The 72089-nt window shown below is 39.8% G+C and overlaps 2 protein-coding genes and 1 pseudogene across 3 annotated transcripts; all 3 read left to right on the top strand.

Moving 5' to 3' along the window:
• Positions 1-36033: 36033 nt before the first annotated feature.
• LOC307055587 (olfactory receptor OR51C1-like) lies at positions 36034-36993 on the top strand (the record flags this gene model as incomplete). Its single annotated transcript, XM_079707805.1, is given in 2 exon segments — positions 36034-36156; positions 36160-36993. Coding segments are annotated over 2 exon segments (957 nt in total).
• A 6789-nt stretch (positions 36994-43782) lies between these two features.
• On the top strand, positions 43783-57874 carry LOC307055586 (uncharacterized protein; the record flags this gene model as incomplete). Its single annotated transcript, XM_079707804.1, is given in 5 exon segments — positions 43783-44741; positions 48274-48540; positions 56815-56982; positions 56984-57633; positions 57636-57874. Coding segments are annotated over 5 exon segments (2283 nt in total).
• Positions 57875-66696: 8822 nt separating this feature from the next.
• LOC307056510 (olfactory receptor 51G2-like) lies at positions 66697-67621 on the top strand (annotated as a pseudogene). The gene has a single exon. The product of its transcript is annotated as an olfactory receptor 51G2-like (transcript).
• The last annotated feature ends 4468 nt before the right edge of the window (positions 67622-72089 follow it).

Genomic DNA, 72089 nt, shown 5'->3' with positions numbered 1-72089 from the left:
GATTGCAGGTTTTTGACAGGACTGGGGGAAAGAGAGAACCCACTCTTGGAGGGCACACACAAAGTAGTGTGCGCATCGGGACCCAGGGGAAGGAGCAGTGACCCCAGGGGAGACTGAACAAGACCTACTTGCTAGTGTTGGAGGGTCTCCTGCAGAGGCGGGGGCGGGGGGCGGCAGTGGTTCACCATGGGGAAAAGGACACTGGCAGCAGAAGTTCTGGGAAGTACTCCTTGGTGTGAACCCTCCCAGAGTCTGCCATTAGCCACATCAAAGAGCCCAGGTAGGTTCCAGTGTTGGGCTGCCAAAGGCCAAACAACCAACAGGGAGGGAACCCAGCCCCACCAATCAGCAGACAAGTGGATTAAAGTTTTACTGAGCTCTGCCCACTAGAGCAACAGCAAACTCTAAGCACCACCAGTCCCTCCCATCAGGAAGCTTGCTCAAGCCTCTTAGATAGCCTCATCCACCATAGGGCAGACAGCAGAAGCAAGAAGAACTACAATCCTGCAGCCTGTGGAACAAAAACCACATTCACAGAAAGACAGACAAGATGAAAAGGCAGAGGGCTATGTACCAGATGAAGGAACAAGATAAAATCCCAGAAGAACAACTAAATGAAGTGGAGATAGGCAACCTTCCAGAAAAAGAATTCAGAATAATGATAGTGAAGATGATCCAGGACCTCAGAAAAAGAGTGGAGGCAAAGATCAAGAAGATGCAAGAAATGTTTAACAAAGACCTAGAAGAATTAAAGAACAAACAAACAGAGATGAACAATACGATAGCTGAAATGAAAACTGCACTAGAAGGAATCAATAGCAGAATAACTGAGGCAGAAGAACGGATAAGTGACCTGGAAGACAGAATGGTGGAATTCATTTCTGCAGAACAAAAGAAAGTAAAAAGAATGAAAACAAATGAAGACAGCCAAGTGACCTCTGGGACAAAATTAAATGCAACAGCGTTCGCATTATAGGGGTCCCAGAAGGAGAAGAGAGAGAGAGAAAGGACCAGAAAAATATTTGAAGAGATGATAGTCGAAAACTTCCCTACCATGGGAAAGGAAATAGCCACCCAAGTCCAGGATGTGCAGCGAGTCCCATACAGGATAAACCCAAGGAGAAACACACCAAGACACATAGTAATCAAATTGGCAAAAATTAAAGACAAAGAAAAATTATTGAAAGCAGCAAGGGAAAAATGACAAATAACATACAAGGGAACTCCCATAAGGTTAACAGCTGATTTCTCAGCAGAAACACTACAAGCCAGAAGGGAGTGGCATGATATACTTAAAGTGATGAAAGGGAAGAAGCTACAACCAAGATTACTCTACCTGGCAAGGATCTCATTCAGATTCGATGGAGAAATCAAAAGCTTTACAGACAAGTAAAAGCTAAGAGAATTCAGCACCACCAAACCAGCTCTACAACAAATGCTAAAGGAACTTCTCTAAGTGGGAAACACAAGAGAAGAAAAAGACCTACAAAAACAAACCCAAAACAATTAAGAAAATGGTCATAGGAGCATACATATCGATAATTACCTTAAACGTGAATGGATTAACTGCTCCAACCAAAAGACACAGACTGGCTGAATGGATACAAAAACAAGACCCATATATATGCTGTCTACAAGAGACCCACTTCAGACCAAGGGACACATACAGACTGAAAGTGAGAGGATGGAAAAAAATATTCCATGCAAATGGAAATCAAAAGAAAGCTGGAATAGCAATACTCATATCAGATAAAACAGATTTTAAAATAAAGATTGTTACAAGAGACAAGGAAGGAAACTACATAATGATCAAAGGATCAATCCAAGAAGAAGATATAACAATTATAAATATATAGGCGCCCAGCATAAGAGCACCTCAATACATAAGGTAACTGCTAACAGCTATAAAAGAGGAAATCGACAGTAACACCATAATAGTGAGGAACTTTAACACCTCACTCACACCAATGGACAGATCATCCAAAATAAAAATCAGTAGGGAAACAGAAGCTTTAAATGACACAATAGACCAGATAGATTTAATTGATATTTATAGGACATTCCATCCAAAAACAGCAGATTACACTTTCTTCTCAAGTGCACACAGAACATTCTCCAGGATAGATCACATCTTGGGTCACAAATCAAGCCTCAGTAAATTTAAGAAAATTGAAATCATATCAAGCATCCTTTCTGACCACAACGTTATGAGATTAGAAATGAATTACAGGGGAAAAAATGTAAAAAACACAAACATATGGAGGCTAAACAATACGTTACTAAATAAGCAAGAGGTCACTGAAGAAATCAAAGAGGAAATAAAAAAATACCTAGAGACAAATGACAATGAAAACACGACGATCCAAAACTTATGGGACGCGTCAAAAGCAGTTCTATGAGGGAAGTTTATAGCTATACAAGCCTACCTCAAGAAACAAGAAAAATCTCAAATAAACAATCTAACCTTACACCTAAAGGAACTAGAGAAAGAAGAACAAACACAACCCAAAGTTAGCATAAGGAAAGAATTCATAAAGATCAGAGCAGAAATAGGTGAAATAGAAAACAATAGCAAAGATCAATAAAACTAAAAACTGGTTCTTTGAGAAGATAAAGAAAATTGATAAACCATTAGCCAGACTCATCAAGAAAAAGAGGGAGAGGACTCAAATCAATAAAATTAGACATGAAAAAGTGGAAGTTACAACAGACACTGCAGAAATACAAAGAATCTTAAGAGACTGCTACGAGCAACTCTATGCCAGTAAAATGGACAACCTGGAAGAAATGGACAAATTCTTAGTAATGTATAACCTTCCAAGGCTGAACCAGGAAGAAATACAAAATATGAACACACCAATCACAAGTAATGAAATTGAAACTGTGATTAAAAATCTTCCAACAAACAAAAGCCCAGGACAAGATGGCCTCAAAGGTGAATTCTATCAAACTTTTAGAGAAGAGTTAACACCTATCCTTCTCAAACTCTTCCAAAATATAGCAGAGAGAGGAACACTCCCAAACTCATGAGGTCACCATCACCCTGATACCAAAACCAGTGAAAGATGTTACAAAAAAAGAAAACTACAGGCCAATATCACTGTTGAACATAGATGTGAAAATCCCCAACAAAATGCTAGCGAACAGAATCCAGCAGCACATTAAAAGGATCATACACCATGATCATGTGGGGTTTATGCCAGGAATGCAAGGATTCTTCAATATACACAAATCATTGGGACAACCATGTTAACAAATTGAAGGATAAAAACCATATGATAATATCAATAGATGCAGAAAAAGCTTTTGACAAAATTCAACACTCATTTATGATAAAACCCTCCAGAAAGTAGGCATAGAGGGAAATTACCTCAACATAATAAAGGCCATATATGACAAACCCACAGCCAACATCATTCTCAATGGTGAAAAACTGAAAGCATTTCCTCTAAGATCAGGAACAAGACAAGGTTGCCCACTCTCACCACTGTTATTCAACATAATTTTGGAAGTTTTAGCCACAGCAATCAGAGCTGAAACAGAAATGAAAGGAATCCAAATTGGAAAAGAATAAGGAAAGATGTCACTGCTTGCAGATCACATGATACTATACAAGAGAATCCTAAAGATGCTACCAGAAAACTACTAGAGCTAATCAATGCATTTGGTAAAGTAGCAGGATACAAAATTAATGCACAGAAATCTCTTGCATTCCTATACACTAAGGATGAAAAATCTGAAAGAGAAATTAAGGAAACACTCCCATTTACCAATGCAACAAAAATAACAAAATACCTAGGAATAAACCTACCTCAGGAGACAAAATATCTGTATGCAGAAAACTATAAGACACTAATGAAAGAAATTAAAGATGATACAAAAACAGATGGAGAGATATAACATATTTTTGGATTGGAAGAATCAATATTGTGAAAATGACTATACTACCCAAAGCAGTCTACAGATTCCATGCAATCCCTATCAAACTACCAATCGCATTTTTCACAGAACTAGAAGAAAAAATTTCATGATTTGTATGGAATCACAAAAGACCCTGAAGAGCCAAAGCAATCCTGAGAAAGAAAAACACAGCTGGAGGAATCAGGCTTCCTGACTTCAGACTATACTACAAAGATACAGTAATCAAGACAATATAGTACTGGCACAAAAACAGAAATATAGATCAATGGAACAGGATAGAAAGCCCAGAGATAAACCCACACACATATGGTCATCTTGTCTTTGATAAAGGCGGCAAGAGTGTACAATGGAGAAAAGACAGCCTCTTCAATACACGGTGCTGGGAAAACTAGACAGCTACATGTAAAAGAATGAAATTAGAACACTCTCTAACACCATACACAAAAATAAACTCAAAATGGATTAAAGACCTAAATGTAAGGCCGGACACCATAAAACTCTTAGAGGAAAGCATAGGCAGAACACTCTATGACATAAATCACAGCAAGATCATTTTGACCCACATCCTAGAGAAATGGAAATAAAACAAAAATAAACAAATGGGACCTAATGATATTTAAAAGCTTTTGCACAGCAAGGGAAACCATAAACAAGAATAAAAGACAACATCAGAATGGGAGAAAATATTTGCCAATGAAGCAACTGACAAAGGATTAATCTCCAAAATATACAAGCAGCTTATGCAGCTCAATATCAAAAAAACAAACAACCCAATCCAAAAATGGACAGAAGACCTAAATTGACACTTCTCCAAAGAAGATATACAGACTGCCAACAAACACATGGAAGGATGGTCAACATCACTGATCACTGGAGAAATACAACTCAAAACCACAATGAGGTATCACCTCACACCAGTCACAATGGCCGTCATCAAAAAATCTATAAACAATAAATGCTGGAGAGGACGTGGAGAAAAGGGAACCCTCTTGCACTGTGGTGGGAATGTAAATTGATACAGCCACTATGGAGAATCATATGGAGGTTCCTTAAGAAGCTTTTCAGAACTAAAATATGACCCAGCAATCCCACTACTGGGCACATACCCTGAGAAAACCATAATTCAAAAAGAGTCATGCACCACAATGTTCATTGCAGCACTATTTACAATAACCAGGACATGGAAGCAACCATGTGTCCATCATCAGATGAATGTATAAAGAATATGCAGTGCATATATAAAATGGAATATTACTCAGCCATAAAAAGAAACGAAACTGACTTATTCGTAGTGAGGTAAGTTAGAGTGAAGTAAGTCAGAAAGAGAAAAACAAATACCATATACTAACACATATATATGGAATCTAAAAAAAAAAAAAATCGTTCTGAAGAACCTAGTGGCAGGACAGGAATAAAGATGCAGACGTAGAGAATGGACTTGAGGACATGGAGACGGGAAAGGGTAAGCTGGGACGAATTGAGAGAGTGACATGGACATATATACACTACCAAATGTAAAATAGATAGCTAGTGGGAAGCAGCCACATAGCACAGGGAAATCACCTTGGTGCTCTGTGACCCCCTAGATGGGTGGAATAGGGAGGGCGGGAGGGAGATGTAGGAGGGAGGGGATATGGGGATATATGTATATATATTTTTGATTCCCTTTGTTATAAAGCAGAAACTAACACAGCAATGTAAAGCAATTATACTCCAATAAAGATGTTAAAAAATAAAAAACAACAAGGACCTACTTTATAGAACAAGGAACTGTATTTGATATATCATAATAATGTATAATGGAAAAGAATCTGAATAACAATATATACATATATATGCACATATGTTATTATCTGATACCTGACAGAAGAGATGGAAGTATTATGTCTCACCTATATATTAGAAAGTTGTGTGGGTAATGGTAATAATAGAAAGGATTCCTAGAGAACAGGAAGATTACTTGTGTAGGAGTTAATAGGTAAAAATCACCATGAAAAAAACTCTAAGCATGTCCAAAAGTATGTAGTTTCAGATATTTTCAAAATGCCACTGAACTGTGAGATATAATATGTGAAAGGGTAGTATTTAAAGATAACAGGGATCCAGTATGGAATTATCTTATCACCATCAAGGGGGTAAGGAATGTGGATTATTTTTTCTAAACACTAAGAAAAGAAACGAATATATAGAACTCTTTTTGTACTATGAAATAATCCCAATAATTTTCCTTCTTTCTTTTTGAAATTTGTATTCTCTTTCATTTGTAGCATTACCACAGTCTGTAAATATTCCAGTTTCTTCCTCAGCCTAAACAATTTGTTGAAAAAAAGAGGGAGGAATGAAGGAAGGAAGAAAGGAAAGAAGAAAAAAAAGAAAGAGAAACCTTTTCTTATTAACTCTGCCTCCCTGTTGCATGCTTCTCCTTCTCCTCACGAACCACTTATTGCATGTTTGCCTGTCCTCACATTTCTCTTTAAGGGTTTACACCGCTTTAATGGTTCACACTTACAGCAGAAGTCTGGTTTCTTTTTGAGGCTTCAGCCAGCCCTGTCTTCTCATCTGGAGCTCAGGGTCCTCTTCCAGACTCATTCAGGTTGTTGGCAGAAGTGAGTTGCTTATGGTGTAGGGTTCCGGTCTCCATTTTCTTGCTGGCTGGGGTTTGGGATTGCTCTTAACTCCCAGGGACTACTCTCAGTTTCAGCCAGGTGGACTTTTCACAACATCACATCTTGCTTCTTCTAATCCAGCAGAAGAATCTCTCTGCTGCATTCTCTTCTAAAGGCATACATGATTAAGTTAGGCCCACCCAGCATAATCTTTATTTATTTAAATTAATTAATTCATTGATTAATTAATTAACTAATTAATATATGGCTGCATTGAGTCTTTGTTGCTACGCGTGGGCTTTCTCTAGATGTGGTGAGCAGTGGCTACTCTTCGTTGCATGTGCAGGCTTCTCTTGTTGCAGAGCACAGGCTCTATGTACACAGACTTCAGTAGTTGTGGCATATGGGCTCAGTAGTTGTGGCTCACGGGCTCTAGAGTGCAGGCTCAGTAGTTGTGGTGCACGGGCTTAGTTGCTCCGTGGCATGTGGAATCTTCCCGGACCAGGGCTCAAACCCATGTCCCTTGCATTGGCAGGTGGATTCTTAACCACTGCGCCACCAGGGAAGTCCCTAATCTTGCTTTTGATTAACTCAAAGTAAAGTAATCGTGGACCTTATTAATATCTGTAAACTCCCTTTGCCATATAATGTAGTATAATAAGATAAGTGATATCCCATCACATTCATAGCGCCACTCAGACTCAAAGGATGGGTTTTATACTGAACAAGTGCACAAAAGGCAGGAATCTTGTGAGTCCTTTTAGAATTCTGCCTTCCATAACTCTCTAGGCCATCTAATTTCCAAACTTTCATAGGTGCAATTTCCACAATATTCTTTGATTGACTATCCTTATTCTCCAGTTCCACCACCAATACTTTACATAAGACTCTCATTAGTTTTGCAGGAACTTAGCAATATTCTCATAAGTAATTTCCCTGCCCTGAGTTTCAAGTGTTTCCAAACTTTCTCCATATTGATGCCAAAGTGATCTCTCAAAAATACATCTCCACATGACCCTTCATACAGAGCTCTTCATTGCCTTCAGCATGAAGTCAAAACTCTATCTCTTTATTACAGCAGTTGAGATCTCCTCAATCTACTTTAACTGCCACCAATCCTCTTTGCTACCCCAGGAACATTTTGATATAGTCAACCTGGGCTTTTTCTAATTCACCCAACTACCAAATACAGCAAGTTCTTTCACATGGATATGCTTTGCTTAATTCATGTACTTCCCACTCTTCTTTGAATTAGCCTACATTCTTTAGACTCATCATTTGCTCCACTGAACCATTTATAAATTCAACATCTCATTGATTTACATTTAAACATTAAATAGTTACATTAGAAAACATTTGGTGGCATCACCTTCTCCAAGTCAAGTCAGAAGAAAGTACTTCCTCTAGAGTCACATCCTTTTTAATTTTAACATCTAGAACAGTGGTTATTCCATTGTGAGTTATTTGAAAATGTCTCTCTGACAGAAATTAGCTACTGGCAGGTGGATTATTGCTTATTCATCATTATATTCCCAGTACTTTGTACTATATTTTGCAGTGCAGGAAGAAAATATATGCTTCTTGATATAAATTAAATCCAAGAGTTGTAAACTGACAAAGGGATCTCACTGAACTCTCTTTCATTCCCACAAAACAAGTGTCTGTGTGTGTGTGTGTGTGTGTGCGCGTGTGCACTAGGTTTTTTTGATGGAAGACTCTCTCCTAGTACTGTAGGGTAAACTTTTATGTACCTCCTTCCATTTCTTGCTTTATATGAAGATAATATTCCAGCCTCACTGTAAGAGCAAGCTGCAGGTTCTGGGCTGGAATACCTTGATTCCTCTCTCTTCTCGAATTACAGAAAGTTACTGATATGGTTGTTGGGTCAGGCAAACCTAGTGTCAATTGCTGGCTCTAGCAACAACTAGATGAGGTGCCCCAAGTGAGCATTTTACATTAGATTCTTCTCCTGTGAAATTGGTAGCATATCAATAGCATTAAATTGTAAGGATTAAATAACATAACATTTGTAAAGCATGTAATCTGATAACTAGTACTTGGGAGACATTTAATAATAGTAAATGAGGATGAGGATGAGGATGGTGGTGAGTGGTAGTAGTAGTGCCAGCTGGCCTCGGACATGATTTTGAAATGTGGTATAACTAACCAGAAAACTCACAATTGCAAGAACATGCTTACAAATCATTCTAAGCAGCATGACATATGGCCCATAGACCAAAGGAACCCCACCAGTATGGGGTTATTATGTCCCCAGAAATGCAAATTTCCTTAGCCACCATGAGAGGTTTTTACAGTTAATAAAAATTTTCCTCGTTCTTAAAGAAACCAGTGTGAGTAAAATCTGATATTTTTCTCTGAATGTAGCAGTTTTATTACACAGTATGGAGGTGTGTTCGTTCTTGCCCTATTTGCCAGAAAGGGGCCTTGGGAGCTGGGGAGGTTTACTACTCAGGGATTGGCAGCATATATAAGGAGTTATGATGCAGATTGTGTGAAATATCTTAATCAGGAAACTCCTGGTGGACTTTTTGTGGCCCCCAGAGTACGAAGCTTCTCAAGGGTTCATTCTACCTCAGGGCTGCCTTCCCCTTGTACTTCATTACAGTTATTTTTGTCATTTCTATGCAGGGATTGGTATGATACTTCCTTGACTTTATATCTAGGTAAAAGTTTGTTAGAAGTAAATTTGTCAGTAAAAAATCAAAAACAAACCACCTGCTCTATGCACAGGCTCATTCCTAATCCCCATACTACCCCACACCCAGCTGATAAATATATCAGCCTCCAATAACACTTGCATGAATTTTTTACATTTCTAAGAAAAGTTTCCATTTCTTTTTTTAAAATGTCATTAATTCTTTCTTAAAGCACTTTATCTATCACATTCTGGGGTTTTGCACTGGTAATGTACAGAATAGAACCAAGTCAATTTCCTCTAAATGCTCAAAGCCCATTGAAGAAACAGACATAAAACTTGATGATTACAACAGGACATATTCATGATGAGAGCATCAAAGGGCATATATTTATCCCGCAGGAAGGTCAGCACCAAGTTTGTCAGGAGGCAAGGGAGAACAGAGTATGGGAAAAACAGAAGTGACTAATACCATATTCAGCATGCCTGGAGCTCTGGGCGCAAGTGGGACAGCAAGTGGCAACTGAAATTGAACATGGAGGCAGGATGAATGTTGCAAAAAACCTTACAGGTATTCTAAAGCATTTGAATTTAAATAATGTAACAGAAACTGCTCAGTATGAAATTGAGTCTTTCTCCTTTCCTAGAAAATCACATTTCTACAGATCCTTGTGAAGCAACTGAAGAATTCAGGCATCTTATATGAGGCTCCATAATATACAGCAGTTCCCTGCTTGGTGAAGTATCAACCTGAATGATAAGAATATAACGTTTCTCCTCTAGGCCACAATCTATCAGTTATATAGAAATATCAGCTTAGGAAACATTCTCAAACAGAGCCTCAGTGACTTCTAGGGTCTCAGCAGAACACTTCGTCACTTACTCTTCCAAATTCTGCATCAGATTAACCAGGCAGTTATTTTCAGCATGGCTCAGACAATCTTGAACAAGCATTGTTTCATAAGGTCTATAAATAAAGACAAGAGGTGTAGACCTCTCTCTATTTGATGACAGTGAATTCACAGGAAAACATAGCTAATAGAAAAGTGAAAAAAAAAAACCAGAAAAGTGAAAAGTATTGTCTGTAAGAATAAAGAAAAGAGAGTATACTTAGGTAGTCTTCTGTGAATTGTATTACATTATAGAGAAAGAAAAGTAATATACTTTAAAATGGATTGTGCTAATGTATGCATGACTATACTATACAAAATTATATGTAACTCACTTCTTCAGTCACCTTTCATATTAGAGTGTACATTACTGGTGTAGCTTTCTTGAGAACATTCTCTGACACATTTATTTTAAAACACAGTAAGAGATATGGCTGTCCTACCTTTAAATTCTCCATTTTCAAAACTTTTACTGAGCATCCATGAAATTTGAATCATGATATTTGTGCTTTTATTGCTTAGATTTGAATGTGCATTCTGTCTCTTATGTTAAACAGTATATTTCTAGAAGCTAATTTGTCTCATTGGGCTAAGAGTTTCCTGGGTTGATGATTTTCCCTTTATTTCATGCTCTTCCTATAGAAAGAGACCACCAACTATGACTCCTCTTAATATCTGGTACAATGATGTATACACAGTATCATGAATAAGAAACAACTAGTTAAAATATCATTTCAATTTAGATATATAGAGTCAGATAGTTACTCCTTAAGAATGGAGACCATGTCTTTGTTGTTCACTGTTTCACCCCAGTGCTTCCCACAGTTTTGCCAAAATGAAGATGTTCAAAATATGTTAGAAGAATATATACAAAGTTATACAAAAATAAATTTAATAAGCATATATTAAGTTAGCTATTATTAATAAAGCACTGAGTTTGGGTCTGTGCAAGATATATCAGTCCCCAAAGTATAAAGTATAATGCCTGTTTTCAAAAAGTTTCTAATCAGGTATAGCCAAGATGGAGGAATAGGAAGACCTTGAGCTCACCTCCTATCCCCCCAACACCCACTCCCCCCCACACACCAAAATCACAAAAATTTACAAAGTAAGTATCAATGAGAACTACCCGAAGACTAGCAGAAAAGATTTTCTACAACTAAAGATATAAAGAAGGAACCATAGGAGTATAGGAGGGGTGGAGATGTGGTGTAGTCAGGATCCATACCCCTAGGTAGGTGACCCACAAACAGGAGGAGAATTACAATTGCAGAGATTCTCCCCAAGGAGCAAGGGGTCTGAGCCCCACATCAGGCTCTCCAGGTCAAGGGTCTTACACTGGGAAGATAAGCCCCCAAAATGTTTAGCTTTGAAGGCCAGTGGGGCTTACTTGGAGTTCCAGAGGACTGCGGGAAATAGAGACTCCACTCTTAAAGGGCACACACAAAACCTCACATGTTCCAAGGGCCAGGGTAGAAGCAGTGATTTGAAAGGAGCCTAAGTCAGATCCTCTTGGAGAACCTCCCAGAGAGACAGGAAGCAATTGGGACTCACCCTGGGGACATAGACCATGGCAGCAGCCATTTTGGGGAGCTCATCCCACCATGAGGACACTGGTTTTGGCAAGAGCCATTTTGGAATCCTCCATCTTAGCTTGTTAATACTGGGACCCAGCCCTGGCCACTAGACCTGGGACACCTCAGGTCAAGCAGCTAGCTGGGAGGGAAACAGCCTCAACAACCAGCAGGCCCCCAGAACCCCCAGCCACCACAGGACCCAGCCCCACAGACCACTGGGCCAGCACTAGCCCCAGGATCCCTGGGCCCCATAGCCAGCCATCAGATCCCACCTCACCCACCAGGATGCAGGCACCAGCCCCAGGACCCTATGGGTCTCCACCCTGCCCACTGCAGGCCAACACCAACTCCAGGACCTCCAAGGCCCTGCTTCCCAAGATCCTGAGACCCAGCTCCACTCAGCAGTGAGCCAGCAGTAGCTCTGAGACCCGACCTCACACACCAGTAGGCAGACACCTGGTCCACAGCCCCACCCACTAGCAGGTAGACACCAGACTCAAGATTTCCAAGGATCTGCAGCCAGCTGTGTATCTAGCCCACTCACCAGTGGAAAGACACCAGCTCCAGGAACCCTGAGCCCCACGGCCTGAGAACCCTGGACCTGGTTCCACTCACCAGTAGGCTGACACTATCGCCAGGACCCAGCATCATCGACCAGTGGGTGGACACCAGCCCCAGGATGCCCTGAGCCCCAGCCCCACCCACCAGATGGTGAACACCAACCCCAGCTTGAGAAAGAAGGACAAAACTGGAAGTATCATGCTCTCTGATTTCAAACTACACTACAAAGCTACAGTAATCTAAATGGCATGGTAGTGGCATAAAACAGACACATAGATCAATGGAACAGAATAGAGAGCTCAGAAATGAACCCACACTTATGTGGGTAATTAATCTATGACAAAGGTGGCAAGAATATACAATGGGGAAAAGATAGTATTTTCAGTAAGTGGTGCTGAGAAAACTGGACAGCTACATGCAAAAGAAACAAACTGGACTATTTTCTCACACCCTATACAAAAACAAATTCACAATGAATTAAAGACTTCAATGGAAGACCTGATACCATTAAATTTCTACACAACTCATAGGTAGTACACTCTTTGGCATCGGTCTTAGCAATATTTTTTTGGATAAGCCTCCTCAGACAATAGAAATATAAGGACAAAATAAACAATTGGTACCACATCAAAATAAGGGCTTTTGCACAGTGAAAAAACCAATACAGAAAAACCTCCTACTGAATGGTAGAAGATGTTTGCACACTATATTCAACAAGGGTTTAATATCCAAAAATATATATAATTTATACAACTTACCATCAAAAAAACAAACAACCCAATTAAAAAAATAGGCTGAGGTCCTGTATAGGCATTTTCCCAAAGAAGACATACAGGCGAACAGGCAAATGAAATGATGCTCAACATGTCTAATCATCAGGGAAATTCAAATAAAAACCACAATGAGATATCACCTCAAACTTGTCAAAATGACTATTATCAAAAAAACAACAAATAACAAGTGTTGGAGAGGATGTGGAAAAAAGGAACCCTCATGCAGTGTTGTTGGAATGTGAATCGGTGCAGCCACTATGGAAAAAAATATAGAGATTAATTTTTAAAAATTAAAAATAGAACTACCATATGATCTAGCAATTCCACTCCTGGGTATTTATCAAAAGAAAACAAAACACTAATTTGGAAAGATACATGTACTCCTATATTCATTGCAGCATTATTAATAATAGCCAAGATGTGGAAGCAACTTAAATGCCCATCAATGTTTGAGGGAATAAAGATGTAATATATATAAATGAACATTATTCAGCCATAAAAAAGAATAAAATCTTGCCATTTGCCACACACGGATGGACCCAGAGAATATTATGCTAAGTAAAATAAGTCAGATAGAGAAAGACAAATACAGTATGATTTCACTTACATGTGGATCTAAGAAACAAAACAAATGAACAAACATAATGAAACAGAAACAGACTCATAGACACAGAGAACAAACAGGTGGTGGCCAGAGGAAGGCTGTTTGAGGGCTGAGGGGAGGAGAGAAATAGATGAGGGAGATTTCAGGTATAAAATAAATGAGTCACATCTGTGATATATACAGTGCAGGGAATATAGTCAATAATTATGTAATATCTTTGAATGGTGACAGATGGTAAGTAGATTTATCATAGTGATTACTTTGAAATCTATGGAAATATCAAATCACTATGCTGTGTAACAGGAACTAACGTAGTGTTATAGGTCAATTCTACTTCAAAAACAAACACTCTCATAGGAAAAGAAACCATATTTGTGGTTACCAGATATGGGGATGGGGAGAGGGGGAATTGGATGAAGGTAGTCAAAAGTATAAACTTCTAGTTATAAGATAAATAAGTACTAGGGATGTAATATACATCATGATAAATATGTTATCTATGAAAGTTATTAAGAGTAAATTCTGAGTTCTCATCACAAGGGAAACATTTTTTTTCTATTTCTTTAATGCTGTATCTATATGAGATGATGTTGTTCACTAAACTTATTGTGGTAATCCTTTCATGATGTATGTGATTATTGTGATGTAACCATTAAACTTACACAGTGCTGTGTGTTAACTATCTCCCAGTAAAACTGGGAGAAAAATAAAATAGTTTCAAATCAGTCAGGGAAGAGAGACCTGACTACCTATAACAAAAAGGAGTCTTAATGGCACCTGGAAGAAGGGAAAAAAAGCAATACCAGCAAAAAATACTAAAATAAAAATATATTTTTAAAATTTCAAATATAAATGAAATCAGGTGGATATTTCAGTAGGAGAGAGCAAAATGATTGAAGACTATGGACAAGGGTTAGGGTTATTCATGGTGTTATTCAGAAGTGAAAACCTCTTATAAGAGTGTTACTCTAATATGTGTGATAACCTTTAGGTAGCTTGTGAAAATGCAAATTCTTGTGCTCCATCAGAAGAGTGCCTAAATACTTCTGGGGTGGAGTTGAGGAATCTGCACTTCATAAAAGAATTTCAAGTGGTTTTGATGCCCTGGTTCTGGACCACGTCGAGAACAGTGAAGGATGCAAAAGGAAAGTGGATGTCATATTATAAATGTATCCAGTGGGTAGTATGAAGACAGATTGTGAGGACCCATGGGAACGAAGAGCCTATGGAAGATGAAGAACAAACAAGTTGTGGTTTTTTGTTTTGTTATGTTTTGTTTTTTTATTAGTTTCTGCTTTATAACAAAGTGAATCAGTTATACATATACATCTGTTCCCATATCTCTGCCCTCTTGTGTCTCCCTCCCTCACACCCTCCCTATCCCTCCCCTCTAGGTGGTCACAAAGCACCGAGCTGATCTCCCTGTGCTATGCGGCTGCTTCCCACTAGCTATCTACCTTATGTGTGGTAGTGTATATATGTCCATGCCTCTCTCTCACTTTGTCACAGCTTACCATTCCCCCTCCCTATATCCTCAAGTCCATTCTCATGTAGGTCTGTGTCTTTATTCTTGTTTTACCCCTGGGTTCTTCATGACATTGTTTTTTCTTAAATTCCATATATATGTGTTAGCATACGGTATTTGTCTTTCTCTTTCTGACTTACTTCACTCTGTATGATAGACTCTAGGTCTATCCACCTCATTACAAATAGCTCAATTTCATTTCTTTTTATGGCTGAGTAATATTCCATTGTATATATGTGCCACATCTTCTTTATCCATTCATCAGATGATGGACACTTAGGTTGTTTCCAACTCTGGCCTATTGTAAATAGAGCTGCATTGAACATTTTGGTACATGAATCTTTTCAAATTATGGTTTTCTCAGGGTATATGCACAGTAGTGGGATTGCTGGGTCATATGGTAGTTCTATTTGTAGTTTTTTAAGGAAACTCCATACTGTTCTCCACAGTGGCTGTACCAATTCACATTCCCACCAGCAGTGCAAGAGTGTTCCCTTTTCTCCACACCCTCTCCAGCATTTATTGTTTCTAGATTTTTTGATGATGGCCATTCTGACTGGTGTGAGATAATATCTCATTGTAGCTTTGATTTGCATTTCTCTAATGATTAATGATGTTGAGCATTCTTTCATGTGTTTGTTGGCAGTCTGTATGTCTTCTTTGGAGAAATGTCTATTTAGGTCTTCTGTCCATTTTTGGATTGGGTTGTTTGTTTTTTTCCTATTGAGCTGCATGAGCTGCTTATAAATTTTGGAGATTAATCCTTTGTCAGTTGCTTCATTTGCAAATATTTTCTCCCATTCTGAGGGTTGTCTTTTGGTCTTGTTTATGGTTTCCTTTGCTGTGCAAATCTTTGAAGTTTCATTACGTCCCATTTGTTTATTTTTGTTTTTATTTCCATTTCTCTAGGAGGTGGGTCAAAAAGGATCTTGCTGTGATTTATGTCATAGAGTGTTCTGCCTATGTTTTCTTCTAAGAGTTTGATAGTTTCTGGCCTTATATTTAGGTCTTTAATCCATTTTGAGCTTATTTTTGTGTATGGTGTTAGGGAGTGATCTAATCTCATACTTTTACATGTCCCTGTCCAGTTTTCCCAGCACCACTTATTGAAGAGGCTGTCCTTTCTCCACTGTACATTCCTGCCTCCATTATCAAAGATAAGGTGACCATATGTGCATGGGTTTATCTCTGGGCTTTCTATCCTGTTCCATTGATCTACCTTTCTGTTTTTGTGCCAGTATCATACTGTCTTGATTATTGTAGATTTGTAGTATAGTCTGAAGTCAGGGAGCCTGATTCCTCCAGCTCCGTTTTTCATTCTCAAGATTGATTTGGCTATTCGGGGTCTTTTGTGTTTCCATACAAATTGTGAAATATTTGGTTCTACTTCTGTGAAAAATGCCAGTGGTGGTTTGATAGGGATTGCATGAATCTGTAGCTTGCTTTGGGTAGTAGAGTCATTTTCACAATGTTGATTGGCCTGTAGTTTTCTTTCTTTGTGATATCCTTGTCTGGTTTTGGTATCAAGGTGATGGTGGCCTCGTAGAATGAGTTTGGGAGTGTTCCTCCCTCTGCTATATGTTGGAAGAGTGTGAGAAGGATAGATGTTAGCTCTTCTCTAAATGTTTGATAGAATTCGCCTGTGAAACCATCTGGACCTGGGCTTTTGTTTGTTGGAAGATTTTTAATCCCAGTTTCAATTTCAGTGCTTGTGATTGGCCTGTTCATATTTTCTATTCTTCCTGATTCAGTCTTGGCAGGTTGTGCATTTCTAAGAATTTGTCCATTTCTTCCAGGTTGTCCATTTTATTGGCATAGAGTTGCTTGTAGTAATCTCTCATGATCTCTTGTATTTCTGCAGTGTCAGTTGTTACTTCTCCTTTTTCATTTCTAATTCTATTGATTTGAGTCTTCTCCATTTTTTTCTTGATGAGTCTGGTTAATGGTCTATCAATTTTGTTTATCTTCTCAAAGAACCAGCTTTTAATTTTATTGATCTTTGCTATCATTTCCTTCATGTCTTTTTCATTTATATCTGATCTGATTTTTATGATATGTTTCCTTCTGCTAACTTTGGGGGGTTTTTGTTCTTCTTTCTCTAATTGCTTTAGGTGCAAGGTCAGGTTGTTTACTCGAGATGTTTTCCTGTTTCTTAAGGTAGGATTGTATTGCTATAAACTTCCCTCTTAGAACTGCTTTTGCTGCATCCCATAAGTTTGGTTCGTCGTGTCTCCATTGTCATTTGTTTCTAGGTATTTTTTAAATTTCCTCTTTGATTTCTTCAGTGATCACTTCGTTATTAAGTAATGTATTGTTTAGCCTCCATGTGTTTCTATTTTTTACAGATCTTTTCAGGTAATTGATATCTAGTCTCATAGCGTTGTGGTTGGAAAAGATACTTGATACAATTTCAGTTTTCTTAAATTTACCAAGGCTTGATTTGTGACCCAAGATATCATCTATCCTGGAGAATGCTCCATGAGCACTTGAGAAAAATGTGTATTCTGTTGTTTTTGGATGGAATGTCCTATAAATATCAATTAAGTCCACCTTGTTTAATGTATCATTTAAAACTTGTGTTTCCTTATTTATTTTCATTGTGGATGATCTGTCCATTGGTGAAAGTGGGGTGTTAAAGTCCCCTGCTATGAATGTGTTACTGTTGATTTCCCCTTTTATGGCTGTTAGTATTTGCCTTATGTATTGAGGTGCTCCTATATTGGGTCCATAAATATTTACAATTGTTATATCTTCTTCTTGGATTGATCCCTTGATCATTATGTAGTGTCTTTCTTTGTCTCCTCTAATAGTCTTTATTTTAAAGTCTATTTTGTCTGATATGAGAATTGCTCCTCCAGCTTTATTTTGATTTCCATTTGCGTGGAATATCTTTTTCCATCCCCTTACTTTCAGTCTGTATGTGTCTCTAGGACTGAAGTGGGTCTCTTGTAGACAGCATATATATGGGTCTTGTTTTTGTATCCATTCAGCCAATCTGTGTCTTTTGGTGGGAGCATTTAGTCCATTTACATTTAAGGTAATTATCGATATGTATGTTCCTATTCCCATTTTCTTAACTGTTTTGGGTTCGTTATTGTAGGTATTTTCCTTCTGCTGTGTTTCTTGCCTAGTAAAGCTCCTTTAGCATTTGTTGTAAAGCTGGTTTGGTCATGCTGAACTCTCTTAGCTTTTGCTTGTCTGTAAAGCTTTTAATTTCTCCATCAAATCTGAATGAGATCCTTGCTGGGCAGAGTAATCTTGGTTGCAGGTTTTTCTCCTTCATCACTTTATATATGTCCTGCCAGTCCCTTCTAGCTTGCAGAGTTTCTGCTGAAAGTTCAGTTGTTAACCTTATGGGGATTCCCTTGTGTGTTATTTGTTGTTTTTCCCTTGTTGCTTTTAATATGTTTTCTTTGTGTTTAATTTTTGACAGTTTGATTAATATGTGTCTTGGCATATTTCTCCTTGGATTTATCCTATATGGGACTCTCTGTACCTCCTGGACTTCATTAAATATTTCCTTTCCCATATTAGGGAAGTTTTCAACTATAATCTCTTCAAATATTTCCTCAGTCCCTTTCTTTTTCTCTTCTTCTTCTGGAACCCCTATAATTCGAATGTTGGTGCATGTAATGTTGTCCCAGAGGGCTATGAGACTGTCCTCAGTTCCTTTCATTCTTTTTTCTTTATTCTGCTCTGCAGTAGTTATTTCCACTATTTTATCTTCCACGTCACTTATCCGTTTTTCTGCCTCAGTTATTCTGCTCTTGATCCCATCTAGAGTATTTTTAATTTCATTTATTGTGTGGCTCATCGTTGCTTGATTCATCTTTAGTTCTTCTAGGTCCTTGTTAAATGTTTCTTGCATGTTGTCTATTCTGTTTCCAAGATTTTGGATCATCTTTACTATCATTATTCTGAATTCTTTTTCAGGTAGACTGCATATTTCCTCTTCATTTGTTAGCTCTGGTGGGTTTTTATCTTGCTCCTTCACCTGCTGTGTGTTTTTCTGTCTTCTCATTTTGCTTATCTTACTGTGTTTGGGTCTCCTTTTTGCAGGCTGCAGGTTTGTAGTTCCCGTTGTTTTTGGTGTCTCTTCCCAGTGGCTAAGTTTGGTTCAGTGGGTTGTGTAGGCTTCCTGGTGGAGGGGACTAGTGCCTGTGTTCTGGTGGATGAGGCTGTATCTTGTCTTTCTGGAGGGCAGGTCCACGTCTAGTGGTGAGTTTTGGGGTGTCTGTGGACTTATTATGATTTTAATCAGCCTCTCTGCTAATGGGTGGGGTTGTGTTCCTGTCTTGCTAGTTGTTTGGCATAGGGTGTCCAGCAATGTAGCTTGCTGGTCGTTGAGTGAAGCTGGGTGCTGGTGTTGACATGGAGATCTCGGGGGATTTTCATCATTTGATATTATGTGGAGCTCGGAGGTCTCTTGTGGACCAGTGTCCTGAAGTTGGCTCTCCCACCTCAGATGCACAGCACTGACTCCTGGCTGCAGCACCAAGAGCCTTTCATCCACATGGCTCAGAATAAAAGGGAGAAAAAGTAGAAAGAAAGAATTAGTAGAATTAGAATGAAAGAAAGAAAGATAGATAGTAGGAAAGAAAGAAAGAAAGGGGGGAGGGTGGGAGCGAGGGAGGAAGGAGGGAAGGTAGGAAAAAAGAAAGAGAAGATAAAGTAAAATTGAATAAAGTATGATAAAATATAATAAAGTTATTAAAATAAAAAATAATTATTAAGAAAAAAATTTTAATTAAAAAAAAAACAGATGGATAGAACCCTGGGACAAATGGTGGAAGCAAAGCTATACGGACAAAATCTCACACAGAAGCATACACATTCACATTCACAAAAAGAGGAAAAGGGGAAAAAATCATAAATCTTTCTCTCAAAGTCCACCTCCTCAATTTGGGATGATTAGTTGTCTAAAGGAGAGAAGGAAGGAAAGAAAGAAAGAAAGAAAGAAGATAAAGTAAAATAAAATAAGATAAAATAAAATAAAGTTATTAAAATAAAAAATAATTATTAAGAAAAAAAACGGACCGATAGAACCCTAGGACAAATGGTGGGAGCAAAGCTGTACAGACAAAATCTCACACAGAAGCATACACAAACACACTCACAAAAGGAGGAAAAGGGGAAAAAAATCATAAACCTTGTTCTCAAAGTCCACCTCCTCAATTTGGGATGATTCGTTGTCTATTCAGGTATTCCACAGATGCAGGGTACATCAAGTTGATTGTGGAGCTTTAATCCCCTGCTTCTGAGGCTGCTGGGAGAGATTTCCCTTTCTCTTCTTTACTCTCACAGCTCCCGGGTCTCAGCTTTGGATTTGGCCCCGCCTCTGCGTGTAGATCGCCGGAGGGCGTCTGTTCTTCGCTCAGACAGGAAGGGGTTAAAGGAGCAGCCACTGATTCGGGGGCTCTGGCTCACTCAGGCCGGATGGAGGGAGGGGTACGGAGTGCGGGGTGAGCCTGCGGTGGCAGAGGCCGGCGTGACGTTGCACCAGCCCGAGGTGCGCCGTGTGCTCTCCCGGGGAAGCCGTCCCTGGATCCCAGGACCCCGGTAGTGGTGGCCTGCACAGTCTCCCTGGAAAGGGGGCGTGGACAGTGACCTGCGCTCGCACACAGGCCTCTTGGCGGCGGCAGCAGTAGCCCCAGCGTCCCTCGCCCGTCTCTGGGGTCCGCGCCTTTAGCTGCGGCTCCCGCCCGTCTCTGGAGCTCCTTTAAGCAGCGCTCTTAATCCCCTCTCCTTGCGCACCAGGAAACAAAGAGGGAAGAAAAAGTCTCTTGCCTCTTTGGCAGGTCCATACTTTTTCCCCCGGACTCCCTCCCGGCCAGCCGTGGTGCACTAACCCCTTCAGGCTGTGTTCATGCCGCCAGTCCTCTCCCTGCGCTCCGACCGAAGCCCGAGCCTCAGCTCCCAGCCCCGCCCGCCCCGGCGGGCGAGCAGACAAGCCTCTTGGGCTGGTGAGTGCTGGTCGGCACCGATCCTCTGTGCGGGAATCTCTCCGCTTTGCCCTCCGCACCCCTGTTGCTGCACTCTCCTCTGCTACTCCGAAGCTTTCCCCCTCCGCCACCTGCAGTCACCGCCCGCGAAGGGGCTTCCTAGTGTGTGGAAACCTTTCCTCCTTCACAGCTCCTTCCCACTGGTGCAGGTCCTGTGCCTATTCTTTTGTCTCTGTTTATTCTTTTTTCTTTTGCCCTACCCAGGTACGTGGGGAGTTTCTTGCCTTTTGGGAGGTCTGAGGTCTTCTGCAAGCGTTCAGTAGGTGTTCTGTAGGAGTTGTTCCACGGGTAGATGAATTTCTGGTGTATCTGTGGGGAGGAAGGTGATCTCCGCGTCTTACTCTTCTGCCATCTTCCTCAACTCTCTCTCCCACTAGCTATCTATTTTACATTTGGTAGTGTATATATGTCCATGCCACTCTCTCACTTCATCCCAGCTTACCCTTCCCCTGCCCCATGCCCTCAAGCACATATATACAATGGAATATTACTCAGACATAAAAAGAAACGAAATTGAGTTATTTGTAGTGAGGTGGGTGGACCTAGAGACTGTCATACAGAGTGAAGTAAGTGAGAAAGAGAAAAATAAATACCATATGCTAACACATATATATGGAATCTAAAAAAAAATAATAGTACACTTTAAATGGGGGAATTTATGGTGTGTGTCTTCTATCTCCAAACTGTTCTTATAAAAAATCCTTCAATAGAAGGGCTCAGGACAAAAAATTACATCAGCTTATAAAGCACACAGCCACAGAAAGCAATTGCATAATGGAAGATACAAAAATACTGTATGAGGCAAAATAAGTCCTCTGGGAACTTCTGTACCCTGGAGACACAGTGAATGACACCACTGCCAGTAATTGGCCTCTCAGATCTGTGACTGTCTCCAACCAGGCAGGCAAGAAGTCTCCGCATAAGCTTGGCCCTCCCCTGGATTGAAAGCCTCCTCAGCATTCTGGGTCAGCCTGAGAGGGACAGAAAAATTGCTGCACAGGTCCTGTAAGTAAAATTGTTTTGTTCAATGAAAAAGCTCAACTCTAGACAAGCCAAACTTTCTTACCCACAGAGAAGAGTTTCCTCACCCTGTGCAGAACTAGATTAGATAATGGGATGATGGGCTGAGGCAGATGGTAGAATTTGTAGAATTATTTATTCTTGGGGAATCTATAGAGAAGGGGCATTTTGTTCTGCCAGGTGTGGGTGGGATACCCTGTTGCTCATTAGTCAAATGACTTAATCAGTTGCTAATATATTTATCCTGGTCAGTGGTTTGGTGCTCAAGAAATCCAAAGAGGTCTTCAGGGGCTGAAAACCTCATTTATAAGCCCAGTGATTCTTATTAAAAATGGAAAAATACCAATTTGAACATCTACTGCATGCTAGGTACTGTACTAGACACAGTGCCCATTTTATCTCATAGATAAGGAAACTGAATCAAAGAAAGTTTACATTACTTGTAGGTTTCAGTGCATGAGCATTGGAATTAAAAAGAAATAGGAGCATGAGCATTGGAATTAAAAAGAAATAGGTCTAGAATCCCAGCTCTACTATTCACTAGTTGTATTGATCCTGTATGTGTTTCATAACTTCTCTGAACTCAGTTTCTTTAACAGAAAAGTGATTTAATAATACTTGCCACATGGTGTTGTAGTAAGAATGAAAAGATAAAATGTTTATAGGGTTCTTGGCAAAGTAACATTCACAGAACAAGTTACTAAATGGTAACTGTTGTTATAATATTTTTTGTTATTGCTGCCATACAAGATCTCAAAACTAGTTGGTATTTGAGCAAGGATCTAAACCCAGATCAGTCACACAATAGCCATGCCATTGGCAATGACTTGGACAATACTGATAATGCCATATGGTCTAATTCAGCAGTTAAAGACATAGCCACAAGCTACAGCTCATGGCAGTGCAATGAAAGAAGAGCATCATTCTGATCTAAGTGGACAGGAAAATTAGTGGAGAGACTATAGCTTATTTCTCACAAGAGAAAATGAAGGTTGTGCAGCGATTGGAGAGGATGAATGGGGATGATGTGCAGGGATTGAACAGATTCGATTGTGATGACTGCAAAAAAGAGTAACTTGGAGGAACTTTTGTGTTTCCTCCTAATAATATCCATTAGTCCTCCTTTATTTGTTGATATGAACAGTTCTGTGTTCTCAATTTAAGACAATTGCAATGAAATACAGCTTCAAGGTCCCACTACCAACCAGACTGGTATTACTTAGCCTTCATATATAGACCTGCTGAGGCTCCAGTTTTTGACATTTCCGAAGTAGAATCAATACAAATTTAATGACGATTTGTATGTTGAGGATGAGAGAGAGAGGGAGAAGAGTGTGTGGTGTGTGTGCATGAGGGAGACAATTCTAAGCCGATGATTTGCTAGAATTTGATGTCATTTACTGATAAATGAAGCATTGAGAGAGAGCCAGGTTTGGAATGGGACAGGGAGTGAGGTCTTTGTGGCTCTTACTGAGGTTGAGGTGTCTGAGGATGTATGAGTAGAGATACCCCTCAGGTATAGATAAGATAGTTTATTCACATTTTATTCACAGGCACTAAGCAGTGAGCTTTGATTTGTCCTCCAAACTTCTGCCAGTTCTTTTTCTAAATCATCAATTTGATCTCCTCACTCTAGTTCCATGATTCATTACTGTCTTCAAGTTTAAGCCTAGAAATCTTGCCACAGCTTCAAAGATTCTATTAACTTTTGAAATACAGAACTCAGGAGAGGCCATAATTAGATTTAAGGTTTGCAAGTCATCTGGATATAAGTGCTATTTAAAGCCATGGGAATAACTACTATATCCCAAGGAGAATATATGGAGAGCAAGAAAGAAAAGGAACTCCTTGGAAGAAAAACAGACTCCTAAAGAACAGCAAAATTACAAGACAGAGAACCAAGATATCATTTGATAAATGGGGGGGGGGGGGGAATCTCACAGAATCACTACCATCGAAGCTAATAAAGGAGAAAGTTTCAAAGTGGAAGTAGTCAACACTGAGACAATTTGAGATAAAGGAGAGGAAAACAAATGTGAAAATAAACCTTTGCACTTGGTATTTAGAAAGTCATTGGTGACATCAGTTGGAGAAATTTCTGAGTCATTAGGGAAAGAATCCAGATTGTTACTGAAGGTGAAGAAATAATAAACAAAAGCAGACTGTCTTTCAAAGAACAATTTTGTTATTATAAAAGATATGGCAGGAACTTGAGAGAGAAACAGGGTTTATGTCTTATTTCTCTCACTAGCAAAGCACAGTGGCCAATTATGAAAGATGTTCAATATGCCTTGGTTGCACTGAATGTGTTGACAACATTGATATAAATGTGTGGGAAGCTTTCATTAATAGATTGGGGTAACACTCGAGTATTGTAGACTGCAGAAAAGGAGTCAATGGTACTAAATAAGATGCTAACAAAGGAAAGGAATTTTGTTGGTGTTAAATTAGAAGAGATGAAGAATGATTTATTTACTTATTCATAAAATATTTGGAAATGCCTGGCTTTTGATGCTCTGAAACTAAAATCCAAGTCCCTTATCCTTTCCATGGAATTCAAGATTTCAATGTCCTTCTCCCCACTAGCCTTCTCTTGCTTCATTTCCCACAGCACCCAGCTTCACATTTAAGGCTCAGCATATTGATTCTCTTGTAGTCAGCCAACAAACTGTATTGTGTCATTATTACATTCAGCTTCTGCTCCCTTGTTATGTATGTCAAGAATACCTCTTTCCTGCTTTCCATCCTTGTGAATTCACACCCACCCATCAAAACTTCACACAGTTAAAATTCATCTACTCTGTTAAGATTTCTTGGAACTGATTCCTCTTGACACACAGCCAAACACATTCATGCATACACGGACTCAGATTCTGTCACTCCACACTAATTTCTGTCTTATCTAAAGCACCTTACCCTTGCGCACTCTACAACTAGCGACATTTCTTCGTCTCTGATTCCTCTGATACACACCTTGCCGAATATAGTGCCTGGCATGTAGTAGGTGTTCAAAATTGGTAATTTTTTATTTTCAGAGGAGTCCCTGGACTCATTAAAGATAAGGTTTTCAGGGCTTCCCTGGTGGCGCAGTGGTTGAGAGTCCGCCTGCCGATGCAGGGGACGTGGGTTCGTGCCCCGGTCCGGAAAGATCCCACATGCCATGGAGCAGCTAGGCCCGTGAGCCATGGCTGCTGAGCCTGCGTGTCCAGAGCCTGTGCTCCGCAACGGGAGAGCTCACAACAGTGAGAGGCCCGCGTACGGCAAAAAAAAAAAAAAGAATAAATATAAGGTTTTCAGCCTTATAAAGATGAGGTCCTGACAACCTCTCTGGTTTCATCAGGCACCAAACCACTGTTATTTTACTTGCTTTGTACCCTTAGTGCTGACACAAATACACACTGAGCTCCCAGTTTGATGTTGGAATGAATGAAGTGTTTACGACGGATGATCAAGTGCTTAGGTGGGGTGATTGGCTATGAAAGGAATAAGGAAACCTCTGTGTCTGAGCCCAGCATGGATGATGAGAGGGTGCAGGGATTTATGGTTGTAGACCAATGAAAAAGAAGGAATTCAAGGGAGTTCTCTTCTGCCAGGCTCCGCACAGATCAGTTCAACCTGCACTGTGAAAGGGAAGGGAAAAAATGATAAGAAGAATGAAAATGAGCAGTGAATAAATTGAATTATTGAAATAATGTAAGGGGAACCATGAAGATGTTAGGGTGAAAGAGAAATTGTTCAGATAGCAATTTATTTTTTTAAACTGATCTCTTATAAAATTTCCTAGAACTCAATGACAAAAAGTACAACTCAATCATTGCATATCACCGTGAAAATCGCTGTGATAGGCAGAATTAACTGACAGAGGCCTTCTGCACTCTCATAATCATTTTTATTATTCATCATAATACACTGGATATTGGAATTATTTATAAACAGCAACATTCATTCTCCCTTACTTGATTATAAACTCTTTAAGAGGGGTTTTGTTTGTATTATATCTTAGCTTCTAACACAGCACTGTGCACAGAGTAGGTGCTCAGAAAATGTCTCTGAGAGTGTAAGGCAAGAGCAGAGGAAGAGATATTACAAGTTCATTCTGGCTCAACATTTTCACATATGCCACTCTAAAAGCCTTGGAATACTTCATCTTGACATACACAAAAATAGAAATCTTTCAAGCACTGATTTTCTTGGAAAGCCTTCTCCAAATACCCCAAACCTTTTGTACACAGAATTGAAGTGATCCCTTTTTCATGATTACTCTGCTTCCCAGTAACCCCAGGAAGTAGTTAACTTGAAAAAACTGAATCCCAGGTTCTGTGAATTAATAATAAATAAACAGGTCAAAGGCTTGTGGAAAATGAGAGGTGAACCCATTCTTTTAAATTATTATAAGTATCATTCATTTTATAGGTTTTTAGTTTATCTTTCTGATCAAGACATACTTTTTTTAATTTTTGAATTTATTTTTTTATACAGCAGGTTCTTATTAGTCATCCATTTTATACACATCAGTGTATCCATGTCAATCCCAATCGCCCAATTGATCACACCACCATCCCCACCCCCCCTGCTGCTTTCCCCCCTTGGTGTCCATACGTTTGTTCTCTACATCTGTGTTTCAATTTCTGCCCTGCAAACCGGTTCATCTGTACCATTTTTCTAGGTTCCACATACATGTGTTAATATACAATATTTGTTTTTCTCTTTCTGACTTGCTTCACTCTGTATGACAGTCTCTAGATCCATCCACATCTCTAAAAATGACCCAATTTCGTTCCTTTTTATGGCTGAGTAATATTCCATTGTATATATGGACCACATCTTCTTTATCCATTCGTCTGTCAATGGGCATTTAGGTTGCTTCCACGACCTGGCTATTGTAAATAGTGCTGCAATGAACATTGGGGTGCATGTGTCTTTTTTTTTTTTTTTTTTTTCTTTTTTTTTTTATTTTTTTTTTATTTTTTTTATTTTTTTTTATTTTTATTTTTTGCTTTATCACAAATTTAATCAGTTATATGTATACATATGTTCCCATATCCCCTCCCTTTTGCGTCTCCCTCCCACCCTCCCTATCCCACCCCTCCAGGCGGTCACAAAGCACCGAGCTGATCTCCCTGTGCTATGCGGCTGCTTCCCACTAGCTATCTACCTTACGTTTGGTAGTGTATATATGTCCATGCCGCTCTTTCACTTTGTCACAGCTTACCCTTCCCCCTCCCCATATCCTCAAGTCCATTCTCTAGTAGGTCTGTGTCTTTATTCCTGTCTTACCCCTATGTTCTTCATGACCTTTTTTTTTTCTTAAATTCCATATATATGTGTCAGCATACAGTATTTGTCTTTCTCTTTCTGACTTACTTCACTCTGTATGACAGACTCTAGGTCCATCCACCTCATTACAAATAGTTCAATTTCATTTCTTTTTATGGCTGAGTAATATTCCATTGTATGTATGTGCCACATCTTCTTTACCCATTCATCCGATGATGGACACTTAGGTTGTTTCCATCTCCGGGCTATTGTAAATAGGGCTGCTATGAACATTTTGGTACATGTCTCTTTTTGAATTATGGTTTTCTCAGGGTATATGCCCAGTAGTGGGATTGCAGGGTCATATGGTAGTTCTATTTGTAGTTTTTTAAGGAACCTCCATACCGTTCTCCATAGTGGCTGTACCAATTCACATTCCCACCAACAGTGCAAGAGTGTTCCCTTTTTTCCACACCCTCTCCAGCATTTATTGTTTCTAGATTTTTTGATGATGGCCATTCTGACTGGTGTGAGATGATATCTCATTGTAGTTTTGATTTGCATTTCTCTAATTAGTAAAGATGTTGAGCATCCTTTCATGTGTTTGTTGGCAGTCTGTATATCTTCTGTGGAGAAATGTCTATTTAGGTCTTCTGCCCATTTTTGGATTGGGTTGTTTGTTTTTTTGTTATTGAGCTGCATGAGCTGCTTATAAATTTTGGAGATTAATCCTTTGTCAGTTGCTTCATTTGCAAATATTTTCTCCCATTCTGAGGGTTGTCTTTTGGTCTTGTTTATGGTTTCCTTTGCTGTGCAAAAGCTTTTAAGTTTCATTAGGTCCCATGTGTTTATTTTTGTCTTTATTTCCATTTCTCTAGGAGGTGGGTCAAAAAGGATCTTGCTGTGATTTATGTCATAGAGTGTTCTGCCTATGTTGTCCTCTAAGAGTTTGATAGTGTCTGGCCTTACATTTAGGTCTTTAATCCATTTTGAGCTTATTTTTGTGTATGGTGTTAGGGAGTGATCTAATCTCATACTTTTACATGTCCCTGTCCAGTTTTCCCAACACCACTTATTGAAGAGACTGTCCTTTCTCCACTGTACATTCCTGCCTCCTTTATCAAAGATAAGGTGACCATATGTCCGTGGGTTTATCTCTGGGCTTTCTATCCTGTTCCATTGATCTATCTTTCTGTTTCTGTGCCAGTACCATACTGTCTTGATTACTGCAGCTTTGTAGTATAGTCTGAAGTCAGGGAGCCTGATTCCTCCAGCTCCATTTTTCGTTCTCAAGATTGCTTTGGCTATTCGGGGTCTTTTGTGTTTCCATACAAATTGTGAAATTTTTTGTTCTAGTTCTGTGAAAAATGCCAGTGGTATTTTGATAGGGATTGCATTGAATCTGTAGATTGCTTTGGGTAGTAGAGTCATTTTCACAATGTTGATTCTTCCAATCCAAGAACATGGTACATCTCTCCATCTATTTGTATCATCTTTAATTTCTTTCATCAGTGTCTTATAATTTTCTGCATACAGGTCTTTTGTCTCCTTAGGTAGGTTTATTCCTAGATATTTTATTCTTTTTGTTGCAATGGTAAATGGGAGTGTTTCCTTGATTTCACTTTCAGATTTTTCATCATTAGTATATAGGAATGCCAGAGATTTCTGTGCATTAATTTTGTATCCTGCAACTTTACCAAATTCATTGATTAGCTCTAGTAGTTTTCTGGTAGCATCTTTAGGATTCTCTATGTATAGTATCATGTCATCTGCAAACAGTGACAGCTTTACTTCTTCTTTTCCAATTTGGATTCCTTTTATTTGCTTTTCTTCTCTGATTGCTGTGGCTAAAACTTCCAAAACTATGTTGAATAAGAGTGGTGAGAGTGGGCAACCTTGTCTTGTTCCTGATCTTAGTGGAAATGGTTTCAGTTTTTCACCATTGAGGACGATGCTGGCTGTGGGTTTGTCATATATGGCCTTTATTATGTTGAGGAAAGTTCCCTCTATGCCTACTTTCTGCAGGGTTTTTATCATGAATGGGTGTTGAATTTTGTCGAAAGCTTTCTCTGCATCTATTGAGATGATCATATGGTTTTTCTCCTTCAATTTGTTAATATGGTGTATCACGTTGATTGATTTGCGTATATTGAAGAATCCTTGCATTCCTGGGATAAACCCCACTTGATCATGGTGTATGATCCTTTTAATGTGCTGTTGGATTCTGTTTGCTAGTATTTTGTTGAGGATTTTTGCATCTATGTTCATCAGTGATATTGGCCTGTAGTTTTCTTTCTTTGTGACATCCTTGTCTGGTTTTGGTATCAAGGTGATGGTGGCCTCGTAGAATGAGTTTGGGAGTGTTCCTCCCTCTGCTATATTTTGGAAGAGTTTGAGAAGGATAGGCGTTAGCTCTTCTCTAAATGCTTGATAGAATTCGCCTGTGAAGCCATCTGGTCCTGGGCTTTTGTTTGTTGGAAGATTTTTTATCACAGTTTCAATTTCAGTGCTTGTGATTGGTCTGTTCATATGTTCTATTTCTTCCTGATTCAGTCTTGGCAGGTTGTGCATTTCTAAGAATTTGTCCATTTCTTCCAGGTTGTCCATTTTATTGGCATAGAGTTGCTTATAGTAATCTCTCACGATCTTTTGTATTTCTGCAGTGTCAGTTGTTACTTCTCCTTTTTCATTTCTAATTCTATTGATTTGAGTCTTCTCCCTTTTTTTCTTGATGAGTCTGGCTAATGGTTTATCAATTTTGTTTATCTTCTCAAAGAACCAGCTTTTAGTTTTATTGATCTTTGCTATTGTTTCCTTCATTTCTTTTTCATTTATTTCTGATCTGATTTTTATGATTTCTTTCCTTCTGCTAACTTTGGGATGTTTTTGTTCTTCTTTCTCTAATTGCTTTAGGTGCAAGGTTAGGTTGTTTAGTCGAGATATTTCCTGTTTCTTAAGGTGGGATTGTATTGCTATAAACTTCCCTCTTAGAACTGCTTTTGCTGCATCCCATAGGTTTTGGGTCGTCGTGTCTCCATTGTCATTTGTTTCTAGGTATTTTTTTATTTCCTCTTTGATTTCTTCAGTGATCACTTCGTTATTAAGTAATGTATTGTTTAGCCTCCATGTGTTTGTATTTTTTATAGCTCTTTTCCTGTAATTGATATCTAGTCTCATAGCATTGTGGTCGGAAAAGATACTTGATACAATTTCAATTTTCTTAAATTTACCAAGGCTTGATTTGTGACCCAAGATATGATCTATCCTGGAGAATGTTCCATGAGCACTTGAGAAAAATGTGTATTCTGTTGTTTTTGGATGGAATGTCCTATAAATATCAATTAAGTCCATCTTGTTTAATGTATCATTTAAAGCTTGTGTTTCCTTATTTATTTTCATTTTGGATGATCTGTCCATTGGTGAAAGTGGGGTGTTAAAGTCCCCTACTATGATTGTGTTACTGTCGATTTCTCCTTTTATGGCTGTTAGTGTTTGCCTTATGTATTGAGGTGCTCCTATGTTGGGTGCATAAATATTTACAATTGTTATATCTTCTTCTTGGATCGATCCCTTGATCATTATGTAGTGTCCTTCTTTGTCTCTTCTAGTAGTCTTTATTTTAAAGTCTATTTTGTCTGATATGAGAATTGCTACTCCAGCTTTCTTTTGGTTTCCATTTGCATGGAATATCTTTTTCCATCCCCTTACTTTCAGTCTGTATGTGTCTCTAGGTCTGAAGTGGGTCTCTTGTAGACAGCATATATATGGGTCTTGTTTTTGTATCCATTCAGCCAATCTGTGTCTTTTGGTGGGAGCGTTTAGTCCATTTACATTTAAGGTAATTATCGATATGTATGTTCCTATTCCCATTTTCTTAATTGTTTTGGGTTCGTTATTGTAGGTCTTTTCCTTCTGTTGTGTTTCTTGCCTAGAGAAGTTCCTTTAGCATTTGTTGTAAAGCTGGTTTGGTGGTGCTGAACTCTCTCAGCTTTTGCTTGTCTGTAAACGTTTTAATTTCTCCATCAAATCTGAATGAGATCCTTGCTGGGTAGAGTAATCTTGGTTGCAGGTTTCTCTCCTTCATCACTTTAATTATGTCCTGCCACTCCCTTCTGGCTTGTAGAGTTTCTGCTGAGAGATCAGCTGTTATCCTGATGGGGATTCCCTTGTGTGTTATTTGTTGTTTTTGCCTTGCTGCTTTTAATATGATTTCTTTGTGTTTAATTTTTGACAGTTTGATTAATATGTGTCTTGGCGTATTTCTCCTTGGATTTATTCTGTATGGGACTCTCTGTGCTTCTTGGACTTGATTAACTATTTCCTTTCCCATATTAGGGAAGTTTTCAACTATAATCTCTTCAAATATTTTCTCAGTCCCTTTCTTTTTCTCTTCTTCTTCTGGAACCCCTATAATTCGAATGTTGGTGCGTTTAATGTTGTCCCAGAGGTCTCTGATATTGTCCTCTCTTCTTTTCATTCTTTTCTCTTTATTTTGCTCTGCATTAGTTATTTCCACTATTTTATCTTCCACCTCACTTATCCGTTCTTCTGCCTCAGTTATTCTGCTATTGATCCCATCTAGAGTATTTTTCATTTCATTTATTGTGTTTTTAATCGATGCTTGATTCATCTTTAGTTCTACTAGGTCCTTGTTAACTGTTTCTTGCATTTTGTCTATTCTATTTCCAAGATTTTGGATCATCTTTACTATCATTATTCTGAATTCTTTTTCAGATAGACTGCCTATTACCTCTTCATTTGTTAGGTCTGGTGGGTTTTTATCTTGCTCCTTCTCCTGCTGTGTGTTTTTCTGTCTTCTCATTTTGCTTATGTTACTGTGTTTGGGGTCTCCTTTTTGCCGGCTGCAGGTTCGTAGTTCCTGTTGTTTTTGGTGTCTGTCCCCAGTGGCTAAGGTTGGTTTAGTGGGTTGTGTAGGTTTCCTGGTCGAGGGGACTAGTGCCTGTGTTCTGGTGGATGAGGCTGGATCTTGTCTTTCTGGTGGGCAGGTCCACGTCTGGTGGTGTGTTTTGGGGTGTCTGCAGACTTTTTATGATTTTAGGCCACCTCTCTGCTAATGGGTGGCGTTGTGTTCCTGTCTTGCTAGTTGTTTGGCATAGGGTGTCCAGCACTGTAGCTTGCTGGTCGTTGAGTGAAGCTGGGTGCTGGTGTTGAGATGGAGATCTCTGGAAGATTTTCGCCGTTTGATATTATGTGGAGCTGGGAGGTCTCTTGTGGACCAGTGTCCTGAAGTTGGCTCTCCCACCTCAGAGGCACAGTACTGACTCCTGGCTCCTCAATTTGGGATGATTTGTTGTCTATTCATGTATTCCACAGATGCAGGGTACATCAAGTTGATTGTGGAGCTTTAATCCGCTGCTTCTGAGGCTGCTGGGAGAGGTTTCCCTTTCTCTTCTTTGTTCTCACAGCTCCCGGGTCTCAGCTTTGGATTTGGCCCCGCCTCTGCGTGTAGGTCGCCGGAGGGCGTCTGTTCTTCGCTCAGACAGGAAAGGGTTAAAGGAGCAGCCTCTTCGGGAACTCTGGCTCACTCAGGCCGGGCGGGAGGGAGGGGCACGGAGTGCGGGGCGAGCCTGCAGCGGCAGAGGTCGGCGTGACGTTGCACCAGCCCGAGGCGCGCCGTGCGTTCTCCCAGGGAAGCCGCCCCTGGATCCCGGGACCCCGGCAGTGGCGGGCTGCTCAGGCTCCCGGAAGGGCGGTGTGGACAGTGACCTGCGCTCGCACACGGGCTTCTTGGCGGCAGCAGCAGCAGCCCCAGCGTCCCACGCCCGTCACTGGGCTCCGCGCTTTCAGTCGCGACTCGCGCCCGTCTGTGGAGCCCCTTTAAGCAGCGCTCTTAATCCCCTCTCCTCGCGCAGCAGGAAACCAAGAGGGAAGAACAAGTCTCTTGCCTCTTCGGCAGCTCCAGAGTTTTCCCGGACTCCCTCCCGGCTAGCTGTGGCACATTAGCCCCCTTCAGGCTGAGTTCTCGCCGCCAGCCCCAGTCCCCTCCCTGCGCTCTGACCGAAGCCCGAGCCTCAGCTTCCAGCGCCGCCCGCCCCGGCGGGCGAGCAGACAAGCCTCTCGGGCTGGTGAGTGCCGCTCGGCACCGATCCTCTGTGCGGGAATCTCTCCGCTTTGCCCTACCCAGGTATGTGGGGAGTTTCTTGCCTTTTGGGAGGTCTGGGGTCTTCTGCCAGCGTTCAGTAGGTGTTCTGTAGGAGTTGTTCCACGTGTAGCTGTATTTCTGGTGTATCCGTGAGGAGGAAGGTGATCTCCGCGTCTTACTCTTCCGCCATCTTACCCGGAAGTCCCCCGCATGTGTCTTTTTGAATTATGGTTTTCTCTGGGTATATGCCCAGTAGTGGGATCACTGGATCATATGGTAATACTATTTTTAATTTTTTAAGGAACCTCCATAATGTTCTCCATAGTGCCTGTATCAATTTACATTCCCACCAAGAGTGCAAGAGGGTTCCCTTTTCTCCACACCCTCTCCAGCATTTGTTGTTTGTAGATTTTCTGATGATGCCCATTCTAACTTGTGTGAGGTGATACCTCATTGTAGTTTTGATTTGCATTTTTCTAATAATTAGTGATATTGAGCAGCTTTTCATGTGCTTCTTGGCCATCTGTATGTCTTCTTTGGAGACATGTCTATTTAGGTCTTCTGCCCATTTTTGGATGGGGTAGTTTGTTTTTTTAATATTGAGCTGCATGAGCTATTTATATATTTTGGAGATTAATCCTTTGTCCGTTGATTCACTTGCAAATATTTTCTCCCATCCTGAGGGTTGTCTTTCCGTCTTGTTTATGGTTTCCTTTGCTGTAAAAGCTTTGAAGTTTCATTAGGTCCCATTTGTTTATTTTTGTTTTTATTTCCATTACTCTAGGAGGTGGATCAAAAAAAATCTTGCTGTGATTTATGTCAAAGAGTGTTCTTCCTATGTTTTCCTATAAAAAAAAAGAATGAATGAAATTAGAACACTCCTTAACACCATACACAAAAATAAAGTCAAAATGGATTAGAGACCTAAATGTAAGACCGGACACTATAAAGACATACTTTTTAAAAGTAAAAGCTATGAAAATGTTTCTCAGAGATCAATCTATTTATGAAAAGTACTAATAGAACTTGTTAATCTTTCAAATTTTCAGAGTTAATTGTGAAATGCATGCCAGTTGGGCAAGACCATATCTATTTTGTTTCTATACGTTTGTCAAATTCATGACACTCAATAAACAATCATTGGAAGTAGTGTCCAAAAAAATTCCCCTTTTAAATAAATGTTCCCTTTTTTGTTAACTCTCATTTCCATTATGAGGTTTCATAATACATTTGACAGTAATTTGATTGGTTCTCTGAGGACACTCTCATTATTCTAAACTGGAAACTCTAAAGTCATATTTCACTGATTTGGTCAACTCATGTAACTTAACACTTTTTTTTCTCTAATTTTCCATTAATTTGAATTTAAAATTTCTCATTGTTAAAACTAAGAGATTTATTTAGGGAGTTCTTGAGGTCGCACTTTGGGTGAACTTGTGAGGTCTGGAAACACTTAGGTTCCCCTGAGGAACCTTAACATTGGCTACAAGTTCATTCTTGTAAGTACAAGTTCATTCAGACTCAACACTTTCACATACGCCATTCTAAAAGCCTTGGAATAATCTAATAAACTAATCTCTGTTTCCCCCAAGACCCCTTCTTCCAACTCATACAGACCCATTTACCCAGTCTGCAATTCTCTACTCAATGAAAAAAGAAATATAATGTTTGCAACACAGTTTTATATTCCCCTCCAAAGCAAAACAATAACATTCTATTAGGTGTCACCTGGGAAGTATGTCTTAACAAAATGGAGAAAATCTGTTCTTTGCTAGTGGAGAAAAGCTAGTCTTCAAGCAGACTGAAGAAAGAAATATATTTGAACACGGCAGCACATTATAACAAGTGGGGGCAGAGGCCTCTGTAGGTGATAGGTATGAGTTCTAACTCTACATCTCTCTCAAATGCAATTCCAGATGCTGTACTGCAAGAGTCACTTGAAAGGTTAGATACTGTAGGCACCTGCTCATGACTGCACTGATGCCTAAGCCATTTATTATCACTTCATATGTGTTGCATTATAAGTATCTCTTTCTCAATATTTTCTGGCTTCCTAAATTGTCTGTAAGCTTCACTGCTTTCTGTTCTCATGGCCAATGTAATATTGCTGCTCCAAAACCCCAATCTATTTTTCTCTGATGCCAACTATACAGAAAAACATTCCAAAGAAGATGGAATATGATTGGCCAATCTTGGGTAAAGCGTCTTTTCTTAGTCCAGTCAACTTTGGCTGGAGGAAAAGATCACATAGTATAAACCTAGCTACCAGCAAAGGGCCCAAGGGGAGAAAAATCATGGGCTGGGGAAAATATAAAAAAAAAAAAAAAAAAAAAAAAAGAGTACCTACTACAACAGTTGAAATCTTACAAGTATTTTATCAATTTAAATGAGCCATTCATACTTACATAGTATATAAACATTCATCTGTGGTTAGTTTTTGGTTGAATAAAATTATTTGTAATTGGATTAATTTTTTAAATGTAGGGTTTTTTTGGTTATTCCAGAATTTCATCTTGGAATTCCGTACTTTTAATCCAGCATGTCAAACTTCCAGAATATCACATCCTCTTCTGTTATTTTCCTGCTAACTGGTGGTCCTGGGCTGGAAGCCTTCCACACCTGGATCTCCATTCCCTTCTGTTTTCTCTATGTAACAGCTCTCTGAGGAAACAGTCTGATTCTATTTGCCATTGTTACTCAGCCCAGCCTTCATGAGCCCATGTATTATTTCCTCTCCATGTTGTCCACCACTGACCTTGGCTTGTCCGTATACACTCTGGTCACCATGTTGGGTATATTCTGGTTCAATGCCAGGGAGATCAGCTTTACTGCCTGCTTGTCACAGATGTTCTTTGTTAAACTCTTCACTGTCATGGAATTGTCAGTGCTGTTGGCCATGGCTTTTGATCGTTTTGTCGCCATCTCTAATCCCATCAGGTATGCCACCATTTTAACTGACTCCAGAATAATTCAAATTGGAGTGGCAATTGTCATCAGGGGGACACTAACACTGACACCAATGGTAGCAATTCTTATGAGACTGTCCTTCTGCCGCAGCCACGTGCTCCACTACTCTTACTGCTTCCACCCTCATGTGATGAAGCTCTCATGCACAGACACCAGGATCAACAATGCAGTTGGGCTGACTGCCATGACCTCTACTGTTGGTGTGGACTCAATTCTCATCCCCCTTTCTTATGTTTTGATCATTAAGACTACCCTCAGCATCACATCCCCAGAAGAGAAGAAGAAAGCCTTCAGCACCTGGATCTCCCATATTGGGGCTATTGCTATTTTCTATATTCCATTGATCAGCCTCTCCTTTGTTCACAGATTTGGGAAACAAGCCCCAGCCTATGTACATACTATGATTGCTAACACCTACCTGCTGATCCCCCCGGTCATGAACCCCATCATCTATAGTGTGAAGACCAAACAGATACGCAGAGCTGTGATAAAAATTCTCCACTCCAAAGCACATAGAATCATAGAATTCTAGAGACAGTCTGTGTCAGGTCATATTATCAATAGAAAAGTAAATCTGGTGTTTGTTGAAGCTAAGTATGCAAATATTTAAAATCAAAGATGAAATATATTTAGAAAATCAGCTTGACTGACCTCTGTATTTTACAAAGGAGGAGACAATAGACATAAGAATGGGAGGAATGAATGAACACCCTGTCTAGAATTTCTCCTCTGATCACTGCTTGTTCTAAAGAGTTTATCCTGCTTATGCTTGTTTATCCTGCCAGTAGACTTTCTCTTTTTACTTTAAACATTCACGGCAGTTAGAAAGACACAGTATGAAAAAGTGACTCCTTTTTGAGAAATAGGTAGTATTTTCTAAGTGTAATAATAATTGTAACTAACATTTATTATTTCCTTTGACCAGTCATAATTCTGTTTTTTACATATATTAAGACATTTGTATATTCAAAACAACATTATAAGGTAGTTACTTTTACTATCAATGGGAAAGTTGAAGCACAAAAATGTTAAGTAACTTACTTAAACAGCTAGTAAGTGACAAAACCATATTTCACATCCACATGCAAACTGACTCCAGGGTCCCCCCACTCTTAACTTTAATGCTGTATTGCTGTATATAATATAAACTATATATGTATTTATATATCTAGACTATATTTATATATAATATAAACATTTATGTATATAATATAAACAATATAATATACATTTATACATGAATTAATTAACTTGTACTGGGGGACATAATTTAGTCAAACAAACAAAAAACAAAACTCTGTTCTCTAGAAAATTTCAACCAATTTTTGGAAGAAAAGCCCAAAACAAAATCTTCAAACCTCACAAATGTATTTCTACCTGATGTTCTTTCCAAACTAAGCATATTCTAAAATTTCTTTCTGCCCCAGCAGAAACTGAAAAGTGACTAGAATTGCAAAGGAATTACAACTTGTGTTATTTACTTAGAAGTGTTTTAACTTGCAGCATATTTTTATGTAATGGCTTAATCCAGCAAGTTAATTATTTTTTCCAAGCTGGGTATATCCAATAATTCTAGAAATTTAAAAGTACATATTTCAATAATACATTGGTGTCACTCAATAATGGTGGGCCCTATAGCTGGTATCAGATCCGGCAAGGAAGTAGAGGTAGTCATTCATATCTATAGGGAATTTATAAAGTGACTACAGTACCGACTACTTAATAATTAGGATGATGTCAAAATCCTCAGCATATTTGACAATAATATTTTTAGTCTCAATTATTGCTAGTCTTTATCTTCCTGATCTTTGTATGTTGGAATGTCTCAAGACTTTGTTCTCAGACCTGTCTTATTCTTTGTTATATTCTCATTTTTGGTCATCTCATTCTAGCATCATGCCTTTAAATACCATCTATATGCTGGCAAATCCCAAATCAATATCTACAGTCCAGACTCATATCTAATTGCCTATGCATCACTATCTTCACTTGAACATCTAACAATCATCTTAGACTCATCATGTCCAAAACCATATCCTAATATTCACATCAAGGAAAAAAATTCTCAACCACAGTCTTCCATAACTCAGAAACTCTGCCTTTCAAGTTGCTGTGATAGAACACTTGGAGTTATTTCTGACACCTGTCTGTCTCTCCCATTCCACATCCAACCTTTTAGCAAATGCTGACAACTCTTTCTTCCATGTATTCCAGATGTTGCTATCTGGAGTACAACTACTTTCTACTACCTCAACTGCTACCCCCATGATCCAAGCCATCATCATCTTGAACTTGAAACATTATAGTCTCCTGGTGGATCTTCCTTTAATCCACTTTTGCTTTACAGTACAGTAAAAGAAATTAAAAGTACAGTAAAGTACAGTAAAGTAAAATAATCCCCACCATAGTTAGATGGATTATTTTAATACACAAGACAAATCATGTCACTTCCTCTGCACAGCATGTTCCAGAAGCCCCCTGCCTTACCCAGGGAACATTCACAGTCATTATAATATCTTGTAAGGATTTCTGTGTTCTGGCTCCTTTCCATAATCTCAACTTCATCTCCAACTACTCTCCCCTTTATTTACTTTACTACACCCACACTAGCCACCAAATATTCCCTTAAACTCACCAAGCATGCTTCATCTTCAGACTTTGCACTTGCAGTTCTCCTTACTTGGGATGTTCTTCCTCCAGATGCCCCTGTGGCTTACTGTCTCTTATCACACAGGCTCTGCTCATGTGTCCCCTTACTACAGGGCCCTTTATATTATAAAAAATAATAATGACAACACCTCTCCCTCAATTCCTGCCTGATTTACTCTCTCTTCCTTACCTACCTTGTTTTAATTTCTAGCACTTTCACCCTCTCACCAACATATTACATACCTGTTTATTTCTTGTCTAGTTTCCCCATTACAAGGTAAGTTCTTTGAGAATAAGAACTCTTTGTTTCATTTATGCTGTCTTCCAGACCCTAAAACAAGGCCTGCCAGATAGAAAAATCATAATATCTCTGGATGGCGTGGCTCCATTTACCTCTCAAGGTTCATTGCTTCCTCTCTATGATCCAGGCACAACAAACAACTTGCATTTCCTTAGCCCTGATTGCTCTATCTCACTTTCAAGTCTTTGTACAAGCTGTCACCTCCACCTACAGCACCCTCACTCTCTCCCTTCTCCTGACTTAGAATAGAAGTGACTTTCCTTCAGAGATGTTTTCATGACTTCTCAAGTCTGTCTGGTGTCCTTTTGAGGTGCTCCTACAACACCTTCCTCATGACATCCCTTTTTAGACTCTACTGTAACCATTCTCCCCACAGCAGACTCTGCCCACTTTTCAAGACCAGGGACCATGTCTTAGTCACCACTGGACATAAGTAAAAAAGTGCAGATGATGTGGACTTACAGACTGGATTTTTGCTTGTTTTTTTCCACACATGACGTAAGATGGGTCATGGAGAAAGGGACGAGAGAAAGAGAAAGAGGGGCTTGGGCTAAAGTAGAAGGATGGGGTACCCAGAGTCCTAAACATGGGAAGGAGATGGAACTTCAGTCTTAAGAACTGGACAGTCAAGATGTCCTCACTACTTCTACTGAGGTTTCTCCTCCAGCACACCTGCCATGCACTAACGTGTGAAAAGCCCCACTGTCCAACAATCCTAGAAACTTGTAAGTTTCCATTCCTAGGAAGTGAGTGTGTAATCTGGATACTTGGGGAATGGGTGTTGCAGAGTAAATGTCATCTGTGACCCAAGTGAACAAGCTCACCATGAATTGGAGACTTCCCTAAAAGCCAGAACAGTGATGGAAACATGGCCACTGTTGCAGTTACTTGAACCCAGAGTCCAAGTGAAAATCCTGTAAGTTCTATAAGGCCCTATATTATCCAATTCCCCATTACCTCTCCGATTCTATCTGCCTACTATTCTTGCCCTGGTTCCTTCTGCTCAGGAACACTGGCCTACCAGATACATTCCCTTCTCAGGAACTTTACTTGCACTTTCTGTTCCTTCTTCCTAGAATGGTCTTCATCAAATATCTCCATAAATATATTTCTCACTCCCTCAGGCTTCTGAAATGTTTTCATTATGTGTGGCCTTCTGCACATAATGTTGTGCAGGAGCTTCATTTAAAATTTCAACTACCCCCTTGATATTTATCTGCTCCCTTCTTCCCTTTATTTTTCTCCATAAGACTACCTAACATCCTATTTCACTTTTTATATCAACTCCATTTATTGTCTGTCCCCTTAACCAGAATACTGCATGAGGGTGGGGATTTGTGTGTGTGGAGTCTATTTTTCTTATTACATTATAGGCCCCTGATAAATATTTGTTGAATGTGAATGAATAAAGAGTCAGAGTACCTGGTTCTTAGACCAATATTATAATTCATTAACTATGTGATCTAAGCAAAGAGGCTTTATGTCATGTATTCTTTATCTGTGACCCAGGTGCAATGAAAAGTGGCTTCCCTACCTCAAGGTCTGTGTCATCAACTGAAAGAAAAGCTGGGAAAAGAAAAGCTCAAGGGGTGCACAACCTTATTTTGAATTATGGGACTACATTTTTGTGTACCCATCTTGGTAAAAAGGCTGTGAAATCCTAGAGCCCAAGGACCTAACTATATACCCACGTTGTGTCTAGAAAAGTAGCTGATGAGGAAAAGCACTAACCACTGTGGCTTACTGGAGTTTGAGTTACTTGAAGGAGCAGAAATAGATTGTCTAGAGCCCTATATGTGTAAGTGCAGGAGTCATGGCAGAGGCGGTAGGCCCCTGGTGATCGCCCTCCCACCCACCAGACTGAAACAGTGGAAAGCCTGTGGGAGTGACACACAAGTGGCCATGGAGATATTGTCCCCTGTCTGGGCCCTCAGTCTATATTCCCCTATCCTGTCCCCATGGGCTTCATGGGCAGAGTTATAAATAAACCTGTGCTTGAAAGGAAAAGTCAGATTCAGCTGCATCTCAACAGGATTGTACCATATTCAAGTGAGTGCATCCTCACTGGGGTCAAGCAGACCAAGGTCCCTGCCATCCTGAGGGACCTTGAAGACCCCACAAACTGTCTCATGGCAGTTTTGGGAAGGGGAAGGGGAAGCCCTTGCATCTCACACATACCTTCATGGGCCAAGATGAAATGTTCCAGAGCATTAGCTGACATCCAGAAAAGCAAGTGAGTGTAAATACAACAACCACATTCAGACCCAAATTGAAGCTGAAATTGGGTCTGGCCAGGGGTCACTTTAGGCAGAAAGCCAGAGCACATAAGAGGGAAACGTGAGGTCTTCTGGGATAGGTAACTGGGGAGATGTGATGATGGCCCCAAGTCTTAGGCTGTTACCAGCAAAGCAGAAAAGGGGCCCTGCGGAGAGAAGAGTCAGGGAGGTATCTGACTCTGAGACAAGCAGTGACCCTTCTGTCTGCCAGTGCTGATGCAGTAGCATCAGAGGCCCTGAGAAAGGGGAATGTGTTACTGTGCTCCCCTTGCTACCCTCCGTGCCTGTAAACATCTGCATCTGAAAAAGGCTTTTCATTCTCTGACAGCAACTGAGTGGGCCAAATCTGGGATCTAATATTTGCCAAGGAAGGTAGCTGTAATATCTTGGCACATGCTCTGAGAATGGAGAAGAACAAAGAGTAAACAAAGGTGTGGATTTTCTGACCTTTGACCCTTAGATCTGTTCTTCCTTGCTTATCCAAGATGAGGATAATCCAATTTAAAATTTTAGTTTTCATTTTATCATATTATATTCTAAGACCCATGTTTTCCAAACTCTCTCCACTAAGGCCAAATAGAAGGGCATGTCCCAGTAGCAGAAAGGACCCAGGTTAGGAGTGAAGAAGAGTCCTGGGGGGGTGAACAGGTTAACCTGAATACCACTGATGAAGACACCTGCAGAGTTTATTCTCAAGATTCAGAAACTCTTCTTGAAGCTAAGTCCTTAGCTCCTTAGAGACAATTAGCTCTAAATGCCAGGGCACCTAGGGAGCCTATCAGGGAAACAGTTTGAGGATAGGTCAGAGAACAGGGTGAAGCAGAGCAACACTGGGCTTCCTAAAAAAGAAATGTCTCGCCTAACATGAATGGTCAGCAGAGGTTCCAAGAAAGATAAAGCTCTAGGAGTATTAGGACTCAATCAAGTTCTCTTTGTGGCAGTGAGAGTGGCCTTAGAGGTAGCTTTTAAGGGTAGAGGAACCCATCAGCCAGGAACAGAGAGAAGAGCCTTCACAGAGACCATGCCTGGCAGCTAGGATCCTGCCAGCACTTCCATCTCCCAGGAAGTCATTGGAGGGAGCTACTGCCTTTCATTTGATGACCCCAGATAAGTTTCCTTGTTACCTTAAGAGATTGATTTTGGCCTTCTTTTCCTAGTTTTTATTTTGTGTTTTTTTGTTTTTATTTTTATTTTTTAGCACAATTGTGTTTTTTTCCTCTTCCACTGGCCTTAGACCTGGGGACCTGGAATCCTGAAGATTTGCAAACAAAACAAAACCAAAACCCTCCCTATTCCCACTGTTTGGAACACCTTTTATTCCCTTCTCTGTCTGCTTAATTTTTACTCATGTTTCAAGACTAAACAGAAGGACCATCTTTTTTCAGGAAGGTTCCTCTGATCATGTATTTCACCCTCCCATGCATTAAATGCACATCTTTTGCTAACACTTATCCCAAGATTCTAATATTTGGGTTACTTGTCTATCTTTCACCCTAGACAGGGCATCTGAAGGGCAAAAGATGTCTTTGACTCCGTATCATCAGCATCTATCAAATAGCCTCCATATATAATAAGTCCTATAAGTAAATGCTTACAGAACCGATGAATGATTGAAGGGAAGGGAAGGGAAGGGTATGGAAAGAAAGGGTAAAAGGAAAACACAGCCTCTCAGGAAGAGTTTCCTGGTAAGGTATCTCTTAACACCTAGCTGAGAAAAGGGCAGCCCAGTATGCGGACAGTGAGGGTATGGGCCAGGATGAGGAGTCCAGGGAACTTGCGAAGCATAGATTTTGAGATAAGCATTGTTCTCTCCAGTTTCCCTTTTACAAATGTAAATGGTCTTAGAGAGTAGTGAATGATAAATGAATTTGAGCTGTCACTTTCCCCTATGGCAGGAGGCTTCAAAGAGCCTTCTTGTGAGAGAGCCCAAATGACTCGGAGAAGAAGGAAGAGAGAGTAGGGGAGGGAGAGCTAAGGTGCATTCAGTTCCCAGGTCTCCAGGGCCAGCCTCTCTGATTGTGCTCCTTATCCTAACAGGCTAGCAGGCTGCCAGTGTGACCTCACCTGCTCCAGTGCCCCCTTCTCCGTGCCAGCTATGAGTGCCTGCAACTTCACACATACCACCTTTGTGCTTATTGGTATCCCAGGACTAGAAGAAGCTCATTTCTGGATCGGCTTCCCCCTGCTTTCTATGTATGCCGTGGCAGTGTTTGGAAACTGCATCGTGGTCTTCATCGTAAGGATGGAGCATAGCCTGCACGTTCCCATGTACCTCTTTCTCTGCATGCTGGCAGCCATCGACCTGGCCTTGTCCACATCCACCATGCCCAAGATCCTAGCCCTCTTCTGGTTTGATTCCCGGGAGATTACCTTTGACGCCTGTATAACCCAGATGTTCTTTATTCATGCTCTCTCAGCGATTGAGTCCACCATCCTGTTGGCCATGGCTTTTGACCGTTATATAGCCATCTGCCACCCACTGCGCCATGCCGCAGTGCTCAACAATAGAGTGACAGCCCAGATCGGCTTGGTGGCCGTGGCCCGTGGATCCCTCTTTTTCATCCCACTGCCTCTGCTCATCAAACGGCTAGCCTTCTGCCAATCCAACGTGCTCTCGCATTCCTATTGTGTGCACCAGGATGTAATGAAGTTGGCCTATGCAGACACATTACCCAATGTGGTCTATGGTCTTACTGCCATTCTGGTGGTCATGGGTGTGGATGCCCTGTTCATCTCTTTGTCCTATTTTCTGATTCTACGAACAGTTCTGCAGCTGCCTTCCAAGTCAGAACGGGCCAAGGCCTTTGGAACCTGTGTGTCACACATTGGTGTGGTACTGGCCTTCTATGTGCCTCTCATTGGCCTCTCAGTGGTGCACCGCTTTGGAAACAGCCTTGATCCCACTGTGCATATTCTCATGGGTGATGTCTATCTACTTCTGCCTCCAGTGATCAATCCCATCATTTATGGTGCCAAGACCAAACAGATCAGAACTCGGGTGTTAGCTGTGTTTAAGATCAGCTGTGACAAGGACTTTCAGGCTGTGGGAGGCAGGTGACCCTAACCATGGCACTTTTATCCTTAATGGCTTGATATAATGATTTCCTAATGTTAGCTTAATCCTAGTTGCCCACAAAAACATCAGTGCTTTTCTCTGGTTGGCTTCCAAACACTTCCTCTGCTTGGGATGAAATTGTTGAGGCTACCGTAATCCTTTTCCACAGGTAAAAATACTATTGACATCCTTATTATATAAAAAGCTTAAATAATAAAATAAATCAATAGTAAAAGAACATAAAGAAGAGTGAAAAAAAGTACAATTGGCTTTGAAACAAGGGAAAAATTGTTCTGACTAGTAATCCAAGAACCCTATAGTAAAACAATACGTAACATTTTTGCAGATTAAATTACAGTGTTTATTAATGAAAATTCACAATGAAAGAGTTTGTGTTGAAACACATATCCTCGAGCATCACAGCTGATGATGTAATTGGCAAAATATAGCAAGAACTTTTTAAAAGTTGCATGCTTTAGGGAATTCCCTGGGGGTCCAGTGGTTAAGACTCTGTGCTTCCACTGCAGGGGGCACAGGTTCAATCCCTGGTCAGGGAATTAAAGATCCCACATGCCGTGTGGAGTGATCAATAAATAAATAAATGTTACATGCTTTAATGCTGTAATCTCACTTTTGAAAATTTATTCTAATGAAATATCCCTACCTATGGGGCAGGTACTATTTTTGACCCCCGTTACCAGTGAAAGAAATGAGGTTTACATTAACAAGAAAATTAAGTCACACAGCTTGTGGGTGCTGTGCCATGATCTGAAATTAAATTTCATAACCAAATACAGTTATTTAATGTCCATGCTATATTGTTTCCTGTTTAACACCTGCCATTTATTTCCTCAGCTTGTGTAAATCCTGTTTTCTCTCTGCTGTGTGCCTTATGAGGTGAATGACTGTATCTGTATTGAGAGGTAACACTGACCTTGTTGTGAGCAACAGATCTAGGTTACTCTTCATGTTTTACAGTGACCCTTCATGTTCTACAGCCTGCTTCTTTCCAGATTAAGGGAGAATATATCTTCTCAATCATGTCTCCCTTTTTTTAAGTGTATTCTGTATCTGTCAAACATTTCCAATGTCTGAGTTTCAACTTAGGTATAAGATATTATAAATTTTATTTTAAATTTTGCTAAGTGTAACACTTATTTCTTTCATGTTTATAGAATCCCATAAACTCAGATTTGGAGATGTGAGAGGTTCCCTGGTTTTCTTTCACACCAGTGCAGAAATCTGAATGCATCTTTTCTCAAGATGAGCTATTCCCATTGTATACTTGAGAAGGTCTGATGAGAAGCTAAAATCTGAAGGCAATCATTGGGCCTATGTGTTCCCTCAGTAGCTTCACTGAACAAATCTTAGGTGGGGGATTACAGTGGATAAACCATGGGGGAGACTCCAACCTGTGAGCTCTTTCTTAGGAGGAAGGAACCTAGGACTCTTAACCTCTCTCCTGGAGAAGGGTCTTCCTAACTTATGTATCTGTGAGCATCCAATTGTGATTCCCTGTCCAGAGGCAGTAGGATAGGCTTCAAAGTCTTGCAGCTAATCAATGCAAAAAGACCAAGGCTGAGAGAAAGAGACAAAATGGAAGAAATGGATGATTTCCCTAAAGAAATAAAGGGGTGCTCATGCTCTGTAAAAGTGGAGATTCAGGTATTAGACCTCACCCCAAATAATGAGGTCAGGAGCCTCGTTTTATGAGATTGAACCACCTATGTCTCTCCTCACAACTTCCATCCTCTTTTATTTTCCTGTGCATTACTCTGCCTCGAATCATACCTTCCTGGCTATTGCCATATACCTAAGAGGATGACAATTTAATAAAGTGTGTATCTCATGCTCCCAAATTCCTCCCTGTTCACTGCAATACAATTTATTCATAGTCTATTGCTGTCTCCCCTACCCCTCCTTCCGCCCTAAGATTTTCACTTTTTTAAAAGTAGTCCAACGTCTTATATTCATAGCAACACTATTCACAATAGCTAAAAAGGTGGAAATAACCCAAGTGTTCTTCAACATATGAATGGATAAACAAAATTAGTATATACATATAATGGAATATTATTCAGCCATATAAAGAACAAAAATAATGATACGTTCTACAACATGGATGAATCCTGAGAACATGATGCTAAGTGAAACAAACTAGACACAAAACGACAAATATAGTATGATTCCACTTATATAAGGTACTAAAAATTCATTGAGACAGAAAGTAGAATAGAGGTTACCAGGGACTAGGGGGAAGGGAGAATGAGGGGTTATTTTTTAATGGGTACTAAGTTTGGGATGATGAAAAAGTTCTAGAAATAGATAGTGCTGATGGTTGCACAACAATGTGAATATACTTAATCTCACTGTATTGTACACCAAAAAAATTTGTTAGAATGGTACATTTTATGTATGTTTTGCTGTGATAAATAATTACCAAAGAAAGAATATAAAACATATCACCATCAATTTAATAACAAGGACATATTGAAATGATTGCATTTTGGATACACTGGGTTAAAGGAAATATATTATTAAGGTTTTTTTTAAAAAGAATCCCAAAGAGGAAGATACTTAATCCCCATATTGAGAGGAGGACAGATCCTTGGGATGAGATTTAAGAGCTCAGAACCCCTCTTCTGCCACTAAGTGGTGACCTTGTCTAAATCACATCACATCTCTTTGAACGAAGTTTGTAAACTTGATGATTAAATTAGGTAAATTCTAAATCCCATCTCTATTCTAAATATTATGTGCTCTGAGCATTAAGAAGCCAGGAACAATTCTAAAGGTACTGCAAGTCTGAAGCTCTCCAGGATCTCCTTGGGAACTGCTTTCTGACCCACATAAGAAAATTAGCCCCCTTCCCTGAGGCCACACATGCTATTTACCCAAACACAGTATTTATCAACTTGATCTCCTACTCCCCGATTCTGCCAATTATAGCTCTTTCCAAAAATCAAAACTTCTCTCAAAGACTGAGGCTTTTCCACCCAGGAAATATTCACAGGCTCTCTGAAAGGAAGGCCCGTCCAACAGAGAGAGCAAACCATTCTGACTCGTCAAGTCAATTCACTCCTTGTGAGGTTCGTTTCCCTCTTCTGTTTATTAGGAGCAATAATAGAATCGACCACTCAGTGATTTTGTGAGGATTATGTGCAATTATCCAGCACAACACAACAGTGTAACATTTAATACATAGTATGAACTCAATAAATACTTATTATTATTATTATCTTAATCATCAGGGAGGAGGTGGATAATAATTCCTGCCTCTCAGGGACATTGAGGGGATAGAAATGTGGGTTTCTGCCTTTGGCAAGCAAGACACACAGATTTTTTTTAAACACTCACATTAACCTGGGAGTTTGAAGTTTAGGACCTGGGCTTTTTTCCTCTCTTTCTCTTATACCAGTACCAGGACTAAGATTGGGAGATGGAATAAAGGAAGGGAGTGTAGTAGATAGGGGATGTGGGACTTACATGGGATTCAAATTGGATTGAAATGACTGATTTTATGCACTACAGGAGGAAGATCAACAGAAAGGCCATAGTTTTCAAAGTTGTCCCTGGGAAATGTGATTGCATCCTAGAAGGTGAAAAACTAAAGGGGGGTTATGACCATTGCTTATTGCTTGTTCACACAGACCAGGGTCCTGGGAGAGTGTTTGCATTTTGTTTCCCAATGACCTGGAAAGGCTTCCAGGAGGAGGGCCTCTGGGTGCTTGGGGAGCTGAGTCAATTCGTAGAGGTAGTTGCAGGCAGCTCCTGCCATGTGAGACCTCCAGGTCTCAGGCAAGTGTTCACTGTAGTGAGAGTATCTTTCCCAGTGAAAAAGGGTCTCCAGGGACTGAGGACCATAAAAGCACTGCCTTGTTCCCAGCCATGTTTATGTTGGCCTGGACAGTGGACAGCACCAGTTTAGGTAGTCAATTCCCCATGAGAGCCAAAGTGTCTGAGGTTGCCCCGTAAGCAGGACAACTCCCATCACTCCCCAGTAATTACATGTAGCCCCCATCTCTGAGCAGCACATCATTTATCCCACACTGGACTGACAAGAAATAAGGACAGAACATAAGTTTATTTTTTTGTTTTGGGGGATAGAGATTTCCTCAGGCTTTTTTTATTATTAGAAGAAAAGATTTACTCTCAATACACATTTAAGACCAGAGATTACCAGAATCAACATATCTGAGATTCTTTCCAATGATGATCACCACGAATTCTCCCAACTGATGCCAGAATTCATGCCCAATGCCTATTTTTTTTAATGTTATTTAATGTTAAACGTTCGAGGATAACTTACAATGTTCTAGGCTCTGTAAAAAATGAACAGGATACAAAAATAAACAATAGTAGATATTGTAGTGTATGTCAGATATTATCCAAAAGAAAAGGGATAACAAATGTTGGCAAGGACGTAGAGAAAAAGGAACATTTGTGCACTGTTAGTAGGACTGTAAATTGGTGCAGCCACTATGGAAAACAGTATGGAGATTACTCAAGAAATTAAAAATAAACATGCCATAAGCAATCATTGCCTCAAAGAGATATCTGCACTCATGTATTGATTGCAGCATTATTCACAATAGCCAATGTATGGAAACAACCTAAGTGTCTGTCAGTGGATGACTGGATAGAGAAAATGTGATATACATGTATATTACATATACATATTATATATATATATATATATATATATATATATATATATATATATATATATATATATAGTATATGGAATGTTACTCAGCCTTTAAAAAGAAGGAAATCCTGACATTTGTGACAAGATGGATGAAACTGGAAGGAATTATGCTAAATGAAATAATTCAGACAGAGATAGACAAATAGGGCATATTATCGCTTATATGTAGAATCAAGAAGAAAAAAAGTCAAACTCAAAGAAACAGAGAGTAGAAAGGTGATTGTCAGAGGCTGGGGTAGGAGAGGGGCAAATAGGGAAACATTGGTAAAAGAATACAAACTCTTAGTTATAAGGTGAGTAAGTTCTGAGGATCTAATGTATAACATAATGACTGTAGTTAATAATACTATATTGTATAATTGAAAATTGCTAAGAAAGTATAACTTAAGTGTTCTCAGTGGAAAAAAAAATTGATATTTGAGTTAATTTGTTAATTAACTGAATGGTGGGAATCCAATTCTTTCACAATGTATATGTATATATAATCATCACATTGTACATTTTAAATATATTGCAGTTTTATTTGTTAATTATATCTCAATACATTAATAAATTAACTCAAAGTCAATCACTGACCTAAATGTAAAATTTTTTAGATGTACGCATAAATCTGTAAAACTCTTAGAAAAACATAAAAGAAAATCTTCAGGATTTAGGGCAAAGCCTTCTTAGTCTTGACACCAAAAACGTAATTCATTTAAGGAAAAACTGATAAATTAAGCTTCAGTAAAAATAAAAATTGCTGTTATGTCAAAGACTCAGTTAAAAGGATAAAAAGACACTATACAGAGTGTGAGAATATGTATGCAAATTACATACCCGAAAAAGGCCTAGTATCTAGAATATAAAAAACTCTGAAAATTCAACTAGAAAAAAAACTAATTAAAAATTGGCAAAAAACATAAAGTGATATTTCATGGGAAAAGATACATAGATGCAAATAAACACAAGAAAAGAGGTTCAAAGTTATTAGTCAGTAGGAAATGACAATTAAAACCATGGTGAGATATCAATATACATCTGCTAGAATGGCTAACTGTTTTTACAAATATGAAAACATCAAATGTTAGCAAGGATGTGGGGAAATTGGATACTTAATTCATTGCTGATGAAATGTAAAATGGTATAGCCAGCCATTCTGAAAAACATTTTGGTAGTTTCTAAAAAAACTAAACATGCAACTGCTATATGGCTGAGCGTTTGCACTCTGGTATTGATCTCACAGAAATGAATTATTTGCACTGAAAGCTTGTACACAAATGTTTATAGTAACTTTAAAATAATAGCCCCAAACTGGAAATAACACATATGTTCTTCAACAGATGAATGATTAAGCAAACAGTTTAACATGCCCTACAATATTGTTCAGCATTTAAAAAGAATAAACTATTAAAGATGATGGAGTAGGAAGAAGACCCTGAGCTTACTTCCTCCCACGGGTAGACCAAAATTACAACTATTTACAGAGCAACTATTTATGAGAATGACCTGAGGACTAGCAGAAAAGATTTTCCACAACTAAAGATATAAAGAAGAAACCGCAGTAAGATGGGTAGGAGGGGCAGAGACAGTGTAGTCAAGACTCACATCCCTGGGAAGGCAATGCACAAACAGAAGGATAATCACAATAGAGGTTCTCGCCAAGAAAAAAAATATCCAAGTCCTACATCAGGCTCTCCAGTTCTGGGGTCTTGTATCAGAAAGATGAAACCCTGGAACATCTGGCTTTGAAGGCCAGTGGGAGTTGCATATGGGAGAGGTAGAGGGCTGTAGGAGACAGAGACTCTGCTCTTAAAGAGCACACACAAAATACACATGCTCTGAGTCCCAGCAGAAATTAAGGAAATAATCCCACTTACAATTACATCAAAAAAAATAAAATAACCTAGGAATAAATCTAACCAAGGAAGTATAGTAATAGATCTTTACTTGGAAAACTACAAGACTGATGAAAGAAATTGAAGATGACAAACAAATGGAGATATATGTGTTCATGAATTGGAAGAATTAATATTGTTAAAATGGCTATACTACCAAAGGCAACTTACAGATTCAACACAATTCCTATCAAAATGCCAGTGGCATTTTTCACAGTACTAGAACAAATAATTCTAAAATTTGTATGGAAACACAAAAAAGACCCCCAATAACTAAAAGAATCTTGAGAAAGAAGAACAAACCTGGCGGTATCAAACGTCCTAGTTTCAAACTATACTACAAAGCTACAGTAATCAAAACAGTATGGTACCAGCACAAAAACAGACACATAGATCATAGAACAAAATAAAGAGATCAGAAATAAATCCACACTTAAATGGGCAATTAACCTATGACAAAGGAGGCAAGACTATACAATGGAGAAAAGACAGCCTTTTCAATAAATGGTGTTGGGAAAACTGGACAACTGTATGCAAAAGAATCATACTGGACTACTTTCTCATACCATATACAAAAATAAACTCAAAATGGATTAAAGACTTAAATGTAAGACCTAAAACTATAAAATGTCTATAAGAAACATAGGCAGTACACTCTTTGACATAAGTCTTAGGAATAATTTTTGGATATGTCTTTTCAGTTAAGGGCAACAAAAGCAAAAATAAACAAATAAAAGTGCATCAAACTAAAAAGCTTTCCTTTGTACATCAGAGGAAACTACCAACAAACCCAAAAGGCAGCCTACTTAATGGTGAGAAGATATTTGCAAATGATGTAACTCATAATGGGCTAATATCCAAAAATATACAAAGAACTCATACACTCAACATAAAAACAAACAAAGAAACATTAAAAAATGGGCAGAGAACCTGAATAAACAGTTTTCAAAAGAAATACAGATGGTCAACAGACACATGAAAAGATGCTCAACATCACTAATAATCAGGGAAAAGCAAATCAAAATCACAAAGAGCTACCACTTAACACCAGTCAGAATGGCTATCAACAAAAACAACAAATAACAACTGTTGACAAAGATGTGTAGAAAAGGGAACCCTCTTGCACTGTTTGTGGGAATGTAAATTGGTGCGGCCACTATGGAAAACAGTATGGGAGTTACTCAAAAAATTAAAATTAAAACTACCAAATGGTCCAGCAACTCCACTTCTGTGTTTTTATTCTGAAGAAAACAAAAACACTAATTTGAAAAGATGTATGCACCCTTATGTTCATTGCTGCATTATTTACAATAACCAAGACATGGAAGCAGCCTAAGTGTCCATTGATAAATGAATGGATAAAGAAGATGTGGTATATATATATATATATATATACAATGGATATTACTCAGCCATAAAAAAGAACGAAGTCTTGCCATTTGCAATAACATGGATGGACCTGGAGGATATCATGCTAAGTGAAATAGTCATACAGAAAAAGACAAATACTATATAACTTCACTTATAGGTGAAATCTACAAAACAAAACAAACAAACAGAAACAGAGTCATAGATACAGAGAACAAACTGGTGCTTGCCAGAGTGGAGAGGCGTGGAGGGATGAGTGAAATAAGTAAGAGAGATTAAGAGGTATAAACTTCTAGTTATAAAATAAATAAGCCGGGCTTCCCTGGTGGCGCAGTGGTTGAGAGTCTGCCTGCCGATGCAGGGGACATGGGTTCGTGCCCCCGTCCGGGAAGATCCCACATGCCGTGGAGTGGCTAGGTCTGTGAGCCATGGCTGCTGAACCTGCGCGTCCGGAGCCTGTGCTCCGCAACGGGAGAGGCCACAACAGTGAGAGGCCCACGTACCGCAAAAATAAATAAATAAATAAAATAAGCCATGAGGATGTCATGTACAGCATAGGGAATATAGTCAGTAATACTGTAATAGCAGATGGTAACTAGATTTATCATGGTGATCATTTTGTAATGTATAAAAATATCGAATCACTGTCAGACATCTGAAACTAATACAATATTGTAAATCAATTATGCTTCAATTTTAAAAAGGCATGAACTATTAATACATGGAATAAGCTGGTTAAATCGCCAGATAATTATGCTGAGTGGGAAAAAAATCCCAAAAGATTATATACTGTATCACTTCATTTATATAACAGTCTTGCATTGACAAAATTATAGAGATAAAGAACACACTAGTGATTGCGAGGGATTAAAAAGGGGATGGTGAAGGAGGGAAGTGGGAGTGGCCATAAAAGAAAAAAATGAGGGAGCCTTGTGACGATGGAAATTTTAAGTACCATGACTGTAGCAATGTCGATATCCTTATTTTGATATTGTACTATTGTTTTGCAAGATACTAATTTTGGGGGAATTGAGTGAAGGATACATGGGAACTGTGTATTAAGTCTTACAACTGCTTATGAATCTACAACTGCTCAAAAAGATTTTTTTTTAAAATCTTGAAGTGTCTCAGGTTCTGCTATGGCATTCAGAATTTTTTGCTGTAAGTGACGGGCAGCCGACAAAGAAGTGGTTAAAAGGATGGAGATGGGGTTGACATGAAACATACATGCTTTAGAATGGTCTCTCTGGCAAGGTGTGGCTGTAGGAGTGGAAGCAGGTAAGAGAGCAGATGGGCTGGGCAAGACTCTTAGAGATGGCACACTTGATGGCCTTTGTTTCTCACTGTGAAGTTAAGAACAGTAACAAATTAACTACTGAGAATAAGATGGCAGGTTGGATAAACAGCTTGAGAAGAATGGTGACAATTTAAAAACTGAAAGGAAAATTATGGAGTACTGCTAAAGTCTCAGCTCAGGTCAATGACCATGACTTTGCTTGGATGTAAGATTTCAAAGTTAAATAATTTTTCCTAAGTTTACTGATCACCTCTGGAGGAGAAAGGGAGACAGCCTGGGACCAGTTCAGATGGGAGAGTGCCGCTAAAATCAAAGAGGAGAAAAGTCAAATGTGTTCATAGAAAGCAGCTCCAGGTGAATGACTGTAATCCAAATTGATATAGGATAAAGCTGAGGTCAGAGCTATTTTGGAGTAGAGCTCTCAAAAAAATGAGAAAGAAGGGACATAGAACTTGTATGAGGTGAGAAACTGAGCAAGAAACAGAGAAGAACTTGAACCAATTCTATCTTTCTTTCTTTCTTTTTCTTTCTTTCTTTCTTTCTGGCTGCGCTGGGTCTTTGTTGCTGCACGTGGACTTCTCATTGCAGTGGATTCTCTTGTTGCAGAGCACGGGTTCTAGGCACATGGGCTTCAGTAACTGTGACTCGAAGGCTCTAGAGCTCAGGCTCAGTAGTTGTGGCACACGGGCTTAGTTGCTCTGTGGCATGTGGGATCTTCCCGGACCAGGGCTCGAACCTGTGTCCCCTGCATTGGTAGGCGGATTCTTAACCACTGTGCCATCAGGGAAGCGCTGAACCAGTTCTTAATGGCTCTGCAGTTCATATACTTTCCACTAAGTTCCCTCCTTTTTGAACCTGTTGGATTCAGCAGGTCAGCCCCAGGATAGGAGTGTGGGCAGAGTCTGTGCTAGCCCCAGTCTGGAGCTACAAGCCTAGATTCTTGGAGTCTGTCCCAGAATGAGACCCGAGAGTTTAGAACAGGGTCTGTGGGCCTTTCAAAAGTCTGCCCTCTCCCCACTTGCTCTAGGAAGGCTTCCCTGATTCCCTCTGCCTGGGTTAGGCCAACACTACTAAGCTCTCAACACATCACTCCATAGCCCCCACCCTCTACAAAAACTGGCTGCTCCTGCCAGATTCATCCTGGGGCCTGGCTAAGAGGACACTGTCTTCAGGAATATTGTCTTGTAAGGATTTCAAATGCAAATAGGCTGTTGAAGCAGATAGTCTTTGAAGATCATTTAAACTTGGTGGGATATTGTAGAATCTATGAGTCTGTCTCATTTTCCCCCTTATTGTTTGGTTCCTCCAACCACTTCCTTGTTCCAAAAGCTAGCCCAAACTTGTTCACTCCTCAGGGACCTGAGTGGAGTGACTCCTCTGTGGCTCAAGCCTGGCCTTCCCTGGAGATAGGCACTGCAGCTAAACATCCCAAAAACATCCTGGGCTCTTGCAGGATGTGGAGTGGCAGAACAGCTGGGGACAACAGCCAGGTTGAGTAACCTGGACCCTCAACACACCCTCTTCTCCACTTCCAGGATGGGTGGCCACCAGCACCTCATCCTCCACCATCCAGGTGGAGGTAACAGTGGGAAAGGTCTGGAAGTCAGGCAGAAGAAAGAGAAATAACCAGTCTTGAACAATAGGAGACAGTAGTGCCATCTTGAGAAGAGGGGCTGAAGGAGGCTACCTTCCTGAGGGTCAGGAAGCTTACAACTCAGAGAAGAAGTGGAATCCCAGTCCACATTTCCAGGGAGAGCTGTCCCTCGTAGTATCTGCAGAGAGAGAGTAGATGAGGGGAAGTGTCAAGTTCTCTCGGCATCTGGTATTCATTTTCCTTATTTATTATCAACCCATTTTATACTCTAATGTCAAAAAAATTAATTTGGTTCATGATTTCTTTATTTCAAAAATTTTTATAAAGAATTTTCCTCTCTCTTTTGAATAATTCCTTATCTCAAAGAGTATTTTTACATATCTTTAACTTGTTTTATCCCTTATAATTATTTACAAAATATGTCTGCACAAGTTCTGTGTTGGAACTTCTCTGTTTATTTATTTTTGAATGGAATGAGTTCCATCAGGTTTTGATGTGCTTAGAAATAGTGTCTGAGAGAGAAGGGATGGAGGACTCCAGAACTACACTGTCAGCAACTTTACTTCACTGTATTTTATTTAAAAGGCTTCTACCAGAATATGCACAGTCCTCTGATCCAGAGGGATAATGCTTGTGACCCTCTTAAAATAAAGAAAAAAAGAGAGGTCAGTCCTATTTTCAGAGTGAGTTGATTATGTTGGCTAGATATGACATAACTGTAGACCCCAGGATTCAGACTAAAGCCCCTTGTAGTTCTCTGACCTATTTTTGGTGGATTTTTCATCTCTGCTAAAAGATATTTGTGAGACTGTTTCCCTTACATTCTTTTATTAACCTACCTTTAAAGAGTTTTTTTGTTTGCTTGTTTACTTGTTTTGTTTTGTATTGAGGTTTAAAAGAAAATCCAAGAAAAACAGTTATAATAAGCCCATGTTGTCAACCCTTCAGGCTTCCACAGTATGTTTGCAATTTATTTCCATGAGGTCACTGCTTCTCGTTTAAAAATAGAGCGTTTTTTATTAGACTCTTTACGATCATCTCACATTTTTAAAGAAAGCACTGCTTTCTTCAATATGTGAAGAGATCAGCATTTCACGTATGAAATGCTACTTTTGTAGTCAGTGGGTTTAAATTATACTTATTCTCTAGTTTGCTTTTAGATGGAGTACATTTTTCAATCTCTTTCACATTTCATATTTGCTGTTGTGTGTGAACCCATGTCACCTAGTATCAGAGCTGGTGTTTTTCCAATGTTTTTGTCTTGTCTTATTTTTCTGCCCAGATTGAAGAGGTCTCCTCTCTCTGAAGAACTCATCTGTGCCCCAAGGATGCTCCCTTCCCAGTCCTTTGCCAACATCTCCTTCTTCCAGCCACCTGCTTTCCTAATGATTGGCATCAGGGCTGGAGGCCATTCATGGCTGGATCTCCATCCCCTTCTCCCCCATGTACACTGCGGCCCTCACTGGAAACTACCTGATCCTCTTGGCTGTGAGGAGGACCCCCAACCTGCACCAGCCCATGTACTACTTCCTGTCCATGCTGGCCCTCATCGGTGTGGGCCTCACCTTGTCCACAATGCCCACCACGCTGGCTGGGCTCTGGCTTGACCATCGGCTCATCAGCTTCAATGCCTGTCTGGGCCAGATGTTCTTCTTCCACTTCTTCTCTGTGGTGGAGTCCTCAGTGCTCCTGGCCATGTCTTTTGACTGCTCTGTGGCCATCTCCAAACCCCTGCGCTACACAGCTGTCCTCACAAACAATGTCATCATCAGGATGGGGCTGGCCATTGTGGCCTGTGCTATCCTGTCTCTCTTCTCAGGACCATTCTTACTTAAATGTCTGAACTTCTGCCCTAATAAGACCCTCTTATCCCATTCATTCTGTTTCCATGCTGATGTGATGAGAAGAGCCTGTGCTGACATCACCATAAACATCCTCTATGGGTTCTATGTGGTACTGTCCCCAGCGGGCATAGATTCCCTGCTCATTGTCCTGTCCTACACTCTCATCCTGCCCACGGTCCTGGGGCTGGCCTCTCCCAGGGAGCTCATCGGGCCCTCAACACCTGTGTCTCCCATATCCTGGCTGTCTGTGTCTTCTTTATTCCAGGTATCACCATGTCCACGATCCACCATTTTGGGAGGCATCTTCTCCCCATTGTACATGCCTTTGTTGCCTATGTGTACCTGCTGGTGCCCCCTGTGCTCAACCCCATCATCTACAGTGTCAAGCCCAAGTCCATCAGGGAGGCCATGCTCAGGGTCCTGAGGGGGAAATGTCAGAGTTGATGATGCAGGATGCCTGCAGGATTGGGGCCTTGAAAAGAGTTTGGTAAACCAAAAAAATTAACTTCTGGATAGATCAAGTCCCACCCATAGCTTCGTTTTGGACATCTGGGAAAAAAGGTAATAGATAATTATGAGAGACTTTCATTTATTTATTCTCCCATTTATTTCACATATATTTTCTCAATGCTAACTTTTTTCAGGTCCTATGTTAAGTACCAGGAACACAGAAATGATTTATAAATGGTCTTGCCCTTCAAACATCTCACCTTTGAATATATATGAAAAATACCCAAGGGGGACTTCCCTGGTGGCACAGTGGTTAAGAATCCGCCTGCCAATACAGGAGACATGGGTTCGATCCCTGGTCTGAGAAGATCCCACATGCCGCGGAGCAACTAAGCTTGTGCACCACAACTACTGAGCCTGCGCTCTAGAGCCCGCAAGCCACCATACTGAGACCATGTGCCACAGCTACTGAAGCCCGCATGCCTAGAGCCTGTGCTCTGCAACAAGAGAAGCCACCACAATGAGAAGCCCATGCACTGCAACAAAGAGTAGCCTCCGCTCACCACAACTAGAGAAAGCCCGAGGGCAGCAACGAAGACCCAATGCAGCCACACACACACCAAAAAAAGCCCAAATAGGAAAGTGTTTAATACAGTGTAATAAGCTCATTGTTAAAGGTTTGTGCAGAATTCTGGGTAAGCAGAGGAACAAGTTATTTACCTCAGTGTGTTTTGGCTTTCTCTACAATGGGAATATTATAGTGTCTATCTTATAATGTTGTTATAAGGATCAAGGTATGGAAAGTAATGTACAACGTATAGTAAATACCAATAAAAGTTTTCTCTTGTTGTTATTGTACTAATCGCTCATTTATTCATCAGAAACAATGTTTGATCTCTGGCTAATTTCTGAGACCTCAGAAATAAACCAGACTCAAAATTTTGCTTTTGAGAACCTCATAGCCTATTTGAGTAGAGAGAAAAATAAGTAGGCAACTATGATGACAAGTAATAAGTTATTGATGCAAGGTAAGCACAGGGATGTGTAAGAAAAAAAAAAGTAGAACTGTCCGGTTTATGAGTTTTCTGGAGGCTGTGTCTGGGCTAGATCCTTTAAAAAATAGAGTATATTATGCAGATGCAGGAATACGGAGTAGTTTGGGGCAAGTGGAGAAAGAGTAGGAGAGGATACTGTAAATGGAGGAAACAGTAAGTTTGCTTTCTTAGAAGAACAAACGGTTTAGTGTGATTAGAGAAGAGAAGTGGCAAAAGATGAGGCTGGAATAGAAGGCAGGGCTCAAGCAAGCAGAACTTTTAAAAATATAGTATATGCAAAGGGAGTTGGGTCTCTTCCTGGGTACAAGTATGGTGCTGCTTCCAGTGGGTCATGCTCCATTCTAAAGAGCATATGGGATTTTGAAGTGAGATCTTAAAGGGATCTTTGTACGTTTATACAGCACTTACTATCTTCTACTTTATATTCTAGTGATAATGAAATTACAGTGACTCCCATATCAAGGATTTTTTTTTCTTATTTGTCTCCTAGAAGTAAAGGCCCAGCAGAGAATCTGTGCTTGGTGATGATTTGCCAGAGTGAATTTTCCAAAGACTAAAAGGGCAGAACCACACCCAGAAGAGAACTCAGTATTCTAGGTCTGCTGAAACTTTAGAGTTTTTTATTGAGTTGAAATAGGCTGTGAACAGATGGAAAGAATATTAGACTAGACATCAGAAGACTTAGATTCTAGTACCGACCTTGATATTATTTTCTTCCCTGTGTTCTTTTGAAAAACACTTTCTCAAGTCAGAGTATTAGTTTCTGCATTTGAAATATAGGGATAATACTTCCTTCATTCCACCACAAGAGGGATAAGAAAATAAAATGAGGAAAAGAAATAACAAGGTTCTTGAAATCCAAAATAAAGTACATTTCTTTAAGCAAGTATAGTTCCTAAAGTTTCATTTCTTCCCCTATTGTTTATAGTTTGTGATGAAATTTAAAGAAAATATCCCCATGACCATTGGTCAAAGTTTGGGGGACTACTCTTAGACAGAGGAAATCAAGGTGGATATAAGAAGAGGAAAATTGAGAAGTTAAATGGCACACAGTTTGGAAAATGTCTTCTTCCTAAAGTCTAAAACTCTTAGGACTGTATGTGAGACTCTTAGGTTGATTTCGCCCAGAAGCAAATTTTGAGACAAGACTTAATTACAAGTAGTTTATTCGAGAGGTTTTTCCAGGAAGTTTGTTAAAATAGAGAGAGAGAGAAGTAAGAAAACCAGTAAGGGTAAGTGATTGAACGTGTTACCTGTGTGAATAAATGGGGTGAAAACTCAAGGAGTACTTTGGAAACACAGTGTAGAATGTGCTTCAGAGTTATCACCACTGTGGAGCCAGGAAGGTGAGATATTTACCCTCCCGTTTGTCATTGGCTGAGAGCTGCTTCCTAGCACTTCATGTCTGCCCCTGTGTGATGGAAAGAAACCCTCCAAGTGGGGACTCATAATTGGGATGTGGGAGGATACTGTCGGGATAGAAAAGTGAGTGCTGAGGGTTATGGGAGGGGTACTCGGTGTACACCACACTCTTCACCTGGCATCACTCTGGTCACAGGTTTACACTAAGTTAACTGCATCCATCACTCATCCTTCATGGTGGTGGCAATTTCAGAAAGAGAAAGAAAGGAAACATATTTATAACTAAATGTATAGAGGAACAATCTAGAGGTCCCATTACTCTGGTCCCAAGGTAAAATTAATATTCATAATTTCCCTCTTTTACCACCCATTCTAGATTTCACCCTTTCATGGTCAGACTTCTGCAGGTTCAGGCTACTTACCCAACAGCAAGCAACCCAGACCTTTTCCTTAAGGAAGGCGCCACATTTATAAGCAATTTATTTGTGTTGGTCTCTAATGTTAACAAGTCAGACATTCAGCAGTGGCAGTAACTAGATTTGCCTTGGGGAAAGGGAGTTTATTTCATTGGACTGTTGCTTACCTCCATTTCTGTCACCCTGGTCACTCAGTACAAGGGCCCATCATGCAGGCACTGGGTGAGGAGGGACAGAAGCTTGTTGGGCACTGGATGTGTCATCCTGTCATCCTGTTTACCTGGTTGTTCAGTGCTTCCTTTAGGTTGGAGACTCTCTGGTGAGCATTAATGTGAGACATAGATTTTCACATTTTAGTTACATTCTCATATGACCATTCACATATCTTCCCCAGACATTTTTGTTTCCAATCTTCCAGTATTTCTTCTTCCAGGCCTCCTCACTATTCTTCAGGACCACCTCTGAATAAAACTGTAGTGAGGCAGCACTATTTGTTTTACTTCTATCTACATATTAAGCCACTCCAACCATGAATCAGGCCCAGCTTACTTCCTCCTCCCTCAGTTAGACATAGGAAAATCCCCATGAGACTGTAGGTACAGCTGAGGAAGAGGCATTGATGCAAAAGAGACAGGTGACAGGAAGTCTAGGCCACCTGTTTATGTAACTCACTTGTGCCCGCTAAACTTGTACCAGTATAATTCATAGTACTTACTGTCTGTACTCACCCTTATGACATGGGTAGGCCTGACAGTAGCCATATAAAATAGGCAATTTTAGTCACATAGTCACTTGATGTCCCATGATCAAGTGTTTCATTCCTATTAGGGTCCAGTAACATTCCTATACCTGTCTTTTGAACAGAGAGGACTCTGCTGGAGACAGCACAGCCTTGCTCCAGAATCCTAGGAGTCTGTGCTGCACCTCTCCTGTTAGGGTTTTATGGAGACTTCACACATATTTATCTACCACAGATGCAACAGGCATCATGGTTTTACCAAGGTATATGGCCCAAATGACATAGATTCTTGCATCACAGACTAAACCTGCTGCAAAGTCCTCTCTTGTTCTAGGCCCTCTCAAAACTGACAGCCTGCTCCACACCTGTTGAATTATTCCTAAGTGTATATGTGCTCTCTCTAAAATCCAAGGAAGACTAACTGGTGCTGTGCCTCTTTGCTGACAGTAGGAAGGACAAGGTGCAATAATATGCCTTTTACCTTGGAGAAGGTATGCTGACAGGACACAGAACATTAAACCTATAAGAACTTCACTGATGAGTCAGGCGGCCTAATATTTGAGGACTATCTCCCACTCTGTGATGTGTATATGTCTTACCAGGGTATTCAGAGTACTTACCAATTCCTGGTTTCCAAAACCTTGGTTAGTTTTGGAATATCCATGTCCCAACATCATGTTCCTTCAGTTCTTAAAAGCCCTTTTGGTGAAAAGCATCTTTCCTTCTGTGACATAGGCACTGCTTCTTTTCTCATGACCTACTGAGTGTTCCATCTAGTTATTAGTCACAAGTAGTCTCACCCCCATGTTGGCTAACTCTGCCTCTTTCCAGCAAATAGAAAGATACTCTTTTTAAAAATGAGGTGAACAGTATAGATGGGTCACTGAAGCATGTCAGTGAACCTTTTGAAAGCATGTCTTAGAGAGAGCTGGGCTAGATAACCAAAGAGTCTCTACATCCCAGAGAGTTCTGATGGCTCATGTCTCTAATCTCCCTGGGTTTTCCTTTCTCCTGAGAGCTCCCTTCAGTCTCCTCCATCTTCCTTACCCTCTCATCACATGTTCCCATCCCAGGGGTGAAGCTCAGCAGAGAGTAATTTCTCTGTGACACAAAGCCTGATGTCCCTGGAGATGCGCTGCATTTCCCTGCAGCAGCATAAAAGTGGAGTGTCTTGTCTGCAGGGTCTTCCTGGGCTTCTGTAGGGTATGGTACAACAAAACAGCCTGGGGAAGGAGCCAGGGTGAGTAGCCAGGGCTGAGACTCAGACCCTTCTCTATGCCCAGAGTCCTGGAGGGCACCTCTTTTACCTCCTCCTCTCCTCCTCCAAAATAAGAGTCAAATAGAAATAAATGACTGAAGGCAGAGGTAGCAGAGAAATATGGACACAGGGGGTATTGAGTATCCTCAGTGGTAGTTTCATATTCTGCATAAGGGAGAGATCAAGGAGAATCCCTTGCTGAGGCTTCTGATTAGCTCAGAGAAGGGCTCAGAGTCCCAGACTCTATTTCTAAGAATGACGCCTATATTGATGATCAGAATTGGTAATGGTTAAGGATACAAAATCTTTTCTGTGCTGCCATTCTAGAAAAATAGAAACGTTCACGCTTGGCAACACACAAGCATAGTCTACAAATCTCTCTAGTGAAATTTTCATTCATTCATTCATCAAAACAACCAAATTCCCAAGATATACCATAAATTGTGCTGAATGGAGCCTTATCAATATAAATCAGAATTACTGTTCTTGGGAGGCTCAAGCTAGCTGAGAGGAGAGAGATCAGAAATTACCATGTAAATGACTGAATGATTGTATAGGGTTTCTAAGAGACATGAATGAACAAACAACAGGGAAGAAAGAAATGGTTGGGCATGGGGGAGGGTTGTTTAGCAAAAACAAAAGCTTAGGAGCAAGAAAACCTTAGGGGAAGGGTATTTAGAGGAGGGAAAAAAAACAGAATAAAGTAAAGAGGTGGGAAATTAAAAAATAACTCTATTTCAGGACCACTGGATCTTGCAATCATAGAATGCCAGAATTAGAAAGATGGATAATCTAGTCCAGTTCCCTTTTACAGATGAGGAAATTGAGCACCATAAGGAGAAACTGACAAATTTTTAGTAAGGCTGGCACCAGAGTGCAATCTGTGACAAACAGATTTGGAAGAACAAGGTATTTTGTGGCAAACAGAACAAGATTAGATCATTCTATGCTCTCTCCTCACTATACACTTGACTTCTCCAAGCCTCAGTGTCTTCACTGATATACATGGAGAAAGATCTGTCTCACGATGTTGTTTCAGAGTTGAGGGAATTCATTGTTCATCAAAACTTGACTAATTTCTAATATGTGTCTTATATAACCAGCACAACTCAATGATATGGTGGCATAGCTGGGTCCAGAAATCTCTTCTCTAATTCTCTACATTAAAATAAGTTGAAATGCATCATATCTGTTTCATGCTGTATGATAGTTTTACTCCAGCAATTACAAACCATGGAGAGAAAACCAAGGATCTCTGCCCTTGCAGTTGCCCCAGAGATGCTAGAGCCTTGAAGGAACGTACATCCAAGTGACAGTACAGAGCTCCAGCTGAATGCACTGATGGACTGGCCTAGAGAATGATTAAGAAGTTCAGTGGAGCAGGGATATGCCAATTTCAATGTGGTGCCTTAGGAAAATTGAGCTGATTAAAGCAGTTCGAGAAATCTGCAAGAGGAGAGAAGTGGTGGAGAGAAATGATACCAGCCAAGCAGCCACCCTAAGAAACCATAAGAGAAATGATGAGATTATGAGCAATTGAATTAGGGGCTGAAAAATGGGAAGGAGAGCACAGATGTAAGGCATATTGGGCAGATAGAATGAGTTGATGAAAATACATCCATTATCTTTAATTCTATGCAGATCATCCAATGGGAAGATTGTAAGTACACATATGTCTGTGACAGCCCCCATCACACTTCTCAAAGCAGAGTATGGATAGACCCACGTACTTGAGATTCATTGTTGACCTGTTATGAATTCATTTTTTCAGGCATTTAACCAAACACTTCATTGGAAATTTCTTCTATGCCCAGTCATCCATAAATCAAATATGTTTCTGATTCTATGATGCATTATTGTCTGGGGTAAGAAAGACCTCAACCACACTCTTCTTCAAAATCAACCACTGATCCTAGTATCTGGAGGATAAAGAAACAGAAATTTTCTTTTACTTCCTCTCTTTCATGAGTTTGTAGATTTGATTATTGATTCTGTCATTTAATTATTCAAACAAGCAAATATTTGAGAATCTGCTCTGTTCCAGGCACTGCACTATACAAGAGCTATGTGTCAGCAAATAAAACCATATGGCTGCTGTATTCATGGCTCATGCAGTCTAGCAAGAGAGAACAAAAGATTTCAAGGAAAGAAGCAATCATATAATTATAAAATGTGTAGAATGGTATAAAGGAAACTAAGAATGTGTGGGGTGAGGATAATGGGCTCTGGGCACCTACTTAGTGAGAGTCATCCCAAATGGTCTCTGAGAAAATGATATTTAAGATCTAAAGACTGAGGAGCCAGCCATGAGAAAAGCAAAGAGAGGGATATTGGATGAATAGGAAAGCCCCAAAGTGAAGAAGTAACTTGGCTTTTTTAATAAACTGAAATAAGGTCAGTGTGGTTAAAGAATACTGAGCAAGCATTAGTCCGTTATGTGATAAGGGTGGAGAGTTAGGCAGATACAAGATGATATGGGCTGGGAGGGATAAACTGGGAGATTGGCACTGACATATACACATTACTATATAAAATAGATAACTAATAAGAACCCTAATAGCACAGGGGACTCTACTCAATACTCAATACTCTTTTCCCTATATGGGAAAAGAATACAAAAAAAAAAAAAAGAGTGGATATATGTATATGTATAACTGATTCACTTTGCTGTATGCCTGAAACTAACACAACATTGTAAATCAACTATATTCCAATAAAAATTTTTTTTATAAATGATGGGTCAATATCATCATATGTCATCATATCACAAGCATTTTATCAGAGTGCACTGGGGAATGATTGAAGGGTTTTAAGCAGGGGAGTAACATAAACCAGTCTCTTCCCTGAACCTCAGTTACATCATCCCTAAAGTAGGGATAGTAATTCCTTTGGGATCTACATCACAGGATAATCATGAAGATTAAAGGAATAATATACAGTGAAAGATTTAGAGAAATACAACATGTTAGACAATAACAACAAAAATCATGTCTGTGGTGCTTTACACTTAAGGCAATTTTTCACATACTTTGTCTCATTTAAAGAAGAGGTCACAGAAAAGAATATTGGATTTGGAATGAGAGAGACTCAGATTCAATATCCAGGACTACAATATATAAGCCGTTCATTCAGAAGTCAGCTACTAGAGTTGAGTCTCAGTTTCCTCATCTGTAGAATAGGAGGGGGATGATGGCCTTGTCCAAAGTCTCTGTTGATTCTGAGATGGAGAAATTCAGTCAAAAATACTTAAGTGCAAATCAATCAATTTATTATACTCAAAAATGTATCATACAAAAGTCAAGAGCAAGAAAAACGTGACCTTAGGAAGACCTGGTTTCAGGAAGTGCAAAGCCATCTCCATGGGGGAAAAAAAGCAGCTTCTCACTTTTTCAGACACTCTCTCTATGGGACTACAGGAACTCTCATCTTTGCCTCTTTCTGATTCAATTATCCTTATCTCTCTTCAAACAGGTATTCTCCTTTTCTCCCTATGCACATGGAAATAACACATCCTCAATTTGGCCAACAAGTAGACAAAGATCAGTTTCTCTGAACTCTAATCACTGTTTCCTGCAGAGAAATTTCATTTCATCAGCTCATACCAGAGCTCAATGTTAAGGATGATGAACTTTTGCAGGATAGATAAGATTATGTAATAGTGACATGACTCTTAGGGCCCAATATTGTGGCTGAGAGGGAACAGCCTTAAAAAGAAATTTATGATTTTTATAATAAAGCGAGAAAATCTAGGCAATTGCATTAGCATAGTATATGGAATATAATATAATAGGGAGTCAGTGAAGATTTAAATTGTTATCATTATTAGGTTTTAAACATATTGGTGAATAGTATAACCAGTTATGGAATTGATTTTTAGAATTTAGATTCAATACTAGATTTTTCTTTCCTATCATCCTGGATCCTCTAAGTGTCTGCCCAGATTGAAGAGATCACATCTTTCTGGAGACCTCATCTATCCCACAAGTATGCTCCCTTCCTGGTCCTTTGGCAACAGCTCCTTCTTCTAGCCACCTGCTTTCCTTATGATTGGCATCCCAGGGCTGGAGGCTGTTCATGGCTGGATCTCCATCCCCTTCTCCCCCATGTACACAGCAGCCCAGCCCTCACTGGAAAGTGCCTGATCCTCTTGGTTGTGAGGAGGACCCCCAACCTGCACCAGCCCATGTACTACTTCCTGTCCATACTGGTGGTCACTGTTGTGGGCCTCACCTTGCCCACAATGCCCACCACCCTGGCTGTACTCTCGTTTGACCATTAGCTCATTGGCTTCAATGCCTGCTTGGTCCAAATGTTCTTCCTCCACTCTTTCTCCATGGTGGAGTCCTCATTCCTCCTGGCCATGTCATTTGACCGCTTTGTGGCCATCTCTAACCCGCTGCACTATGCAGCTGTCCTCACAATCAATGTCATCATCAGGATGGGGCTGGTCATTGTGACCCGTGCTACCTTGCGCAAAACTTCTGCCCTGGCAATAACATCCTGTCTCACTCATTCTTTTTCCATCCTGATGTGATGAGAAGAGCCTGTGCTGACATCACCATAAACATCCTCTATGGGTTCTATGTGGTACTGTCCCCAGCGGGCATAGATTCTCTGCTCATTGCCCTGTCCTACACTCTCATCCTGCCCACGGTCCTGGGGCTGGCCTCTCCCAGGGAGCTCATCGGGCCCTCAACACCTGTGTCTCCCATATCTTGGCCATCTTTGTCTTCTTTATTCCAGGTATCACCATGTCCATGATCTACTGTTTTGCCCCCCATTGTACATGCCCTTGTTGCCTATGTGTATCTGTTGGTGCCCCCTGTGCTCAACCCCATCATCTACAATGTCAAGTCCAAGCCCATCAGGGAGACCATGCTCAGGGTCCTGAGGGGGAAAGACCAAGGCTGATGTAATTATGAAATATCACAGGGTCTGGGTACCATAAAAGACACTTTCTATAGCCTCATAGGAACCTGCTACCCTCAGCAAACACTGAAAATTCCTAGTCTATGCTAATACAGTGGGAAGACCATCAGGCTTCTTCATGATACAAATGGATGTTCACCATTTACTTTGTACTAGAAGCAGTGCTGAGGATTAAAGACTGAGAAATATATTAAATATGGTCATTTCTTTATAGAAACTCACAATCTTGTGCCAGGATAAAGGCACGTAAATACAGAATTAGACTGTAGACTTATACATACCATAATAAAGTTCAGTGCAAGAGATTACTAGGGACTGCAAATCCGTTCTTTCCAGAACTGTCCTGGGAAGATCGGACAAACCTCTACAAAGGGGAGAATGTTTTTATTTCATCTTGAAAAAATATATAGGGTTTTTCTAGGCAAATTATGAATTAACAAAGAGGAAAATCTAGGGAAAAACACATGATAAAGGCACTTTTCGAAAGAGAGGCATGGACATATATACACTACCAAACGTAAGGTAGATAGCTAGTGGGAAGCAGCCACATAGCACAGGGAGATCAGCTCGGTGGTTTGTGACCGCCTGGAGGGGTGGGATAGGGGGGGTGGGAGGGAGATGCAAGAGGGAGGGGATATGGGAACATATGTATATGTATAACTGATTCACTTTGCTATAAAGCAGAAACTAACACACCATTATTAAGCAATTATACTCCAATAAATATGTAAAGAAAAAAGGCACTTTTAATTTTTTCATAAAGTTTTATTGAACAAGTGAATAAGTAAATGTGTTGATCATGTGATATGGTACAACCCACCTCAGCACTAACTCTTCTTGTAACCCCTCTCAGGAATGTCCTCCTTCTCCAAGAGACCTCCTTTCTTGACAGATTCCATAATGAAGTCTGACACTGACAATTGCATCCTCTTCTATAACCCCATTTCAGATCTGCTCCAGATTATCCATACCCTCATTCTTCAACTTTGTTAGAGGTAAAAGCCCTACATCCTTGTTGGCTCCCTTAGGAAGGGAAATGGCAAGTTCTGCATCAGCTTCATTCCCTTTGGATCAAATCTAAGATGAAAAGCTGAGTTGCCAGGGGAGTGAACAAGAAGTTTGAAAGTACTTTGTTTAAGAGATGAACAATGAATATCAACTCTGAAAGCCTAAACCAATGTTATAATATAATCCTTTCCCAAGTTCAGATCTGCCTATGTCAAGAAGGCCAAAAAAAGAAGAAGGCCAGACATAGTGGAAGGCAATGACTCTTCACATGTATGTCTATTGCATCCAAGGGAGTCTTATCTCAATGTAATTAAAGGAGTGATATAAGATACCTTATTATCTTAAATAGATACAACTCAGAGGTCTCACTCAAACCTTTCTGAACTGGAAATGGTCCAGTTCTAAAGGTCTTTCAAGAAGTCTGGGAAAATTGAAGAGGGAATACTTCTTTTGGCCTGACAAATCATAAACAGCTTCATTTAATAATGTGTTGCTAAAAAGAAAAATGGCAAAAATCAAATCAGACAACAGAAATACAGTGAAACAGAGGCTTTAAAAGTACATAAAATCAATGAGAGACACCAAGTAAAGTAGCTGAATAATATGGTATGTGTAAAAATTAGAGATATTATACTGGAAAAGTAAGATGGGAACAGGTATAAAAGGGGAAAGGAGGCTACTGTCATTCTGAGAAGTGCAAATTTTTATGGGAAGTAATAAAAGATCTCTGATGATTTTTAAGCAGGGAAGTTAATCAGAGTTGTGCTTGGAAAAACTCCTATAAGCTATGTGGGATTTAGGACTGATGCAAAAGATGTTTAAGGCAAGGAGACAAGTGTGGAGGTTTTGACAATTGTCCAAGCAACAGGGGAGTATCTTGACTAGAGAATAGCTAGTCAGAATTGAGAACTCAAGACATGTTTACGAATCATTTCTAGGTAAAACCTAAAAGAAATGAGTAAGGGACTTACAGACTGAAATTTCATATTATGCAGACTTCTCTAGGGCCCAATAAAGGCCCAGTAGCTGAGATGGTGGGGCCAGAGATGAGAATATCCAAATAAAGGAAATGGGGAAGGTAAAATGATGCCCATGTAAAATGTATATGATGAAGGTCTTTAAACATACCCTAACTTCTAGCCAAATCTCCTACAAGAGGCAGCCTTTTCCTCTTATCCTAGTTCTTAACTCCAGGCTCTTCTGGATGACCCAGTAAATATTTATGAAGTAAATGATCAGATATAGTTTTGTCTCTGTATCTGGCATTTAGTACTTATTGAGAAACACAAGAAGGTGGTGGTGGTGGTGATGTGTATATGTATGTGTGTGTGTATATGTGTTTGTATTTACATTCACCAAATGATTAATCCATTTAGGATCAAAACCATGAAACTTTATCCTGAGCATATAAACTATCATAAACGTGGAATCCCTTTTGAAATCTAAGATAGTGGCAGCAACCCCAGGAAAAGAAAAATATATGTGTCTGTCTGATTTATCTCTTTATTATCCACCTATCTATGTCTCCAATGGGATTTCAGACAATATAATACAGATACACACATTCATCATACGTGCATACAGAAGCATGTACACAAACACTTATTAAAAATCTGGAAGAATAAACACCAAAATGCCAACAATAATTTTTTTAAGGTGACAAGTTTATTGGAGTTTTTATTATATTTTTATTTCTTTTATATTTTCAGATATCTAAGATTTTTGTTTACAGTGATCATATACTGGTTTCCTAATATGAAAAAAATCTGTCTCTTTCTCTCTCTTCTCTCTCTTTCATTCCGTTTATTTCTTTCAATTTCAATGCCAAGGCACTATCAGGAACTGGAATGACCCTCCAAACAGTTCAAAGTGACCAAAGCCAGCACTGACTCTAGTTTATGCCCCATGTTCTGCTGGCCACCACTCACCTGGGCATAGCAGATTCCATACTGCTCACAATTCTCATCTTCTGGATTCCAGTCCAAGAAATAAGATATGCTCTTTCCATATCCTCTGTACCAAGTAGTCCTGTGTTACTAGCTATAGCTGGAAAAGTCTGGCCGGCCATGTGCCATGCTCTCTACTATACTACCTGCTTCTCACACTTACCTACCTCTCTTTTGGATGGAGATCTCATTCTTCCCCCATTCATTCCTACTGTACTCCTATAGTGCCCACACCCCTCCTTCCCAGTCTGCTTCTTCTGGGAGTGCTGTGCTTGGCTTGTAGGGCTCCTGGGTGGGCCTCTGGAACCATACTCATGCTAAGTACAGCTATCAGGGATGCAGTCTTTACTGGGCTCTCCTGTGGTCTTGATCTCTGAGCTTTGATGCTGTGGGCATTCCCTGAAAGGTAGCTCAGAGCCCTGGGAATACATGGTGTTCACTTATATACTCTATTCTCTTTCTGTGGACCTATGTTTGACTTAGCCTTGCTTCCTGGCTAGCCACCCGGGCCACTGGCCCTACTCAGTCTCACAATACTTCCTGCTCTTGACTCCCTGGTCTATAACAAACCCTGCTCTTTCTGCCATGAGCTTCTAGGTTTTCTCAGCTGCATCTCTCCATGTAGTGTCTCTCCAGATATCCAGTGACTGTCCCTACTGCTAATTATACTATTTCCCAAACTAGCCACTGTTTGGGAATTACCCAAACATATTCCTGTTGCTACTACATAAGTACAATGGCAAATAGGCCAGGAACTATTGAGATTAAAGCCATCAGCAACATTAACAGGAAATTCCTAAATACAAAACTGGATGAGTGAGAAAGGAACTTAAATACCTCCCCTAGAAAATGCAAGACTCTGGAATGTCTAACTCACTATCCCACTAGTCTAACATTCCCTCCTCACAATATGGGATTGGGCATCAAAAGACAATTTTTTTTGAGCCTGCATGATCTCATTAAACATCAGTTTCCCCCACTGGTACAATGGGGGTAACTAATCATATTCCTGCCTAAATCAAAAGGTTGATAAGAAAATTGGAAATTAAGGAAAAATTTTCACAGTCTATGAAAATGCTCAGAATACAGTATATCATCTTTCATTAATGTAGATATATATAATCTTTTGTGAATTTACTTTCAATCTTTTCTTAAGGATTGCTACTCAGAAGAAAAGAAATTATTTTTTCTCTGTGGTCATTTTGAAGAGGGTAATCCAGGTATGTCTCCTTTCCTAAGATCCAAAATGGTAAGGGATTCTGAAGAGGAAATCATGGTTTTAAGCCAGATTATCTAATTGTATTATATTCTTATATTTATTTTATTTTTGCCTTGCTTAAGCCTTTGGTAAATGTCTTTTAGAAATATCACCCTTATCTCAGAATGCTATAAACTATCAGTGCAAGCAACCATATGAATTTTTTGGACTTGAGAATTGGACTGAATGGTTAAGTGGGAAGTAATAATCCTCCAACCACAACTACCTCAAAGAACTA

The sequence above is a fragment of the Hyperoodon ampullatus genome (assembly GCF_949752795.1).
Source record: "Hyperoodon ampullatus genome assembly, chromosome: 7".
NCBI classification, from domain to species: domain Eukaryota; kingdom Metazoa; phylum Chordata; class Mammalia; order Artiodactyla; family Ziphiidae; genus Hyperoodon; species Hyperoodon ampullatus.
Note: the sequence above shows the minus strand (reverse complement) of the source record. Positions and strands in the feature narration are given on the sequence as shown.